Source organism: Gossypium hirsutum, chromosome D10 (genome assembly GCF_007990345.1).
Source record: "Gossypium hirsutum isolate 1008001.06 chromosome D10, Gossypium_hirsutum_v2.1, whole genome shotgun sequence".
NCBI lineage: Eukaryota > Viridiplantae > Streptophyta > Magnoliopsida > Malvales > Malvaceae > Gossypium > Gossypium hirsutum.
The window spans coordinates 14,147,855-14,219,943 of NC_053446.1; the positions used below are offsets into that span (position 1 = coordinate 14,147,855).

The window sequence follows — 72,089 nt, forward strand, 5'->3', positions numbered from 1 at the left end:
AAGACGATGAAGAAAGATAAAAGAGAAGCAACCAATGTGGAAGGATTGAACGAATCATCTTTTCGGCCTTGAAAGAGAACTATAGATGGTTTTACTATTTACACTGAAGAAGATTTAGTATTTAATAAATCTAATGCTGAAATTGCAAGAGTATTTTAATAAGAAAAGAAAAGAGAAGTTTCTTTATTAATAAAGAAAGTTGAAGAACATTCTTTAATATAAGGTTAATTAACCTACATTTGGTTTCAACGCATTTATTTAAAGTTCAATAAATGCTTTTTTTTGAAACTTGCTTCGATATTGTATTATATATAGCGGGCTTATTTGATTGTTAAACATCAATTTTTTGAGATAAAATTTTCTTCCTTACCTATCTTTATTACATTTAAAGATCTTCCTAAGGTTTTTTTTCTAAGAGTTTTAATTATTTTGGTGAAGAAAGTGTTGTTTTTGTAGAGTTTCTATCTTTTAACTAGTCTAGGTTAGTAAGGTGTACAATAGGTGATTAGGTTTGTTGTATCTTGGAGGACAACATGTAATAAAACATCTTTGAACCGACTATTATCATCAAGAAGGCATGTATCGTCTCAAGGGAGCAACCTAGTCCATATCTCAATCTTCGTCATCTGTTTTTTTTTTTGATAATTGGGGTTGGGGATAGAGTTGCTTAGGAATATTGAACCCAAGCTTTCATGTCTACAATCTAATACTCTTGTCAGTAGACTAAGAGATTATTAGTCCGTCAACCTATTTTAACTATAGGAGTTTTGATAGTTCAGCAACAACAAATTGATCCTATACTCCCATCTTAAAAAATTATTGTGCAATATTCTCTAACAATTTGAAACAAAATTTATTTACGAAGAACATTGTTGAAAGCTTGCCCAAAACTACTTAAGCTAGTAACCTCAATTGTCCTTTCTGCTCTCATGATATTAAATGTAAAAGATAGAAGCAAAAGAATTTTTTCTACTTAACACTTTTGAATGTCTCATACATTTTGGTGGATAAAAATCTTATGAAAAAAGATATTGAAGTTATGATTGTAGAAGCAAAAAATATTTACTCAATTGTTGTTCTAATAATTTGTATCAATATTATAATGAAACATATGCTTTAGCAAATAAAATTTGGAAGGCATTATCACAAAAGCATGACAATGAAGAAGTCGGATCCAAAAAGTATCCTAAAACTATCACTTCAAATTTCTAATGGTGGAAAATAAATATATGATAGAACAAGTCTACAATCTCTAGATGCTTGCCCATGATGTTCGACGCGAAGGAATAACTATTAATGAACAAATGGAAGTCTATGCCTTTGTTAACAAATTAGTTGACTCTTGGAAAGAATTTGGGAAGGTTTTGTGACACAAACAAAAAATAATCTATTGAATCTTTAATCATGGGCCTAAGAGTAGAAGAAAAGCACAAAAATCAAGACAATTTACTTGAATTCAATGGTACAAGTAATCTAAAGGTAAATCATGTCTCTTTAAATGATAACATGCCTAAGACTTATAATAATACAAAATTGAAATAGTAAAAGAAAATTAATAAAAATAAGTCTTATGGGAAACAACTTAAGGGCCAACTTAATTAGAGAACAAACAAAAGACCTCTTTCAAAAGAAGTGCCAATAATAAAAGATATAATAGGTGCTATATATATATGTGAGAAATCTAGACATATTGCAAGTGTATGCCATTTCTAGAAACATTGACCTTCTAATGATGTCATTTTAATTAAAGAGCCACTTATGGCTATGATATTTGAGGTCAACACTATTGATTCTTCTAAAGTATGGTGAGTTGGTTTTAGAGCCTCTAATCATGTCTGCCATGATAGAACTTGATTTAAAACATATTCTCTATTTGAGATAGAGAAGAAAATCTTGCTTGGTGACTTCTATACCACTAATGCCCTATGGTAGCGTTGAACTTAATTTCAGTAAAAAGTTGATTGTTAAAGATGTTTGGCATGTTCTTGAAATTAGAAAAAATGGTTTCTTCTTTTCTGTTAAAAGAAGTTGAATTTAAACAAGTTTTTGAATCAGATCAATTTATTCTTATGAAAGAGACATATTTATTGGGAAAAGTTATGCTTGTAAAGGGATGTTTAAACTCAATATTCAAATGAATGAAATTCCAGTTTTTTCTGCTTATATAATTTCTTGTGTGAATGTGTGGCATGCTAGATTCTTTCATGTTAATTCCTAAACTAGAGAATGAATTTGAAAAGTGTGAATCACGTAGCATGATCAAAATCATAAGAAAACCTTTCAAAACTATGGAAGTTAAGAAATTCTTAACTGATAGAATTAATACACATTGACATTTGTGATTTTGGAAGGATTCTAACATGAGGTGGAAGAATGTATTTTTTTTAACATTTGTTGATGATTTTTCACGATATACATATGTTTATCTGTTGAAAAGCAAAAGTTAAGATTTCGAGAAGTTTTTCACTTTTATAAAACAGATACAAAATCGTTTTGGGAGAAAAATAACAAGATTTATGAGTGACATATGAGGTGAGTTTCATAGCTTTGATTAAATGCTTTTATTCAATTCTTAGGGTACTATTCATGAAACCACTCCCCTTTATTTTCTCGTATCAAATGAAGTGGTAAAATGAAAAAAAAAATAGAATTTTGATGGATTTGACAAATCTATGTTAGTAAGCTTCGATGCTTTTAAAAGATTATGGGAAGCAATTTTTACTGCTAATTATTGTTGGATCTTGTGCCCTAACTGTAGTATTTTGTTTATGTACACTTGTATTTTCTCAAACAGATTGATTTAATAAAATTATGCATGAAATACATTAATACCCTTTGTATATTGTCCTCAATGTTTTTGCATGCAAAGCAAAATAGAAGCAAATATTAGCTCACTGGTTATCTAATTTTTAACTAATACTAAGTGGTATTATGTGATCGGATCGTAATACAAAAATATAACTTATATTAGTAGATGAACCTAAACATGTCCTTAGTCTAATCGGAAATGAGCAAATTGATTGAAATACTAATATGTTATCGATCAAGTCCAATTGGGGAGATTTTTTGTCTTGGGCATCGGAGTGGATGACTCCCAGAAGATGGAGATATAGATGTGACTGATTGGACTGATAGTTCATTGGACAAGACCCAAGTAGAACAGATCCTGAATTCGGTATACCTTAATCCTAAGTGGATGATGGGATATGTGTGTATGACTCGTATACTTTGATGTAAGTTGTAACATCCCTAACCCGTCTCCGTTACCAAATTAGGGTTACGAAATATTACAGTACAAATCAAAATATTCCATATCATATATAAAAAATTATTCAAATTTAAATATTAACATTCAGTATCATGTTTTATTCATAGCATATATACAATTACGAGCTTTAAAGCGAGCCTATAGGGCCTTAAAAATAGTTTGGAAACATTCAGGGACTAATTTGAAATAAAATAAAAAATTTTGAAAATTTTGGAAACAAGGGTCACACGGCCGTGTGACAAAGCCCAGGTCGTGTGGCTCAAAACATGACCGTGTATCCTACCTTGTAACATTCGAACTATGGGACACACAGCCATGTCCTAGCCTAGGTGCCAGCTCGTGTTGGTATTTGAAATAACCCCACATGGCTGTGTCGTAGACCGTGTGTCAGACTGTGTGAATATTCAATGTAAGGTCACACGACCATGTCGCCAGATTGTGTAACTCTCTGAGACCGTGTAGACCATCTTGCACTAAAAATCAAAAGACACATGACCGTGTGGTGTGACCGTGTGTGGCACACGACCATGTGACAGCCCGTGTCTTAGGCCGTGTGCTTTCAAAATAACCCCTAATGCAAGCTCATTCAACAATAATTACTTTAGAACCAAGTCAAGCCATTTTCAATCACTTTCACAAGTTAAAACACCTTCAAACATACCTAAAACATGACAAAATCATTCAATCTATGTGCCTAACCAATATGCCATCACTTGGCACCTCAATTCAAACAACAAATCAATTCAATTACAATGCTACAAGTTCACACCTCAAACATGTAGCAAACATACCAAATAACCATTTCAATCACATTCTATTAAGCCATAAGCCATCTACTTTTAAGAGGCATAAATAAAGTGACCAGAACACACATATCATTCAATCTAAATGTCTATCCAATGTACCCTTATTGTTACCACAAATTAAACATTTAAACAACCCATACTCAATATTTACAAGACATTACCTTTAAGACATACTACAACTTCCATTTCATCACATCCATTTACCTTATATCAAGCTAATCATAATAGGCATTTAGTTAATGACCAAAAGCACTACCAGTCACAAACATAACCCAAAGATAGCAAACATATATATATACAAACACAAAACGTACTCAAACTAACTTATAAACAACACCATCATAAACAAAATAACTTAAAGGCTCCTAGTACATGCCATTTATAACCCGATATCAAAATACCTAAATCTTCTACCGAGATGAAGGATGGATAGTGTGAATCTACTTTAACTTGATTCCAATCGGTTGAGCTTTCCGATGATTTACAGAATGATAAACAACTAACATAAGTAATTAGCATTAGTAAGCTCATATAATGTGAACTTAAACTTTCCGTACATGTTATATTTAAACCATTCAAGCATGGGTTCATTCTTTAGATCATGTGCATACATTTCACTCCTATACACATAACTTCAGAAGTTAGTAAGTGTATCAACCAAACATAACATAACTTCAGAAGTTAGTAAGTGTATCAACGAAACATATAATTCCTACAAATTAAAGAACATGTAATAATAAAAATTTCCGTACATATTTCATCCATCATATGTTTGATAACTTAGCTTCCTATTTCAAGTATTTATATCAACATCTTCCAATTCACATGTTTTGATCATATTACATTTCATATTTATATACACATTCATTTAAGTCTTTAACACCCGTTAAACCAAATGAAATAACATTGGATACTCGAGAAATGCCCACACAAGTTGTGAATGTAACATGTAACTGTATATGCTCACATGAGCTGTGGGTTAGGATGCTAGGCTACACAATGCTGCTCACACGAGCTGTGGAGAACCAGCAACAAATGCATGATCTCAGTCATCAGTAGGACATCCAAGACCAACACCTGAAATTGTAAATAACCCTTAATGACATATAATTTGTATCCTAAGTATTCATGAGGTTCAAATGGGACAAATTCCATATCCAATCCTTTAACTTCATTACATTATACCATTTCAAAAATACATCCATGAAATTCACATTCTTCACATATAATCATCAGTTTGATTATCAATACAATTTAGTCCAAGACACTAGTTAACATTTTATAAACAATTAATATTATATAGATCACAACAATAATTAACCATTCATCCAAAATAAAAATTAACAAGTTTAAGCAATATACGGACTTACCTCAACGAAAACAATTGTAAAAACAAAGCCGATGACTAGTTCGATACTTTATTTTTCCATGATTTAAGTCCGATTGGCCCATTTCTTAATCTAAATAATAATTTTTATTCAATTAAATAATTCAAATAGTTTACATAATTAATTCAAGCCTATAACCCTTATCAATGTGAATTTACAAAATTTCCCATGATATTTTAACCTTTATGCAATTTAACCATTTTTAACCACCATTCATGCTAGTCGAAATTACTAGGGACCCTCTACAACCCATATTTATCATGTTTTTACAAAAATTTCAAAGTTTTACTATTTAATCTCTAAACATTAAAATTACTAAAAATCACTTAACAAAATACTTCTTTTTAACAACCAAACTTAATAATCTATCAATTAAATTCACAAGCACACTTAAATCATTCATGATAAATCCCTAAAATTTTAACAGTTTTACGAATTGACCCCTGAGTTAGCTAGATTAAGCTAAAACGATCTCCAAAAACATAAAAATAATAAAAAACGAGTTAAAAATATATACAATGCAATGGAATTAATCTTGACCAAAGCTTGGTTTCTCAACCATGGTAGTTTCGGTTGAACAAAAGAAAATATGAAGATAACACATTTTCCATGTTTTACCTATTATTTATTCTTTTTAATTATTTAATTATTACATTATTTTATTTGAAAACATAACATAACCATCCACCAACATTTAAAAGGGGTCCCTGTTCCTTAATTAACTATCAATAGTATTGAACTTTTACATCTTTTACGATTTAGTCCCTGTTCCTTAATTAACTATCAAATCACCAAAATTTTTTAACCAAATTTCAATACACCTATATAATTACTCCATTAATATTTAATAAAATATTTACAGGTTTGATTTACAGAAATGAGGTCCCGATACCTCATTTTCAAAAACCACTTGAACTTGACTATACGATCAATTAACGAAATTTATTAAATCAAAATTTCAATAATACTATACTTCACTCATAAGTATTAATATTTATGAACTCTTCGAATTCGTGGTCTCGAAACCACTGTTTTTGACACCATTGAAAAACGAGCTATTACATAAGTAAAAGTCCGAGTTTAAACAAATAAGAAGCCGAAAGCTGGTGCGTTAGGTATATGACTTCTGCAGTATGTAGTACCATTCACTATAGTGAAATTCATAACTCAAGACATGGGTAAATGATATCCTCTCATTGGCATTACATGATAAATGAAAAGTAAACGTGGCCACGAGTTGTTTGCCTTTGCGATGAATGCCTTTATTACTATTTGATGGTAATTGAATTTTTATGAAGGAAGATGTAAGGTTAACGAATTTATCCCAAAGAGATGAAGAATATCCTATGGGGGTAACACACTTATGATAAGATCCTTGGATGAGCATTGATCGAGTAGCTTTCATAATGGTATGTTATTAAGGAGAGCTCAGTCATAAAGTATAGTGGAATAACTTCGTGACTAAAATGAGTTCATAATTAATAGGTGAAAAGCTGAAACTTAATTATAAATAATTTTAGCCTTAATTACATATGTCCAATCAGTCTTTCCTTTAACTCGTTGAAACCAAAAATGAATTGCATATTGAATCAAATGAACAAAAATGGATAGAAATGATAAAGTTAGATAAATGAGCTACATTTGGGAATTAATGTGGTTTTTCACTAAGTATGAAAATGACTCGAGAATGAAATTAAGTTTTTTTAATTATTATTTAATTAATTGAAGTTCAAAAATGGAATTAAATTAATTGGTCACGGTGAATCCATTAAATGTAGAAATCAAATATATTTTCCCATAGATTATTTTACAGTAAATTTGTCATGATTTTAATGGAATTAGAATTAGGTTGAGAAAATTATTTAATTGAAAAAATTAATTAATTTAAATTAATTAAATAAATAATATTTATTTCGAGAAATAGTAAAACATATATTGGGTTGAATTAAATTATAAAGTGTTAGGTTAAAAGTCCAAGAAGCACATATAATTGGACCCAATACAAGAGATGTCTGAATCCCTATCAAAATAGGCACACCCTATTAGCCGTTTGTAACATCCCGAATGACGAAGCCCTAGTAGTCGAGTATTTCGAAATAAGTTCTAAATAAATAAAGCGATTGGATTTATTTAATAAACTGAAATCTATGAGTACACCCCTAGGTGGAGCCCTGAAAGTTTGAAATATTGTCTATAAGAATATGTTTTAAAGAATTAGTTTTAAGTGCCCAATGCGGGGACTTGGTTAAGTGTAAGGACTTCCCGAATGCGCCAGTGGTGCCCTAGTCTGATGGACTCGGAACAAAAAGAAGGAACAATAAGTATGGTGAACTCTGGAAAGTACAGTGTATATGATATTCTGAAAGAACGAAGCTAATGGCTAACTCTGAAGAGAGGTAAGTATGACAAATCAAGGAGTACCGGTAAGAATGTACATATATATGGCGTAAAATTATAAAGAAGTATGGCAGGCGAAGTAGTGTTTACCCAAAAGCCCATTGCGACGTATAGAGTGGGTGGACACTGAAAAGAAAATAAGTAAATAAGAATTTTACGTCAGATAACTACAAGTAGTGAATGAGACTTATGTTTATGTAAAACGACCTTTAGAATGTAACTTCACGCTAGTAGCGTAGTACACATTGTAGCTATTATGGTCTTGTGCCAGTTAAATTGTGAGGAAAGCTAGTTAGAAATTAACTGGACGAGGACTAGAAGGGTTAAAAGCTAAAGGAGTAGTTGAGTAAGTTCTCAAAGGTGACATATTTTGATAAGACCACTCAGTCTTGATGTGCCGTTTACCAAGTTCCCATGGAAACTAAAGGGACACTTCGATAGAGTTAAGAAGAAGGTTATCTTATTCACCCTTTTCCATCAGAGAAAAATTAAGATCTAGCGCTAAAAAAAGATAGAAACACTGCTCTAAGCTAAGGTTGAAATCCTAGAAATTTCTAGTGATATTCTTCACATCAAGGTATGTTTCGTGACTCTGTTTGTCAAGGAAGGATAGATCTGTAAGTATGATTGAAGAAACATGACTTTGAGAGATGTCTAGATGTAAATGATGATAATGGTTACTAAAATGGGTTCTAACGAAGTGTTTTCGTTCTACACGATAGAGGAGGTTGTAGTATCCTACTAAATGATGCATCTGAAGGCTAAGCTACTTTTTGAGGTTATCAGGTGAGTTCCTAAGATGAATCTTACATGTATGATATATGTTTAGAATCTTCTGCAAAATGTAGTAAAACTACAAAATTTGATGGTCTAAGTGAGAAACATAAATCTTGAAGATAAGAAATGTGTAAAAGTGTCTGAAAGTATGAACGAGTCTGATGTGAAATGCATGTGTGTCTAGTAAGCATGAATATGTCTATCATGAGCATGTCATTTGCTTGATGAGTCTGTGTTTATCTCCGGAGTTGTCAAAGGGGTCTGTCAGGACTAAAAACATGAATCTTATAGCAAGAAGACCATATCATGTAAGATCGTAAAGGACCATATCGTTTAAGATCATAACTGGTGGGTTATGACATCATATAGGAAGAAGACCATATCATGTAAGATCGTAACTGGTGGGTTATGACATCATATGGAAAAATTTAAGAAATGTTATTACCTAATGTGGTTCTATGTGTGTCCCAGGACGATGAGGGGCAAGCCTTATTAAGTGTGAGTCTAAGCCTTGTATGGTCGCAAGTGCTGAACTTCTTTGGGTTGGATCGAACTAGGTGAAAGGAAAATTTTAGGTCTCGAGTTAGTACAAGAGTCCGAGGGGAGGATTAAGTTAATTCAAGAAAGACTAAATACGACTTTCGATGAATAGAAGTTGTATGTGGATTTAAAAAGGAAAGACATTGAGTACAATGTCGATGATCAAGTATTTCTTAAGATATTCCCATGGTGAAAGGTATTAAGGTTCGGTCGAAAGGGTAAGCTAAGTCTACGATTCATAGAACTTTACCGAATCCTTAGAGAACCGATCTAGTTGCTTATCAACATGAATTACCTCTTGAATTGGATTATATTCACAATGTCTTCCACATTTTCATGTTGAGACATTGCCGTTCTAATCCTTTCCATATCATCCTAATCAAGGATATCGAGGTACGACCAAATTTTTCCTTCAAATAAGAACCTGTGAGAATTCTAGAACGAGATGTAAAGGCTCTAAGAAGGAAATGAATCCTTCTTATTAAGGTCTTGTGGTGAAACTATGGAGTCGAGAAAGCCACGTAGGAAACAGAAGACACGTTTTCTCAACATTATCCTCACTTATTCAAACCAGGTAAATTTTAAGGACGAAATTTCTTTAAGAAGGGGAGAACTGTAACATCCCAAAAATTATATAGTTAGAATTATTAAAAACATCATGGAAGAAGCCTTAGTTTAGGTGGTAAACAACTTAGTATCTTGCCTAGAGAACTAACACTCAAGCCCCACTATTTTCACTTTTCCCTTTTAATTTTTCAGCAACTAAAAATCAAAATCAAGCTAGTATAAGTATTAAATGTGGTAGGAAATGACTAATAATGAGTTTATTGGTTCAATGGTAAGGCCTTAACATAATTCCCCCTTGTCCTAAGTTCTATCCATGCCAACTCCATTTCTCCCATTTTTTTTCTTAATTTCGGCAATAAGGGTAATTTTCCAAAGCAGTCCCTAAAATTTGCTTAACCTAGCTTTTTAACTTCCTTCCTAATCATATTAGAATTTTGGTTTTTTTTTCAACCTAAAAATAATTTCTTCCCCATTCTTTCTTCAACTTTTCTTTTGCAATAATTTCCTTCTCTCTTGCTGGAAATTTTATTTTGATCACGAGTTTGAGATCGAAACCCGTTCAATCCATCCTTCATGTTGATTTAGCATAATACTGTTAATTCTGTTCTAACATGCCAAGATCAATAAACATTCATATTTCTGATTTTGTAGAACCTTAAACTTTAAAGTAAACATCGTTCTTGTCGATCTATCTATTCGGATATAAATCTTTTACGAATTTTCCCTAAAATCTTGATAGTTTTGATAGATCTTGAAAGTTGATATTAATTCTTGTGTTTGGTTGATCGAAAGACCCATTGTAGGTATTTAGAGTTATATTCGAACGTGAGGATCATCGTATGAGACCTCGGAAGTCAGGTGTGTGTTCTTTTACGAGAAAGTCAAGACAAAATCAAAACCGTCTCAGACCACACGACCGTGTACCCCTTCCATACGGCTTAAGGCTTGTCACACGATTCAGTCACACGACCGTGTGTCCCCTAGAACCAAGAAATTATAGTTTTGACCCAAAATTTTATGTTTTGAGCAGATTAGTCCCTGAATAGGTTTCAAACTATTTTTAGTGAATTAAATTATGCAATTGGGTCCCTGGTGATTTGAGGTGTGCTAGAATCCATGAATGATCGAATTAATATTGTATTTATCTGTGATTATGAATGTTTGCATAATTACGAATGGTATATGTTACCGTATATATATTTGTTGTGATCATATGGATGATGTGCCTTAAATTATTGTCAAATCGAATATATGAAAAACATGACTTTACTACTTAATTTCCATGTTTTAGAACATTAAATATTTCAATATATGAATGTGTTAAATCGATTATATTGCATTGCATGGGTTGGGTCGATATGATCGGAGGAAGTAATGGCACTATATCTTCATTTAAATGTTTGATGTGTATTCACAGTCAGAGTAGATTCCATCTGCGTCAGTTTACAGTGCAATCACAACCCTCTAACAGCTTTTATTTGCGAGTATGTTGTGCTTCCACGGTCATTGGTAGGTTTCATCTGTAATATTTTGTTGTGTACCTACAACCAGAGTAGATTCCAACTGCATCAGTTTGTTGTGTGTCCACAGCCATTGGTAGTAAAAACTGCAAACTAACGTTGGCTATTCCACAATCTGGTTTGATGGTGGTTGGAGTTTTGAGAAACTCCCAATATGGTGTGTAGTGGTGGGGTAGGATAAATCCTGTTTAAAACTAAAATTGTATGGCATCTTTGATATCATGTGCATACATGTCTAAAAGTTATGTTATGTGATTTATGTGCATATGAATAGATACATATATATAAATGTGAGTATATCCTATATGGTTATAATGGGAAATTTTGAAAAATTGATTATTTTGAAATATGTGATTGTGAGTTCTAATGCTTAAGTAATTGTTGCATTGAAAAACCGTACTTTGACCTGACTTGCTATCTATTTTAATTATATACAATGCTATTTAATGTAGCCTAACAATTGTTTGTATTGGCTTTATTGTAAATGAACTCACACCGAGTGTCATAGCTCGCTACCCTTTAATTTCTATATTTTTAGATAACCTTCAAGGTAAGGACGTGGACACAACATCAGGAGGGACTCAACTTAGTTTCATTTTTCATAAATTTTTTAAGTTTCATTATTATCCATTATTTCCTTAAAAAATTATATTATTTATTTATGAACGGTGTCATGGAACTTAGAATTTAGTTTTGAATTTTATTTTGCATGATATTCATTTATAAATTTAAATTAGGTTATTAGGTAATTATTATATGATAAACCCCTATTTTACTAAAAACAAAAGTAATTACATCTTTTCTGTTGTTGGGTAATAAATAAAACTTGAGGTTCAATAAATCAAATACTTAACTAAGTTTTCTAAATAAATTAAACAAAATTTTTAAAAAGACCGTTTTTAAAAACTCAGATAGCTACTATTTCGGTGGCTAATATAATCTTCCAAACTTAAGTCTAACATCTAGGCTGAATTAAAAAAATTACGTCTAATTTGTTACAAATAAACTGAAACATCATTATCACTACAATTTTTTATTAATTAAATTAGAAAAATAAATTATCGAATTATCATTTTAAAATCAATGGTTAAAGATTGATTTAAGAACTGTCACACAACATTTTTCCTAATAGATTTAAAGAGAGAACAAAAAGGAAAAAAAAAAAAAAAAAGGCATTGTCATCTCCTATATAAGCCTGAACCATTTCCAACCACCCACAAGCCAAGCTTCCCATATTTTGACATAAAGGCAAATTATCATGTCCTGCCCGACAGTCACTTCCACCACAACCCACTTAGCAAATGCCGGCGTTACCTCAGTTGACTGCCAGAAACAAGTCCGTTCATGGCGGCTTCTCCGTTCCCTTATCGCACTCCTTATCCCCACCTGCAACCGCACCCTCATCCAAGACCCAGAAAATAAACACCAAACCCATCATCCAAGGCATCTTTACAGTTCTAATTATAGTGTTATTACGGGCACCATCTTCAGTTATCGGAGGGGAAAAGTCCGGTTTTGTATCCAAGCAAACTCCAAGTCCACCAACCCAATTCTCCTCCTTGAATTTGCAGTCCCTACGCCAGTTTTGGCTCGAGAAATGCGAGGTGGTATCCTTCGGATTACGCTGGATTGCACCGATTCCGAGTCGGGTTTTCCGATGCCGCTGTGGACTATGTACTGCAATGGAAGGAAAGTGGGGTATGCGGTTAAACGCCAGCCGTCGAAAGCCGATACGGATGCTTTAAGGAAAATGAGTTCGGTGGTCGTGGGCACTGGAACGATCAGCGGAAAAGAAGTTGACAATGAGGATGATGAACTAATGTACTTGAGGGCTAACTTTCAGAGAATTCGTGGTTCAACTGATTCTGAATCTTTCCATTTGATTGATCCTGAAGGGAATGTTGGTCAAGAACTCAGTATCTTCTTTTTCCGCTCACGCTCATCTCGGAATTAAATTGCAGTAGCGGTCGCAGTTTTTTATATCGTAACCAGCGGATCGGAGAGCTGAACCGGTTTTATTTAGCCAAACCCCCCTCTTTTTCTTTTTTTTTTCTTCTTCTTTTTGAGCTGTGCTCATTGGCATAGCTTTAACAACGCGGTTAAAGAGCCAGGTTTGCGTAACAATGATCACTAATTTTGCCTTTGTTGTGATTGATATGTGAATGTAAACATTTGAATGGGTTAATTACAGGGTATGAACATCAAAGACAGCGAAAGCGCATTCTGGCAAGAACGTCCCCATATGTCTCATAATCCAAAATAATCCCACCATTGGGCAAACAATAATGAAACTGGTCTTGTTTAAGGTTTAGTTAAAATACCATGTCACTCCAATTTTCCATGAATATAAAGCAGGCAAAATAAAGATGGGTTGAGATGAAGAATTTGAACAGTTCACACTTCCATCATACCAACAAACAAAGATATAGATTAGAAGGGTTTAGGGTATTATATATATATATAGTACTTTTAAAAGTGAATGTCAAATGAAGAAGGGAAGACATAGTTGAAATGTTAGGTGTGAGCTGGTTTTGATTCCTTGATAAAGAATGATTGAATGAGGGCGGAGCGTGTGCAAATATTGTAATCTGCACATGGGAGGAGGATCTATGCATTGCTCTCACCTTTTCACTTTTTCTTTTCCGCCAATTCTTTCTCTTTCTTTCTTTTTACCAGAAATTACAATTCAAAATGATCTATCTCACTTCCTTATTCCTCTTTTATTATTATTTTTGTTAAATTATCTCGTCCACTGCACTCTGTAACCAAGGTTAACAAACTGATTGTATCGCTTAGACTACACACACTAAAGAATGAAAGATACAATATTTTCATTTTCATTACTGAATTTAATTAAAAATTTTCACTATCAAATCCATAAAATTGAAAGCCAACTGTGAATACAATAAGTTTAGTTAATATTTGAGATTTCTAAAATAATTCGTAAATACGCTCCAACCTATTCATAATTAATTTTTTAAAATAAAATTTTAGGGTCCGTTTGATTGCCAGTAAAATGTTTTCCGTAAAATTATTTCTGGAAAATGTTTTACTTTTCTGTAAAATGATTTACCAGAAAATATTTTCTGGTGTTTGATTGAATCTGTGTAAAATATTTTCTGCTGTTTGGCAGATTTCCTGAAAATATTTTCCGGAAAATTTTTTTTTACATATATTAATATATATTAATAATTTTTATATTTTAAATTATTTTTACATATATTGCAATGATTTATTTATAATAATACTCAATTATTAAGCTACAACATTAATCGTTAAATTGAAAAAACTAATATCAAATAAATTATTTGTAATTGTGTTAAAAAAACAAGTATTGAATAATTATAAATTGTTTCGAAACCACAATGAGTACTAGAAATTAATAATATTATCCAAATACATAATTAGTAGTACACCACATAGTAACAACATTGTCCAAGTGCATAATATACCTTAAAAAGGAACATGCTTCGAAAGTAGCATCTAAATTTGAACTACTGTGAATTGTTAAACACAGGTCCAAAGTCGTAACAAACTACTTCATTATCTCACCATAAGCCCCAAGTCATTTTCATTGTCTATTACACAAGAACCACTTACTGGTGTAGCACACCTATTTTCCGGGGAATGATGAAGGTCCAATGGGTAAGTGTAGTTTTGCTGCGAAACAAGACTGCCATCGGGTGAAAAATTGGCTGTCGAAGAAGAATTCTGCATACTGGACGATGAATCAATGGTGCAGTATCGCTCCAGGTTAGGAACTGAATGTTGCACACTATTGCTGCCATCATCAGAACCTGACTGGTATGGCTCTAAACTCTGGTTGGGAGGCCAACAATAGGACTCCAGCTCTTGCACGGGCCAATCAATGCACTTGCCTGTAATTTTATGTTTCTAAGACGTTTGCATTGCAGAAGTTTCTTTTATTTAATTCTATGAGTCAAAAGACAACAACGGAGCACTGCAAAACCTTTCTGCGTATTTAACCGATAGCACTGTTATTATGAATAAGTTAAATCACCCAACAATTTCCAACAACTGCTGCTTGGCACGAATAACACATCAAAGAGAAGAATCGGATGAATTCTGCATAGAAGGTCAACAAAAGGCATTAGCTATATTTTATGATGGAGAAATCAAGAAACGCCAGCTTTTCTTTTATATCAGATGAAATCAAACAAGAAAAAAGATGCACCAAATGGAAAGGAAAAGGAGTTCAAATCTTCTTAATCCGACTAATGATGATGACAACAAAACGGTACATAGCATAAAACAGGAAAGATCCTACATGTGTTAATAACCTAACACGTCTGCCATGCATAAGATGGACACCAGTACAAGTTTTCAGCCCTTAGAGTAAAAATATAGATGGATTTCATGCGTAACATAGCTGGCAAAGAAGATTGTATGAATGAAATAGTAGGCAGGCAGGATGATGCAAGATATATAAAAAAATTTTATTTCAATCTTCAGGTAAAACATGTTTCATAAACAAATATCAGCAAGGAATTAACATGAAAAAGGTTTATATAGGAACTTGAAAGGGAAAGAAAAAGCAGCTCATTCATTAAAAGGACAGAAAGCATCTAATAGATTCATGCAGCTAAAGCTTTTACAGTAAAACAAAGAAAAAAAATTACAAAATCAAACCAGCGATATGCTGCTAACATAGAACTAAAAGTTGTAAGTGAAATTAAAAGAACATGAAGCTTTTCTGCAATGAAACAAAACAAACATTCATTATTTAATATGAAACTATGAAATTGTTTTATATTTCCCTAAAAGAGTGAAGATTTCAAGGATAAAAACATAAAAAGGCAGGGTTTAAAGAAGAAAAGACAATTACTTTCGAACATGCATGAACATAAAGATTATACCTTTTACAACAACATACATGTTATCTCAAAGAAAACTTGGTACTAAAAATTCAGCTAAAAAAAACTTATTTCAGACCTCAAATGCATTCAATTTGCATCATATATAAGAAGAAAAATAAATACCGAGAAACAAAGCAACAAACCATGAAACTCGGTGACTTGGGAAAACAAAATCACCCCCCAAAACCAGAAAAAAACCTTTAACAAAGACCCTAGTTAATTTTAAGTAATAAAATAAATGGATTGAATACTGATATCCCATACCTTATTTTGATTCCACTTCTAAACTAAAAGTTTTGGTGCTAAGTTGGGAGAATAACACTTCATCATCCATTGACACCTGAGCGACAGGAACATCAACACCACCGCTCTCTTCCTCATTCGCCATTGAATTCTCCAAGCTATCCAAATCATCGTCATCTTTGTTAGCCACATAAATTTTGTACCTTTCACTAACCCCACCATTATTTTCACCACCCAATTCAATTCCCTTATCTGGGTTTCCATCTAAAGGCCTATCATTCTCTGAACCAGTCTCGAACTCCTCATTACCACTCAAAAAACCCTGTTCAGAACCCCCTAACTCACTGTTATTCTCATAATTATAGACACTACTCCCGCCAACAGTACTTGCAGTTTAAAGTTCATATTCAGAATCAGAATCAAGAGTTAAAGGAGCTCGAATAAGTAAAGAACCTGTTGAATATGATGGGGTCTCTGTTTCTGGCATGTTGTTAAGTCCATGGCTGCTAAAAGAGATAATGAATCTGGGTTCGGGATCGACATCGAAGACAACGAAGGAGATCGCAAGCTTCGGCCATCTAATTTTTCCCTCTCCGGTGACGTTAAAGTTGAAGACGACGAGGGAGATCGTACATTTCCATTGGACGCATTGGGAAGTCGTGGCGAATCAGCTGAAATCCTCCCCGGAGTTGAAGAAGGTTGAAGAAGAGAAAGGAGAAATGGAAAATGTCTTACGGTAGAGAAATGGGTAAGACAATTTCCAAAAAAAAGCTTTGGATTTTACCCGTGTTTGTAAAATATTTTCCTATGGAATTCATTTTCCACAAATCAAACACCGAAAATTTCAGAAAATGTTTTCCAGAAAACATTTTACACCAATCAAACGGACCCTTAATATAGGTAAATTACACCAACAACCACTCAATTTTGGGTAGCTAGCAAAATAGTCACCTATGTTTCATTTCAGTCACTCAACTTTAGAAAAATAACAAAATAGTCACTAACATTATTGAAAAGTGACAAATCAGTCACCCATTAACGTTTTTCGTCATAGGCTTAACGGGATAGCTGTTGTGGCCAATTAACTAGCTAATGTGGCAGTTAATTTGCCACATTGGACTAGTAATCAAAGGGTCAAAGAAGAAAAGAAAAAATGATTGGTCCTTCTCTATGTCTTTCTTCTTTTTCTTCTCATATTTCTCTTCATCTTCATCTTCTTCTCCCTCAACCTCTTTCTCTTTATGCTTCTTTTATTTTTTTCTTGTTCTTCTCTCCTTTCTCTTCATCTTCTTTCTCCCTCAACCTCGTCTTTTACCATATCCTGAATTTGGGTTTTTTTTCTTTCAATCCAAATGGGTTGTTGCTCGACAAAAACCAAAGGATCAAACCCACAACAGAACAATGGCTACAAATCAGGAGCCATAACAACAGTTGCTGAACAACCCCAAGCCACTCGCATCCCTAAAAAATCAAGCACTCAAGCACCATGGAAGCCAGTGGTTCCAATCAAACATGAACAGACTATAGGATTCAAAGAAAAAGAAAGGAGCAATAATTGGTAAATACAAATTTCAAAGCATTAGATGACATAACATGGTACTGATTCAGATTTCAATTTCCATAGGAACAAGTAAAGTAGGTCCATAATACAAAAATCCAAATGGATATTCAAAAGAAGAATGACTCAACATTACACATTTGAAGTTCAATGGCAAACAATATAAATGGAGGTAAATAAGTAGGGGCTTGATTGTATTGTTGCATGAAACTTAGTTCATATCTATGGGGATCTCACTTTTTCTTGGCAGCCTCTCCAGCCTAGGCCTGCAATGTGGGCAAAGTCACAAATAATAGATAAAATAAATTCAAGAAAAAACAGTTGAAAAAACAAACACCCCAATTACCTTCTTTACATCGCTGACTTTCTTAGCCTTGTTTTTCCTTTTCTTCATCTGTTTCTAGATTTTTCAACCTTGATATCAAGTCCATTCTATCATCAGAAGAAAAAAACTTCAGAATCAATGCACAAACTGAGTATGTGCATTAGCACATGCACTCAACTTGTGCGGCGGAGGGCGTTGGCCATGGAGGTGTCGGTGCTGTGGAAGCATCTTTGAGCTCCCGAATTTTGACCATTGGGAATCGCTAATATGAAGCTCCTTCTATTTTCTCTTCTCCTCTATTTTTTCTCTTATTCTTCTTTTTCTCTTCTTCTATGCCCAGGACTCTTAAAGGGGTTTAAGGTTAAAAAGGACTGTTACAATGACAGCTAACCCACCGTTAAATGCCATGTCATTTTTCCGTTACGTCTATAATGGAAAATGGTTAAAAGGACTGTTTTGTTATTTTTCTAAAGCTGAGTGACTGAAATAAAACTTCGGTGACTGTTTTGTCAACTACCCCAAAATTGAGTGACTGCTGGTGTAATTTACCCTTTTAATATCTGTAATTTTGTAATAGTTTAATTATGAATTTTATTCTTTTATTTTATATATTTTTTTAAAATATTGAGAAATTAATTCACTTAAATAACATTGTTAAGTTGTATCCTTAAATTGCTAACGTGGAACTTTACAATTAAGTAACTTATAAATTTATATGCAAAAAGTTAATAAAATCAAAAAACTCACTAATTTATATTTATATGCAATAAATTAGTATAATTAGTAGTTCCAGTTCATGTGTTTACCAACAAATGAATTAATATTTTAGTTTTTTGTAAAGTATGAAGATTAAAGGGGAAATATATTTTTGGTACTTGCATATGAATTTAATGTTCAAATTGATTTTTAAGTGATTTTTTTAGGGGGTTTTGGTAACCGAATTTGACTTCAGTTAATTTTTGTAACACCATTCAAATGGGATAATATGAACCAATCATATTATTACATGTGGCACATATGCCATATCACCAATTAATTGTATCTGCTATGCCGACAAAAACACATTAAAATAAAAAATAAAAAAATCATATATAAATTAGAGTAAACTCCATTATTAAAACTCTCTTGTTAGGTCACCTAAATTTAAAAAGTTACAAAATAATCACTCAATTTATTGTTTTATTTATTTTTAGTCCAAAACTATGAAATTACTAACAAATTGTTGAGTTCACAATTAACTTAATGTCATATATATTTTTTAACGATCTACTTTTTCCACATCATTTCCATGTCATTTTATAATTAAAATTTTAAAAAATTAAATCAAAAGTCATACCATATTTTCTTCAAAGCTATCAACACTTTACAACAATGGCTGCCATATTTGATTTCTCAAATTTAATGGTAATGAAAAGGCACTCGCGAGGATTTTGAATTGCTTGACAGAGAATCTGATAACCTGGTTAATGGCATCCTCCAAGATCACCTTCTCATCCGGAGAACTAGAAGCAGAAGTTGAAGCTGAAGAAGTAGCATCGGGAAATTCCGGCTTGGATTCCTTGTTCGAAGAAAGCATGAAGCGGCTCATTGTAGCATCCAAATCGGCCACCTGAGAAATTAATGTTTCGATAAAGGTTAAGGTTTGAAGATTTTGGGATTGGGAGAGAGTCGGAGAGGAGGATGAAAACGATGCTATATATCCAATTATTATCCCATATCAGATAACTAATTATTCCTTGTTTGGATTGTGCGATTTGTTGAAGAAAAGAGACTGTAAAATCTCACCAGCTTTGGCCCTTTCTAGGAAGAAGATGAAGCAGGGAATTAGCCAAAATGGTGAGTTATGGATTTCTTTTTTCCAATAAATGACATGGAAATTACTTGTATTTTTATTTTATATTTAAACTTCCATCTCATATACTTGCCCTTTATGATTCAACAGTTTAGGACTAAAAAAAATAAAATATAATTTGACTGACAATTTTATAATTTTTTAAAGTCAGATGATTATTTATATAATCTACACCATAAATTATCAAAATTATCTTTATAAAAAATAAAAATAATTTAAATTTTGGAAAAATATTTTTTTTGAAAAATAAAGAAAATATATAAAATTAAAAAATAAAAATTATTTTAATTTTTTATAAAAATAAAATGTATATTCATAATATTTAAAAATAAAAAAATCAAGAAAAATATAAAATTTTGGGCTAAAATTTTAGAAAATTCAGAGAAAATTTTTAAAACAAGGTAATTTTTTAAAAATATTAAATCTTTTTTAAAATTTTATATATTTTTATTTAATTTTTTGAAATTATTGAAAATTTCTAAGTTTTTTTTTCCATTTTTATGACTCTTTAATTTTTATATATCATCTTGATTATTTTTGTAGTTTTAAATAATTTTTCAAATGTTTTGAATATATATTATTTAGTAATTTTATAAATTTTAAAATAATTTTTCTAATTGTTCAATTTTTTGAATATTTATAAAAATATTTAAAATATTTTCATGAAATTTCAAAAATATTTTTTTATTTTCATAAAAATTGGATTTTTAGTATATGTTTTTATAATTTTTAAATTTATATAGTTTTAATTTGTTTATTGACATGGCATGTACAATTAGCTGATACTGAGGCATGTGTGTCACATGAATCAGTCTAATCGGTCTATGCCATCCAATTTTAATGGTTTTTCAAAAATGGATCTAACTAAAATAGAATTCATGTATTAATTTGAAAAAAAAACTTTAAATATCAATTTAAGCATTAAAACTAAATTCAGATACAAAAAAGTGTATTTATCAAAAATTAAATCTAACAAGTGAAAAAAAAAAGCTAACTTATAAACTTTTATAAAGTAAAGAATGGAATTTAGAACTAGACCCTGTTAATTTATCATCACCACTTTCTTCATAAAAAACAAAAGAATTAATGGACAAAAGTGCAATATAAGGTACTAGAACTGGTCTAGTTGTCTCCAATGGACTATCGGTTTGCATGTGCCTTTATTTCTCAAATGCTTCCTTATTATTATTACTATTTTTTTTTTTGGTAAACAAGAAAATATCAAGAGAACATGATAACTACTACAAGATTTTAGGTCCACCCCTTATATGCCTTTGATATTGTTGCTTTGCGGGCAACAGAGTGGGGTTGCTGATGTAATGTATGCCTAGTTGTCATCTCTGTTAAGCAAGTACCTTGCTGGAATGCCTGGATCTCTTTTTGTATAGGTTCAAGTTTCCAATTAGTTTTTATTTGGCTACGGCATATATGCCTCCACTTCCTATTCTAGTGATATAGCTGATAATTTGTAATGCCGAGTTGTTTGATTTTCATTAGGATTGTTTTGGCAAAGAGAAGTTTGTTGTGGATTTTGGAGTGGCCTGTGTAGGATGTGACAAATAGAAGGGGGAGAAGTATCCTGTGATTGTCACCGCTTCTCCAAATGCTGTTGTAGTCCTGTTATGAGTAAATGCGATAGCAATCGAGAAGGGTGGGTAATCCTGATGAATGATATGGCCTACCTGCTGTTGTGTAGCTTTGCCATGGGTGTATGTAGTTTGGTCTTTGGGTGTGTTCTTGCACAGTAGGATATGGAAATGTTCGTGGCATGTCTGGATGCTCATGATAATTGAAATTGGGTTGGGATTTTGTTTGGAAAAACATACTTTGCTTTTGTGTTTCCAATTGTGCCACAAGACTAAGATCCAACCATTAGTAAATGGATATTTGGTCAAGATCGGATTGGTGGTAATCATGCACCCAGTGGCTTACCCATTCCTAGATGTTAGGGATCCCAATGTGATCCGTTCGTATGGACTGTTTAGTTCAAAACTAGACGGCTTTGGAGAATGGGCATGTCCTGAGTAGATGATCTAAGGATTCATCATTATGTTCACATAATGGGTAGTGAGATACTATGGTTATTCGACGATTGTTGAGGGCCTTTCGTAGAGGGAGACTATTATGGCATATCTTCCCCCAAAAACATGAGAATCCTTGGGGGAACCTGGATTTTTCAAAGAACCCTTTAATTGATGCGCTATGTATTATTGGTGGTTCTCGTCTAACATTGGCTTAGTAGGAAGCGCTATGCAACCTTATAAGAGAATTGACTAGAGAAGTTAAATTTCCTAACATACTTGTCCTGTCTTAGGGCTATTGTGAATCCATGGGACTTGAGTTCCTGATTTCAATAATTGCCAATCTGCTTTCATATGCGAAGTGTGTCCCATTAGTGAAAGTGTATGTCCCATAATTCTGAGGCTAATGTGTCGATTGAGCTCGTTAGTGGTTGTTTATGTAGTGTCATACTGTTTCTAATTATTGAGATCCTTTCCACGTTTCAAATTTGAATGTCCATTCCTTGGATGCATACGTCTCTTCCTTTTAGGATGTTTTTCCAAGTCTAGGAATTTGTAAGGGGTTCTTGCATTGAGAGAAAATATTGGGAAGTTCAATATTTAGTGAGTAACATGGACTGAGATAAGAAGTGGGGTTGTATGAGTATACGTCATGCTTGCTTGCAAAAGAGTGCATCATTCATGAGTTTCGTTTTCTTTATGCCTAAGACTCTTAGGGCTTGAGTTGGCAAAGTTGATCCCAATTGCACATATGAAGTTTTTTATTATTAGTATTATAACCTACCAAAAGTCTCGAATAATTCTATTGATTTGGCAAGTCACTAATTTGGTTGCTTTAGTAAAAGATAAGGTATATAACTGCAATGAAAAAAATGTGCAAGTGTACATAATCGTAATAAGTAATAAAGTGACAAGTATATTGAGTTATCATATCCACAAGAACTATACAAATAAATATTTATAAAATATAAACTTAAGCAAATTGGTAGTGGAAAAAAATATTTTGAAGGAAATGAGCTATTTCCTAAATTAACTAAGAATTAAATTTAAGTAAGTTGAAAACACAAAATAAAGGCAAGTCTTTAACAAATTTAATTAATATGACATAGGTGTGTTAGATTAATCTTATTCTTTGATTTAGAATTATTAAAACAACGTTCATGACGTTACGGATAATTCCATGGCAACTTGGTTCTTTGTTAACCGATGTAGAAATACTTATTAAAATTAATTAACATTTCTAGCATATGTCTATGTTAAATTAATTAACTAATTTTCATAAACATGCATAAGACAGAGTGAAGTAACAATATATTTCTATGCTGAAACAAGTTTAATCACAACAATCTTTAGGTTATGCAAGGCAATAATAATGGTTTATACTATTACTCATTTAATCTAATTTTATACTTAAGAAGATTCAACATGCACCTTTTAGATATTAGGTCAATTAATTATAATTTCAATCTGATTAAATAATTAATTCAATTGCAATCGTACAATTATAAGGCAAGAGTAATATAAGCATGATTTTATCTAAATGAACAAATTACCAAGACCTATAACATCACAAACACAATTTCAATAATTTAAATAAGCAGAATGCAATCAATCTAATACAAACGCAATTTAAGTCATTTTAATTAAAATCGGAAACATCAAAAAGAATTAGCATTCATGTTCATAATCTCAAAACAAATTAAAAAGAAATGAGAGAAAGAGACTAGAAGACAAATCCAGTGTTCTCCGAAGTCAAGCTAGTGTGCATCCCTTTCTTCTTTCTTCTTTCTACTTTTTTCTGTCGACAAAAGGCTCCAATATGCTAATTGTTTATGTTCCAAGGACTTCCAATACTCTTTTTCAAGAGGGAAAAATCAGAAATGGGGAAGGGAAAGTTTGAGAGAGCAAATGGGAGAAGAGATGAGAGGTGAATGAATGAGTGATGAATGAAAGGCAATGAGGGTGATTATTTATACAAGCTTGGGACGACTAAAAATAGCATGGGAGAGCCTTGATTTTCTCTTCCCACGTGTAGGAAGAGAGGGTTGAGTGGCTTTACTAAAATTAGCTTGGTGCCATAAAGTGAAGGCTTGAAAAGTGGAGAGGTTGGAACGGTTTTGCGAAAAGGTGAGGGGTTGTTTTGTAATTATTTTTAATCAACATTGGGAGCTATTTGGGCAAGGGATGGACGATTTTAGGCTACTTCTTGGGCATGTGCTTCTTCCTTCCTCAGTTAGTCACTTTGGGCCCTTTCTTTAGCATCAGGCTGTCCAAATTTATCGACCCAATTTTTAATTGAAGCAAACTAATTTTTTAGAGACTCTGAATATGTCAATTTGGGGCGTGCATGGCTGTTAATCCATCAGTTAATGCTTCAGAGATGCTCCAACAATTTAATCCTCCCAAGGTGACTTCAAGGTTGATTTTGCTTCCATTGCACAAAACAGCTCAAAATTGACAAAATTACATAAATTTAATATCAAAATAGCTAAAAATCAAGATGTGTCTTAAATCATGTTCAATTTATTTATTTTATAACGAAAGTACAAAATTCGATAAAAAAACTTGGAATTTGTATGAATTAAAAGTCGAATAGGTATTCCAAGCTACTTCGATGACTACACAACATTGGATTTGTATTGCACATAATTTCAAAGCGAATGTTTGGAAGTTGAGTAGTGTTAGATGACAAAAAAACAAGAAGAAGAAACTTTCCTTAGATTTCAGAAAATGTGTATAAAACAGAACGCTATGACTATTTAACATAGCAATGTAACTGTACTAGAAATAACAACAACAACTATATTAACAAGATAACTACTTTAACTAACTAAGTCAATAACAGTAAACGTTGGAGTACTTATAACATTCCCCATGCTTGGTGACTTTTTTCCTTCTTTGTAACTTCATGACTATTGGTAAGGACTTTAAGTTTACTTCTGAACTTGGTGAACAATCCTGTTGATAATGGTTTAGTAAAGATGTCTGCAATCTGATCTTAACTTGGAACATGACCAACCTGAAGTGAACCATCTACAACTCTTTCTCTAACAAAAAATAGATCCAACTCTACATGCTTAAATTTGGAATGCAAATAGGATTCTCTGCAACAGCAACAGCTACTGAACTGTCAACCATACCAAGGCTTTGTTCTTAATTGGGACATATAATTCAGATAACAGAGACTGGATCCAAATATTTCTGCTGTGAGATGTGCAAGGCTTCTGTACTCAGCCTCAGCTGTGGACCTCAAGACTATTTGAGGTTTCCTTGAACTCCAGGAAATTGGGTTCCCTCCAAAGAATACACAATATCCTGAAGTAAACCTTCGATCATCAACATACGAACCCCAACTCACATCTGAGTAGCCTTCAAGTAAGAGCTTCAAAGCTCGAGTGAAACATAACCCGTGATCCAAGGTGTCCTACAAATAATGCTAGATCCTTTTGATAGCTTTAAAATAAGAATCCAATGGTTTGTGCATGAGCTGGCACACTTTATTCACTGATAATTATTCACTGATAAGGCAATATCTGGCCTTGTGATCACAACGTATTATAAAGCACCTACTATACTCCTGTAAAGAGATTCATCTTCAATAGGGCTTCCAACTTGAGCAAACAGACTACATGTAGTCACCATTGGCATGGGGGATCCATTCGACTTGTCCATGGATGCTCTCCAAAGAAGATCAAGAATATATTTTTTCTGATCGAGGAAAAGACCATTTAAAGTGTGAGTAACTTCAATGCCCAGAAAATAGCTTAGCTGTCCTAAGTCGTTCAAAGAAAATTAATTATCGAGTTCCTTAATAAATCGATTTATCGAATGATGGTCATTCCCAGTGACAATGATGTCATCTACATACACCATAACATAAAATAGCTGAGACCCCTCATGATGAATAAAGAGAGAATTATCAGCCTTTGACACCTCAAACTTAGTAGCTACAAGGAACTTCTTTAGCTTATGGAACCAGGCTCGAGGTGCGTGCTTGAGACCGTATAATGCTGATAAGCCATAAAAGTAACATATTTTTAATCTCTTTCTTGATGCGTTTTTGGATGATTTATTATGTAAATTAGTGAATTTGATGCTTCTAATCCTTTAAATTTAGGTTTCTATACTTAGGTAAGCATAGGGGAGTGAAAGAAGCCAAAAACAAGCCAAAATCAAACATAAAAAGCTATTTTCAAGATCCACATGGGCTAGGCATTTCCACACAGGCTGGACACACGCATATGGGCTAGCCATATTCCCATGTGCCAGCCCGTGTCGGTATCGGACCCTTCTTTCCAAATACGCGAAAAAACCCAATTTTTAGGCTTTTTGGACATTTTAAAATCTATAAATACATATTAGAAGAAGACCGAAGAGAGCGCTCAAAGAAGACTGAAGAAAAGACTCGAAGAACGCCATCAGAATCAACACGGAAGCAGATCATCTTCAAGATTGGAGATCTCTATTTAATTTCCGTCGAAGTTTTATTAAGTTTCTTTATGTCTTGTTGTTATCATAATTTTGAGATGTTTTCATTTCAGATTATGAACTAAATTCCCTAGATACCTAGGTAAGATGAAACTTATGATGAATCTTATTATTTGATTTCTGATTTACATGATAAATACTTGATTTTTGTTCTAAATTATGTATGCTTATTTTGTGTTTTAATATTTTCAAGATATTAATTCATGTTTAATGTGCATATTTCAGTGGAGCAAAAGTCCCTATGTAAGAGTAGATCTAGCATAATTGAGTGGAGTTGCATGTAATCCTAGAAATAGGACGACATAAATCTACTGGATTAGAGTCAAATCTAATAAGGGAATCCATAGATCGAGTTAATGCGACAATAGAGGTTTTAACTAGAAAGAGATTTCAATTAATCAACCTAGAGTCAGTTGTTCTTACTCTCGAAAAAGATATTAACATAATTTAGGGATTTTTACGGATCAAGACACAAGTGAATTAATTGTTTAATTCAGATTCAGAATAATAGGTGAACTCTAAGGGTATTCTTTCTTGGGTATTGTCTTTCTCATTGGTTATCTTCGAGTATTTTCCTATTTCATTCTCTGTTGCGTTCGTAGTTAAATTAGATTAGTAAATTTATATTAAAAACAATCACTTCAATTTATCGACTAAATAATAGAAAAACGATAATTATTAGTACTCTTTGTCCTTGTGGATACGATATTCCCTACTCACCATAGCTATACTATTGTTCGATAGGTGCGCTTGCCTTTGTCGTAAATATAGTTAGTTTAGTGACCATCAAATGCCTTTTTTAGCTTGCATACTAGCTATTGTCCACTACTCTCTTGTTGCTCAAAGCCTAGTGGTTGCACCATGTAAATTTCTTCATGCAGATCACCATTTAGAAAAGCATTATTTATGTCCACTTGTTTGAGAGATCTCCCCATCAAGACAGCTAGGGCAAGAACCACCCTAATTGTAATTGGTTTAACCACAAGAATACAAGTCTCTTGGAAATCAACACCTGCTTCTTGAAGGGAACCCTTAACCACTAACCTGCCTTTGAATCTAGCCATCGAGCCATCAGTATTCCTTTTGACTTTAAAAATCCACTTACAACCTACTGTTTTACTTCCCTCAGGAAAAGGCATTAGCTCCCAAGTCTGATTAGTGATCAATGCATCATATTCTTTCTTTGCAGCCTTTGTCTAAGCACTTTTGAATGCCTCTGCAATAGATACGGGCTCCTTCTCCGTGAGAACTGTCGAGAACACATGAGGCTTATAGATTCTATTCTTCGACCGAGTTTGTTTGGATGCAAATTTAAAGTGGTGTGTAAAGGTGAAACAGACCTGTCACAACCTACAAGTGGTGGTTCAAATGGAGGAGGGTTAGTATTACTGACACAAGCAACTGCTGATGGATCTTCTATTTGAATTTGTCCCTCAGTAGGAGATTTAGACACAATAACCCTTGTTGTTGAAGAAGGACTTGTTATAGAAGAGACCCGTGGTAAAACCGATGTTGGAGTAGAGGCACAATTACAGAAACAAGAGACTGCTGATGCAAATGCACTTTAGAGCCCGATCGAGACTGTGAAGAAAAATTCCACTGAAAGGGAAACTTATACTCATCAAAGACAACCTGTCGAGAAACAAATAAACGAATTGCTTCATCAAGACACTTGTAGCCTTTTTGATTTGTAGCAAAACCAAGAAAAATACACTTTTTAGATCAAAACTGAAATTTATGTTGATTGAAAGGCCATAAATAAGGGAAACAAATACATTCAAACACTCGAAGGTGTGAGTGAACAACTTTGAATTTGTAAAGCTTCCCATAAGGGGTACATCCTTGTAGAACAGTGGTAGGTAACCTATTTACCAGATGTACTGCATGAGAAAAGGCACATGACTAAAATTCTAGAGGCATAGATGTCTACGCCAAAATAGTCAGTCCCATGTCAACAACATGTCTATGTTTCCTCTCAGCTACTCCATTCTACTCAGAGGTATGTGGACATATGACCCTGTGTTAAATTCCTAATCGAGAGAGTTCCTTCGAGAGAGAACGATACTCCCTGCCCTAGTCGCTTTGAAAAATTTTGATTGAACAACCAAACTAAACTTGAACAAACTTCTGAAAGTGAAGAAAACAGCTTAAGACTTCAAATTTATTCTTTTGGAAATACAACCGGGTATATCTATTATACATGTCAAGAAAAAAACATAGTAGAGAAAACCATCTGATTGGTTGTGTGCTGGTCCCCAAACATCTAACACAATTAACTCAAAAGGTAAATAGTTTATTATTTTGGAAGAGTCAAAAAGCAACTTGTGAGCTTTGCCTAGTTGGCAAGATGAACACACGTGAGGTAATTCATTATTATTGAAAACAATATTACAATCACGCTAAACTCGACCAAGTGTGTTATTACACGGATGACTGAGTCGTTTATGCCACAACTCAGGAAGTCCTTGTTGAATAGTGTATGCTAGCTGTGGTGCTGAACCTCGTATCCTAGTAGCCACATTAGTAATTGACCTAGAAGCTTCTTAAGAAATATCAAATTTATAGAGTCCATCATGCATGTGGACCACTAGTAGTGTTCTTTCTGTCTGAATATCCTTCACAAAGTAAAGAAAAGGATGAAACTCAAAATAAACGCCATTGTCTTTTGCAAACTGTCCCACTAATAGTAAATTCTTACAAATAGTTGGAACATGAAATACATTCTTGAGTTGCAAAATCCTAGTATCAGCCAATAGAACAAAAGACTCTACATTAGCTACAGACTTTGATTCACCATTTCTCATAAACACCTTACTTATACCTGTATAGGTCGATGTATTGGTGAGATTGGCCATGTTAGAGCTAATTTGATTAGTTTTTTCTGAGTCAGGGTACCAGGTTTGATCGATGTTGACAGAAGAAGTCTCAAAGATTGCTTTAAGTGGACTAAAAATGAGGTTGTAGAGATGAAACAGACGAGCCACAACAATTAGAGAGAGTGGAGTAATAAGGTGCTTGCCCATTGAAATAATGATAGTTAACTGACATAAAAGAGCCTTGATCAGTACCAAAAAAATTCTCATTAAATCGGTAATAGTAGGTTTGAACCACATGACCAACTTTGCCATATGACTGACACTGTGGCCGAGAACGAGACCAGCTACGACCATCACCACTATATCTACCTCGAGACCAACCTCTTCCATGCCCTCTGTGTCCATACTTGAACTCGTGATAATAACTCCTAAAATCTGCAGCTTGTTTTGATCGATCATCTCATTTTTGTTGATATGCCAAATTGGCCTGTAGAGGGACTTCAATGAGTAAGGCCAGCTGCCTTGCCTCGCAATCAAGAAGTATCTTTCAACAAATCAAGTTTATTACATATATTTGTTTTAGTTTATTACATATTTACACCACAGTACGGGTTTCAAATAGAAAACAGAGATCAACACCATATATCGGGTCAGCTTCTGACAGCTTAGGAATATTCGAGTTTGACCCAATCCTCGATATTCCAACACGAGATGATCATTCCTCTATAGAAAGCTCTTGCGGGCAAGCCTGTCGAAGCCTATTTGCAGTTGGGATGGGTGGGGGAAGTTCGAAGTTCTATGAGCGGGTTGCGCGAAGTTGATGCCCCCTAGTTTCACGGTGTTGACCAACTTTATTGACAGTGAGTACCTGTATTCAGGCATAGACGATGTTGCGTATTAAAGGGTCGTCGAAGTCATCATTATTTTTCATCTTTCTGTTTGAGCTGGAGGAACCAGATTTAGTGGCTAGAGTGAGCGTTGTTACTTTTTCTTTGTCTATCGGGTTTGATGGTGGATAGGGACAGGTGATGGAGGGTGCCTTTAGGTTCGTTGATGCGGATGCCTGGGTTCCAAGTCTTAGAATTCATGACTCGGTCGTTACCATTAGCCTACTCCATATCGCAAAATTGTCAGATTGGGACAAGAAACTGTTGTTCGAGTTTCGAACCTGGAAGCCAAAGTGCAAGGTTGTTTGTTGGACATTAGCCCCACTTCTTCTAGCAGTTCTGGCAGCATTGTTACAGCGCAAGTGATGCAATAGTTTGCATTGGTAGCGCCCATTTGTGACTCTCATAATGCCTTCTGGGGTGACAATGCGTTGAGGCTGGTTGTTTGGCGGTTGGGTGATAACATTTCGATATAAGTTACTGTGGTGGTAAATGTTATCGAATACGTCATATTGTTGCATGCAATTGTAGGTTGTTGAAATTTATAACGAACAACGTAATTTATATTGATCATGAAAAATAGGTATGTATTTCTTCCCTTTACAATCACAATATTTATAGAGTATATGAGTTAGCTACTGTTCATAACTGATTCTAATAGTATTAACAGACTGAAATGAATAACAAACTAACCGCTGAACTAACTCCTAACATACTAGCGGTTGTTACTTTGTACTTTAACATTCACCCATCTTCTTGACAGGTAAAACCTGAAGAAGACTTCTAAACCGAGCAAAAGATGAAACAGACAAAGGCTTAGTAAGAATGTCAGCAACCTGATCACACGCAGGCACCTCACCCACAACTATGGACCCATCAGCAACTCTCTCACGTACAAAGAACAAATCAAGCTCTACATGTTTAAACTTAATATGTAAAAAAGGATTTGCAGCAACTGCGACTACACTTGAGTTGTCACACCAGACAGTAGGTAAATCATCATATTGAAGTTGTAATTCCTTTAGCAATGAAGTCAGCCAAACAACATCACTTGTTGCTGCAGCAAGACTTCGATATTCAACTTTAGCTGTGGATCAAGAAACAACTTGTTGTTTCTTGGAACACCATGATACTAGGTTGTGATCAAAATATACACAGTAGCCAGTTATGGATCAACGATCATCAAAATCTAGCCCCAATTTGCATCGGCATAACCAACTAAAGAGAGCCGAGTAGATAGACGAAACACAATCCCATAGTCCAGAATACCACAAAGATATCGCAATATGTATTTTAATGCAACCAAATGTATAGTAGTGGGTGCATGCATAAACTGGCAGATGTGATTTACTGTGTAAACAATATCAGGCCGAGTTAGAACCACATATTGTAGTGCCCTTGTAAGACTTTTATATTCAGTAGGGTCAGGAGGACGTTTCTCATCATCCTTAGACAAAGACAATGAGCTAATCATAGGAGTATAAACGCTCTTTGCATGAGTCAGAGGACACTTGTCAAACAGATCACGAATGTACTTCTGCTGACATAGATGAATACACCCATCAGAAGAACGAGTAACCTCAATTCCAAGGAAGTAATGAAGATCAACCATATGTTTAAGTGAAAATTCCTTATGTAACTATTGAACAAAACTTTTTATACATGTAGGAACGCTTCCAGTAACAATAATATCATCCACATACACAAGAACATAAAGAGTGAAAGAAGGTGTAACTTGTACAAATAATGACGCATCAGACTTTGATATAAGAAAACAAATTGAAAGTAGAAAACACTTTAATTTGTTAAACCAAGCACGTGGAGCTTGTCGGAGCCCATACAACGCCTTCTTTAGATGACACACCAAAGGTTTGCTATCAAGACTAAACTGAACATACCTTAGAGATTGTTGCATAAACACTTCATCAGTAAGATCACCATTTAAAAAAGCATTATTGACATCTACCTAGCGAAGCTACCAACCTTTTGAAATAGCAACTGATAGTATGACTCGAATAGTAGCAGGTTTGACCACCAGATTAAACGTTTCCTTGAAATCACACTTAGGTACCTGAGAACACCCTTTAGCCACTAATCGAGCCTTTCGACGGGCAATCGTGCAATCCAAATTTTTCTTTACTTTGAAGAGCCATTTACGCCCAATCACTTTTTGACCACTTGGTAATGGAACAAATTTCTAGGTGGAATTGTTAATGAGAGCGTCATATTCAGCCTGAGCAGTAGCATGCCATTCTGTGGTAGAAAATACTTCTTCAATCGTATGAGGCTAAATAGCTTCAGCTAATAGTGCCTTGGGTTTAAATATGCTAGCCTTAGACTTAGTAACCATTGAATGTGTATTAGCTGGAGGTAACAGAGAGGCCTGACCAGGAGAAGAATATAGGGGGTATGTTGATGATGATGAAGGTGGGGGGTTTGGTGATGATGATGAAGGTAACAGAACAGTAGGAAATTATAGAGTGTTAGTAGGTATATTATCATGAAGAGAACACAATAAAGGGCCAGAGTTTAGGTTATCCTAAGGAATTACAGAGGTCAATAGACTTTGATCAGAAGGAGATGACAACTTAAGAGGTTGAACAAACGAATGCTCTGTGAGCTAAGAGTTGAAAGGCTGAACAAGTGGAACATATGTTGGTGAAAAAGACTTCCTAAAAAATGATAAGAAGCCTCCCAGACTAGACTTAGTAAATAGAAATTGATGTTCATCAAACACAACATGACGAAAGATAACGATCTTGCCATCTGGTGTGAGATATTGATAACCTTTATGTTGAGAGCTATATCCCAAAAATGTATATAGTTGAGAACGAAAATCCAACTTGTGACGCAAAAAAGGACACAAATATGGAAAACAACACCCAAACACTTGTAAATGATCATACGTTGAATCTTTCTCATGCAGAACCTTGTACAAAGATTGTCCTTTTAACACCGCGGTAGGAAGACGATTGATAAGATAAACAACACCACTGAATACATAACCCCAATATTCCATAGAAATATCTACTTGGGCCAAGAGAGTAAGACCCATGTCAACAATATGTCGGTGTTTACGCTCAGCCACCCCATTCTGTTCAGACGTATAAAGGCAAGACACACTATGAATTACCCCTTGATTTGCCAAGACGGAAGTGAAAGCTTAAAACTCACCCCCAATCACTCTAGAATTGGCAGATATTTTTTCCAAACTGAGTTTTGATTAACTGCTGGAACTGAATAAAACATTCATTGCCTGAGACTTCTGCCGAAAAAGATACATCAAAGTAAAACGAGTATACATATAAATAAACGAGACATAATATCAATTTCGTCCACAAGCGATTGATGCAGGTCCCCATAGGTCGGAGACTACCAAATCAAAAGGATCAGTATATTCAGTAGTAGAATTTGGAAATGACAACTTATGAGACTTTCCTTTTTGACAGACAACACAAACATTATCAAGGTAAAGTTTATTATAAGCAATATTGCAGTTATTTAAAATAGTCTTGACAATAGAAGCAAAAAGATAACCAAAACGTTTGTGCCACAACATAAAAACATCACAACTATCAGATCAATTTTGAATTCCAACATTGGTAAGAGTTGGAGCCACACCAAACGAAGCAGATTCAGCTGACGGAGAAAATGATAGAGCCCATCACAAATGTGGCCCATCAGTAAAATGTCTCGAGTCTGGATGTCCTTAACAACATAGTAGGTTGGATGAAATTCAAAAAATACATTGTTGTCAGTTGCAAACTGAGACATAGACAAGAGATTCTTTCGTATAGTCGGAACACACAAAAAATTAGATAAACGAAGTAATTTATGCTGTGTAAGAATTACTGAATTACCAACATAGGAGATCCGAGTAGAAGTCCAATCACCCATTAAAAGACAGAATGTACCTGAGTAAGGAGTAGAATCATTCAACATTGAGGTATCATGACGGACATGATGTGCGGCTCTCGAATCTGGATACCAGGACTTAATACCAACAAGTAATGGAACATATGAGTCAGTACCATCAAGATTGGACTCAAACTGAGTAGCATGAATATTAGACCCAGTAGAATTGGACACATCAAACGAACGCAAATCAGGTAGGCAATGAAGCCTAATACACGGATCAGACCCAGTGTACACACGAGCCCTGGGTTTGGTTCACCAAGGAACGGAGGGCCCAAGTGCAGGAAAAGCATCGACACCAGATAACTCAAGATCACGCTCATGCATAAGAGAATTAGTAAACTGTACAAGATTAGAAATTGGCCCATGCGAAACATTATTTGCTTGCGGCCCAAACTCATAAGGACATCCATAAAGCTCATATTCAGCCGGTCTACCAGTACCAGCATTAGGCCTAAAATCAGTAACACGCAAGCCATGCATATTTGGTCTACCAACAGCAGTAGCATGCAGCCCAAATGACGATTCTAGCCCAGGCGCGAATGGAAGAGGGACATGGCCAGGCCCAACATGCAGACCAGGCCCATCTATGCACCTAAAACCATCACCAACACTAGTGAAGGGATTAGCAACCCTAAAGGACCAGCGACACAAATGAGGTGCCACATAGAAATCATTAGACACAAAACTATTTGGCACTGTCGAGCAACCAGAAAAACCACCAGAAGTACGCAACTGTGACTGAAGCGATAGGCCAGCAGTCGGAGTGAACCCTCGAGCCATGGACGTAGGACCGTCAAAGTCGCGATTATAGCGATTATAACGATAATAGCATCGCTGGGCTAAATACCCAAATCGGCCATAGATTTGGTATTGAATTCGAGAGTGAAATCCTCTACCACGACCGTTATTCAGACGACCACCACAAACTGACTCTACCACCACTGGCGATGGAACAGACTCTGCAAGATTAACATGGAGTGGGCATCACTGGAAGCACTCGCATCTATCAATTCTCATACTCAAGTAGCACATCCACGAGGCGCTAAAAGGATAAGAGTTCAGACGAAAACGACGCCAACGTAAGCACCACATCAAACTCCAGTGAAAGACTTGCCAGAATAACCTAAACCTTTTTCGTCTCCAAGACCCAAAAGCTAGAGGCATCGAGCAAGGCACATGTATTTTGTACTCTTGCTACATACTCTTTAACTGAAAGATTACCTTTATTAAGAGAGTGTAACTCATGACGAATTTTGGATACTTTTGCACCGATGACTGCCACAAATAAACGAGTGGCCGTAGTCCAAACATCATATGTTGTTCGAGCGCCAGTGAAAGAGGACAACAATGAGGGATGTATGGTGGAGAGCAACCAGGAGGCAAGTAGGCAATCTTGTTAAGTAAATGCCGACGCATTCAGATTCGGAACAAGAGATCCATCAGTCGATTGCACAAACAGTGGCGGAAAAGGTAAGGTTCCATCCAAAAATTCTGTCAATTTGTAACCCTCAACAATTAACCGAATGTGTTGCTGCCACTGAACAAAATTTCTATTGTCTAGCTTAATGGTGTCATGCTGAGGAAACGAATGTATGATCCGATCACTAGTAAACGTCAAGCAACCAGGCTTGACCAAAATAGAATCAACAGAGGCAAAGGTAGTCATGAAGACGAACAAAAAATCAGAACTCCAGGATCAAGACGATTGATACCATGTTAAAATCTATAACGAACAAGGTAAAATTATATTGATCATGAAAAATAGGTATGTATTTCTTCCCTTTACAATCACAGTATTTATAGAGTATATGAGTTAGCTACTGTTCATAATTGTTGCTAACAGTATTAACAGACTAAAATGAATAACAAACTAACTGTTGAACTAACTCCTAACAATATTAGCGGTTGTTACTTTGTACTTTAACATAGGTTTCATCGAACGCTTCATCCTCGACATCATAGTGGAAAACCGGCTCTTGGGACATTACGACGGGTGTGTTTGGCCGATTCAGCCTGGTTGGGGGCCGACTGGTTAGCCTCTATATGGTTGTCTTCATTCGATGGCTCAGTGGTACCCCGAGAAGCCTATTCAGAGTTTTTTTTCGAACTGCAGTCACGGCCCATGGTGGTTTGTAGTTTGAGTTTGATAGGGTTATGTATATATTGATGTTTGAGGGTTTGTCGACATGGAGGGTTATGGAACTGGGAAGGGTTGGAAGCATTGGTTTTATGACTGTCAATTATTGCCATAGTGGGACAGTAGTTGAGGGATTGCTGCCGGAGTATCACTTCACAGCTTGGTGCGGTTCAAGGTATGAGAGTTCCACTAGGTGTTGTGGTCTGGAAAGATACAGTAAAATTACTGTATCCCATTTTCAATAATTTAATATCACATTAATATTTTTATTCTAAATTTCAGTATTTTTATGTTATAAAAAGTCAAATTCAAATAAAAATTCTGAAATTATTGATATGATATTAATCTATTAGAAAGACATTAATCTATTGGAAAGAAATAATATCTATGTTCATACAATCCTTTCTCATTGTAGTTTATATAAAGTTATGCCTTCACCGACTACTAAATTCAAAGTATGATTCATAGTAGGTATAAGGGTCTGGTTGATGGAAGATCTTGTTACATAAACCGTTGTCTGAGTGGGATGTCGACTGTAACCCGTTAGGGAGAGAAGCTTCTGGTTAGCAGAAGGATTCCTTTAAACGCTTCCTTATTTATATGGTGTTAGTGTATTTTGTTATGTCGACTTTGATAAATTAATAATTCCTAATACATTAAATGTTAGTTACTGAATTTAGAATGTAGGATATTTTAGTGATGAAAATGAGAAAAAAATAATATGCTTAGGCAAGGAGGAGAAGTACAGTCCAAAACTTGTCTGCCATAAGAGACATAGGATCTATGTAAGTCCAAATTTAAAGTGAAATATTTAAAACATGCATGGGATGTTGGGATAAACGCTTCGACTTTTGAAGCTCAATACAGTTTTCTGTCACGTTCTGTTGATCAAAATATGGACAATCACAGCTTTAGTTGAATGATGTACCACTTGATTTAACTCTTCATTTTTCTCACAGTATTTATGAAGAAATTAAATTATAAATTTTACGATAATAAAAATGTAATTTTATTATTTTAATAGTCTATATTTTTATAATTTTTAAAGAATTAAATCAAATTTTATCATTTTTAGAGGAAATCAAAGTTCAATTTTAATTTTACTAATTTAAAATTTTTAAATTTTTAAAGAACTTAAATACAAAATTTTCATTTTAGACAGCCCTGCCACTGCCAGCCCCTTTTAAGTACGCCCCTGTTTATGAGCACCACCCATATCTAACATATAGTCAGACACTCACGTTTTAGTCAAAATAACGTTTTGACAGGATTGAACACATTTTTTCACGGATAATCTCTGCTCTGTGTTATTACGTTTCCAAATTTGCCAAAATGAATGAAATAGTTGGTTTGCAGAAGCAATGAATGTAATGGTTCGTGGTGTATCAAAGAGTATAAAATAGGGGAAATTATGTAAAAGAAAAAGTGGCATGCGTTTGTTTTCGACCTATCCGGGTCTCCAACAATGCTGTCTGTCACAATATTCGACATCGATGGAGCCATACCAATGCAACTAAAAGCCATATTAGTTTGTTGAAAATATCGTTCTTCCTTGAATTACCTGCATGAATCAATGTATGTGACATGCAGTTCAGAAATGGACGAGTGCCGGATACAGTGCTTAATTGAAGATAGGTTCAGAGTGTTTACTTAATTGGAGATAATTGTTCTTAATGTTCCATTCAAAATCCCAGTGCTCCCTATCATTTTTGAGAGTCCAATATGACCAACCAAAGGAAGATGCATCATACACCTCTAATTGAGTCCTTCCGAAGTCTTGATATTCTGCTTGTGTCCCATTTGTAACATTCCACTCATTCACCCACTCCCCTGAATCGAAATCTGAAAAAGAAATCATATCAGAAAAGCATGGCGAAACGCCTGCTGATAACAGGGACTAGAAGCGCATCCAATCATATAACATGATCATAAGTCGATAGAACATTAGTTACCGATAAAAACAAGTGGACCCTTCGCATCATTCAAAGCATGTATCTGAGACTCCCTGCTCTCGTATATGAACCGGATATTCTCGATAGGGCTCAAGTTGACGAAGAACGGGTCGAAGAGGTTGTAGTAATGCAAGTCCACCACTAAGTTGTGGGAGCCTATATCAGCTTGATAAAGTTCTATTGGATTTGCATTGCCAATTCTTTGGCAAACGATCACGTAAGCTGACAGGGAGTGTTTCCGCACGATTTCGTAGCCATGTTTGTAATATGGAACTAATACATCCAATGGAACTGATGCTGCGGATGGTTCGTTTAATAGCTCGATTCCAAGCAAGGCTGGATGATTTGCGTACCTGCAACAAACAAAGATTATTCAATGGAATTAAACTTTAGGAAGCCACAAATCCACAGACACCAACAGATAACTTGTTGGGAGTTACCTGGAAGCTAGAAAATCTATGACGTGCAATGACTGCGAAACCGATTCCGATGTAGTCCAGCCTACTGTGCCATCTCGACTAGCACTATGTTCCATTCCGTTTTGGGAGCCAGTGCAGCATGAAGGTCTATTATGCACTTTATTTTATAAGCACTGCATCGAAATTTGGACATTCTTGTCAAGTATAATTAATATTTAAATAGCAGTATTCGGACGAAGAGAAGTGAAATAAGGGACTTACTGCGCCCATGAGAACGCATTGTCAAGAGCTTTTAACGTTCCTCCGATGAACGAAGCGGGAGGGTTTGGATCATAAGCAATCCACCAGCCGACCGGAATCCGTACGGTATTTATCCCATTTCTATGTAGAAACTCAAAATCTCCTGCATCGATAAAAGTACTTCTATGTCTCTGCATTTTCATCAGAAAAAAAAAGAGAAAAAGGAAAGAATTAGCTCAAGAACAACAAAGAAATAAATAGAAGCAGCAGTGTCTACACCTTTGCAGTCCTCGAGAACCTCCTTCGCCTTGTTATGCCCGTATCCGTTACCGAGCTGATAATCTCCGTGCAAGTTATTTGCTACAATCGACATTTCGAATGTGGATGCATTATCATCCCATCCTGGATTTCCTGGATAATCTGCTACGAGCTGATTGTCTATGGTAGCCTAATATAAAAAAATGGAACCAGCCAAATGAACACCAAGATATCTCGAAGGCCATAGATGAACACAAACCTGAAGGATTCAGTATCATACCTGCAGATAGGCTCCACTTTTTGTTTTAATATGAACACGATCGTCATTATTTCTTTCGATCTGAAACGTTTCGGTCGAGGAAGCCGATTTTGCAGTCGCAGATACCACGCATCCATTACCGTAACATGATAGAAATTGGCCTTGTACGGTGCGGAATTGAAATTCAGATTCGGAAACTCTCCATAACTGCATTACATGCAAGTTGTTAATCATCCATCTAAACATTTATTCAACCGATTGATCCGAAAACCAGAAGTTTATTTTTATAAATCATTATTTATTTTTGGGTGCTTACAGTAAAAGTTTCCCATGAAGAAGCAGCATCTCTATTAACAGAGATGTCGCTTCCACCTCCATTTTCAGCACAAACATATTTCTGCAATTTCACTGACTTGAAAGTAACTTGTGTTCCATCCTGAATTTTCAATATCCATGAAACATAGGATCAAATTTTATTTATTGGGGGAAATTTTTTTAAAAAACATTGAAAAGATAATAAAATTACTCACAAGCATGTCTAGATTGGGAATTCCTTCAAAAAGAGAAGGCTTAATCCAACCTTCTAAAACCAACCACCCTCCTAAGTTCACCCCTCTTACTTTAGAATCTTCATCCAACCCTTCCACTTCATAAATTGAAAATAAAATTTTTCAAGAAACCAAAGGAAAATTAAAAGGGAAAATTAAAAGAGGAACTTTTTAATGAAGCTTATTACCTGAAAATGCTACAGAAAAGATTAGCCAAGAAAAGAGTGAAAATGCAAATACCCATTTGCTAATAACAAGTTCCATGAAGAATGCAGCCTTTCAAAATTGCATCAAACAAGAAACAAAAATGACAAGTGTTTTCCAGGAAAGAAAGGGGAAAATGAAAAATCCATTCGGAAAAGAGAATCTTTAGTAATCCCTTCCTTATCAATCAAATTATACCAAATTCAACCTTGTAAACAATCATAATATTTAATTCTTTGAAGTTGGGTTTTGCATTAATATAGTCATTAAAAAAAACTCAATCTTTCCTTAAAGAAAGAAGAATTCCATTGAAAAATTTGAACAAAAGAAGAAGAAAAGAACATTTTGTCTGTTAAGGAATAAACAAAGAGGGGACCTGAAAAGCTTTATTGTACAAAAAAAGAAATAATCCAAAAAGGATAGAAAGGAAGCCCCTTTGCTTAAAGACTTGGTTTCGATCTTTTGTATATGGATTAGAGTGGAACAGGAAAAAAAGGTTAAAAGGGTTGCTTTTTAAGCACAGTTTGGAGCTGAAAAACGCCTTCCAAGTTCAAAACTACAGTAAAAAAATCATGCCTTTACGTAGCCTAAATATTTCAGCGTCTGTTATTGCCGTTAATTTAGGTTGGCAGTTGGTTGATTAAAATTTAATCACTATACTTTTTACTTTTAAAATTTAGTCCAGGTTCAATTGATAATACTATTTTAATTATTTTATGAAATTCATATTCATTATATTAATAAAAAAAATTTAAAATGACATATTAATAAATTTAACAAATTTAAGTTTTGAATTTTGAATATGGAAGATAAAACAACTAAATTTCTATAAATAAAACTATAAAGACTAAATTATAAATTTGTGTAACTTAGAAAGCTGACTACCTTTGACTTGTAGCACAGTTGAAATTTATCAATAAAAGGAAATAAAGAGCGTAAATTTTTTAAATTTATTTAATGATGAAGTTATTTTCATTATAAATATATATTCATTATGGTATAGTTAGTATAAGCCCGTCAATATATACAACACTCATTGTGTTCATAATTGCTTCAACTTTATAGTAATTAGCATTCATCACTATTACTTCCTTTGCGCACTCTAATTTCTTTTTAAAAACCCTCATTTGTGATAATAAAAAACATCGGTCAGATAATTACCGTCGTAATTTGGATGAAAGAAAGAAAAGAAACGACAGCGTCAAAACCTTGACTTTTGTAAGAACCAAAGTGGTAAAAATAAGAAATTATTTAATAACTTGATAAAAATACTAAATATGTTTGAGATGGTAAAATTAAAAAATTAGATTTTGTGAGATTTTATACAAAAACATAAAAAGAAAAAATTACCCTCAAGATTGATACCCCTCCGTAGAAATAAAGTGTTTTTAATGAATTCACAATTGAGTTAGGACGTAATTGAGGCGACACTTAGTCAAAATTGCTTTTTTGGTTGAAACTTTGATGTCCATCATCGACAATAGTGACTAATCCCTTTGTTGTGGGAACTCTCTGAAGAGATAAACTGTTGACTACGAAATATGTTCCATTCCATAAGCGAGGATTAAACTCCAATCACATTATTAAAGAACACCACACCTTGTGGTTAACTCAGTCAAAACTATAAATATTAGTATAGATTATTATTAGGGCAATTATTTTGTAAAGTGTCAATGGAGTAAAAAAAAACTCCACAAATGAATTTAAAATGATGTCGAGTATCTTTTTTAATTATTTTATTATACCCTAAAAATAAATAGCATAACTCAGATCTAGTTGTAGAGCTTTTTTACTCCACTGGCAATTTGTATGGATGATTATCTTTATTATTTTATGAAAAATATTTGGTATATTGTCAGTGTAGTTTTTAAACTCCAAGAGATTGACAAATACCCTATGAGATATATTAAAAAGGAAAGTACTAAAAAAAAGAATACATGGCAATTCTTTTAAGCGCTTGTTGAAAATACATTATTAATGTACTAAATACTCCCCATTATTATATGAATTAAATTTTAGTTTCAAAAATGGATAGTAAGACTGTGTCTTTATATAGCTTTCAGGCTTAAAACCCAAACCCGTCAATGGCCCAATTGTTAAGACTGTAAAGTCAGGGCTGGATAAGTGTTGCAGCCTTGAGCCATAAACCTACGGCCGAAAATGACACCTACTAAAATCCTTAAACTACATCATTTTCAGTATATTTGCACCATACATATTCAAACTATTCATCCTCAAGCTTCAAAATAATTTAGTTAGAGTTTTGAATGCACCAGTGTTATGTCAATCAAATATATCTATTAGCCTAATCATTAATTTAGGCGTTAAATGCTAGCTCAAATCCAACATTGAACACATGTAAAACATGTGAATCAAATTGTAAATATAGGAACAACTTGGAACTAAAATTGATATTATTTGTTAAACATGTCTTTCAAAAAATCTATATGGTGCGTATATATGTGTTTATAGTTTAATCAAGATGTTTTAAATAAGTTCTACATTATATCTGAACTAACGTTTAATCCCTATATTGATGATTAGGTTAATTGAAGAACTTAATTAATATAATATTACTACTTTAATGACTTAATTAAAATGATGTCAAATACAATAAATAAACCTAAAAGTTACACTGCATTTCTTTAAATAAAACGAAATTTAAGGATAGAAATTGATTCCAAATTTGCTGAATAATTTTGTTTTAATAGAATAGTGATTTCATTTTTCACATGTCACTGAAACATTTTTTCAAATTTCATTCATAGGGTGCAGTTCTGGAAAAGGGAAAAATCCAAAGAAAGGAGGTTTTGACAGAGGTATCAAAGAAAATGATAAACACAAGCAACCCCTCGTCATATCAAAACGACCCTTTTTATTCATTCAATGCACACCTTTTGTGGGGGGATTTGAAAGGGCCCAAAATTCAAGGAACAAAAAAGAGGAAACACTGGGGCATACCCCATATGCCATATGACGTAGGATTGTTCCACAAATCTAATCACCATACCACATTTCTAAATTGAGTCTCAAACATTCTCATTTTGATGTCCGAAATTTGGATAAGAGTCTAAGTAAGTTTCGCTCGGAAAGTTTGAAAATTTTCGATATTAATTCTGCAATCGTCTTCATGTTGTCTGTTTCTGTCCCTAAGGCGTGTTTAGGGTTACGTCGTGCCTTGGATCATTCTTGGTTAGAATTCTTGTAGTTCTCTTTCTATAATGAAAGTCTTTTTTATGAATAAAAAATAAAAATCGATACCAATCTTCGTCAATAACGTCAGATTTTGAGAAACTATGGAGACCTATAAAAATAAAACTTACTCAATTAAATTTATTAAAAAATTTAATTTCTTTTTACATTCTTGATAACCAAGAAATCGCCATTAATTACTTCTCTTATTGACAAACAAGCCTATAATGTTCGCTTAAAATTTAATCTATGAATAGCATTAAGAACGAAAGAGACTCAGTCCTAACCAACAAACACATAATCAATATTTATTTAAGTTAGATTGTATGTCCACACTATACAAAAATTTGTTGCAAATATTAGAAATCAATCAATCAACTAAATCCATAATTGATTTGACAAATCAATTATTCTAAGCTATAAAATACCAGTCGAATATTTAACAAATATGAACAATTGTAAGACATGCAAATACCAAAGAACAAAAAAAAAATCAACAACAATTCGATGTTCCAAACTTTATATCAAACTTTGAATATTACAGGAGTTTAGAAGGCCATTAAAAGTTATAGCTATTAAGACAGAGAACACCTGAAAGTTCTAACTCCTTTAGAAAATATCATATTTATAGCGTCTAGCCGACGTAACTTAGGTACAAAAACTTGATTTATGTCATAAAACCCACAAAAGACCAAAATGCCTTCGGAGCACAGTCAAAACATGGAGATTTAAGTCAAAATGATGCGATTTGGTGTAGGGGCGCGACAATTGGCATAGGGGCACACAGGGTTTGGCGCTCGAGCGACACATGGCTGATCATGTTGGGGTGCCCATGCCAGAGCACTAAACTCCTCGTTTTTTTGCCACACGTCGTCTCGATTCCTCTTCTAAACTTCCAATGGACTTCAAACCCGAGCTTCAAGCTTCTGTAGACCTATTTTAAGTTCGAAAACACTAAATTAAAATTCAAGTGCCTAAAAGTGCATAAAATAAAATAAAAAATGAAAAGATAAATAGAATATACAAACGAGACCCGAAACATGCAAAATTTTGGTTAAGGAAAATGGTAAATGCTAAATGTACGGGCAGAAGTACTAACCGCTACATTAATGTTTGTATAAACGACTCAAAATTTTCACCATTATCTTATTAGTAAAATTTTGTACATGTGAGAGTGATTAAAATTGGTTTTCCTTTTTTAGTGAGATTTTGATTTAATTATAATATTAGATTATGAAAATTTTGAGAATGAATTTTGAATTTAAATTTATTTTTATTTAAATTTCATCGTATATGGAATCTATCTATTTTTTTTTTCGCCATATTTCGTAATTTTGTTTGAATATATTAATTGTAAATGTAATTATCATTGTATTGGTAATCATGTTTGTAACCTCCTTAAAAAAACAATTCTTATTTGATGCATAAATATCCTAAGATAAATTATCTGGAAAATTCTAAATATAAAATTTGATATTTAATATAAAGTTGTTAAAAAAAGAAAATTTTATTTAATAATTTGTTAGTGAAAATTTTATGCATCCTTTGTGGTGTAGCAAAGTTAAAGGAAAAAGAAAAGAAGTATTGAATATAAAGGGAATAATTAGTAGTATTTTAACTTCACTTTGTAAAATTAAAAATTTCACTCCAAGTATATCAAGGGTTTATATTTGACATAATGCTATTTCAACTCCACAATATTCAAATATTTCATATTAGAGGGTCAAGTTAGTCTGAGCTTAAACATAATATTAACACACATTGTGACCCGACCCAAAATATGATATTAAAATTTTACCTAATTACGCCTACATTACAAACTTAAAAAACAAGTCGGATTGGATTGAGTTTGACCCTTAAATATTCAAGCTTGAGTTTGATGCATTTAAATGAGCTTAATGTTTTTTTTATCTAAAACTATCTTTAACATATATTTTAAAATTTAAGTAAATAATTTGGTCTATGAACAGATTTAATTCACATGTATCATTTAAAACTAATAATATTTTATTATTATAAGATACCTTAAGTGTATGTATCGCTTATCATGCTTTTGAATTATTAAATTTTTTTATAGGGTATGAAATAATTTTTCATACATCAAATACTAATTCATAAAAACAATAATAACTACTTAATATATTTTTTGGTAACAAGTAGGAGGCTAGCTATAAACAACCAGAAGAACATTACAAGTTTAAAGTAGAAATATTTGCAGAATAATACTAAAAGAAGAGGAAGGCAATCTATTTGAAGAATTCAAAAATAAATTAGAGATGCAGCACTTTGATGAAATTGCTAAAAATTGTATCATAACCTATTATCATTATACAACCTAACAATGAACTCCGATCAATTAAGAAATCATTATCAAGAGACCCACCGCATCAGTGATGCGTAAATGACTAAGTCTCATATGGCTTATCTTCCTCATTATCATCTTGGGTTCAATTTGACAAACACAATCTCTATATTCTATCATAATAATACTATCTAAGAATGGTTCCCAATAGATTTGGCGGTACCTTTAACTTGGCAAAACTCATATATAAACTAAAAACTAAATTAAAACCACCCGGAGCCAAGGGGGCATGCAGGACCTGGCCCCCTAAAATGAAATTTTTTTCATTTAAGCTATTTATAATTTATAAAATTTGATTTAATTCTTTAAAAATTATAAAAATAATAAAATCTATTACAATAATAAAATTATATTTTTATTATCGTAAAAATATATAATTTAATTCCGACCCTCCAAAAATAATTTTCTGTTTCCATCGCTGAAACCACCAATGCTTTTAACGAAAGATAATGAAAGAGTAATAAAACAAAAACCATGAATGCTGTTGAAGAAGTTGCGACCAGCAACTAACCCGAATGTTGGCGCCACACTGTCAAAGCAAAGATTTTCCATTGAAAAAAATTAACAGTTTTTTTTTTGTACGAAAAAGGATCATCATATATTTTTAAATAATATTTAATAAATAAAATGAAATATGCTGATTTTTAATCTTATTAATAATTATTTTTTAAAACAGCACCATCAATCTAACATATGATTATTCTAAAAATAAAATGTACATGAAAAAGAAATGTTGTTTAGAGAAGGGAAAGAGAGAGAAAGAGACAGAGGCCAACGTTGTTAGTCATTGTCGTAGATGATTGTAGACACAGCCATTCTTTAACATTCGGAAGTATAGTCACATGATGATGATGATGGTGGGGTGGTGGCCATAGTCATAGTCATGGTCATGGTCGTCGACATAGATTCTCACTGCTGCCATCGTCCCTGCTTCTCACTTCAGTCTTTGCCCCCTCACTTGTTTTATTCAACTGTTGATGTTCAGACTAATACGGTTAAATTCTGCTATCACCCATTGTACTTTTTATACTTTTAAAATTAGGTAAACCACAAAATAGTCACTTTTTTTTATCTCAGATTATATTTTAATTATTTATGTTTAAAATGTTATATTTTAATCATTTACGTTATTTTTTTATTATAAAGTGATCACTCTACCGTTAAACTCTGTTACCTCCCTAACGACAGTCCTACGTGGCATTTCAAATGGATTTTAAATGTCAACTTGGATGTCCAGTTGCTGAGATGAAAATAGGTTTTTAATTAAATAAATTTAATTTGGATTCCCATGTAGGACATCTAAATTGGCATTTAAAACACATTTGAACTGCCACATAGGACCATTGTTAGGGAGGTAACAGAGCTTAACGATAGAGCGACCACTTCGTAACAAAATAATAACGTAAGTGATTAAAACATAACATTTCAAACATAAATTACTACAATGTAATATGAGACAAACAAAAGTGACTATTTTTGTAGTTTACCATTTAAAATTTAAAAATTTGAGTCCTCACCAAATAATAACAGTTAAATTCATTAAGTTAAGTTTTGTTGTTTCAAAAATATGATGTCACAAACATATTATCATGTGTAATGTCATATTAACTTGTTATTTTCACATTTTACTTACTAAAAATTTAATTAATGAATTAACGAATGTAATTTTTGTCAAGATTAAAATTTAAAAATTTTAAAAGTATAGGGACTTAGAATGATCCAGTTAGAGAATATGGACTAAAGTTACATTTGTAGGCATAGTCCTAGACTAGTAATTGAATTTAAACAAAAAAATTTAACTGTGGCTATTTGAGTCATGCTTAAATTTTCAAAATTTGAAAAGTACAAGACTAAAATAATAAAATTATTTTTAAATTTTCAGCTGTTCATTTCCCATCTCTGATTTCAGTGTCACAAATCTTCTCATCAGTTGAAAACTTTGAAAATATTTCATAATTAGATTAATAATTATTTTCACATTTCAAAAATTGGGATAGGAAAATTAGGTTTATGAAAATCGAAAGTGATCACACTTCAATTTATAAGGTTATTTCTATACGTTTATAAATAAATTGAGGGTTTGAAATAAATATCAAAATTAGAGTCAGAAATAATTTATTAAAGTATTAAAATAATATAATCATATATTATTATATTAATTAATCTAAAAGGAAATTTGATTACAAGGTTTAATTTGAAAATAGTGAGTTTTAATTGAGTTAGGACCTAATTGAAAAAGGGGTGAAATTAATTAAAATATTTATAATGAGACTTGACTATGATTATTAATTATTATATAAAAACTAAGATGGAATGTGCTAAGAACTATAAGTTAAATAAGTTAATAAAAAATTTGAGTAAATATATAAATTAATAAAGAATATGTAAGTTTAACCCGAAATAAATATATACAATTAAATGGCTGCAATAGACAAGAAATATGTTTAAGCTTATTGGTTAAGTATTAATTTTCCTCCCTAAAGAGTTTAAGTTTAAACCTCACTCCTCTCATTTTTTTTCTTTTAATTTTCAGCAACCTAGGATAAAAAATCACACTAAAATAAATATTGTTGGGAATAAAAATTAAATAAGAAATAGGGTTAGGCTTAATGGTTAGCATGTTAGAACCTTCTCAAGATATCTTAAGTTCAAACCCTTTCTAATTCTTCCTTACCTTTTAATGTTGAGATTTTGGCAAAACACAAAATATAAATTGTGCTGCCCCTTGCTCCTAATTTGGGAAATTTGCATGTGCAGCCTCAATCCTAGGAATTGACCCAATTATTTTCTAATTAGAATTAATGTATTGTCTTTCCTCAAAATTCTAATAGAATTAGAATTCCACCTTATTTTTCTCTTCTTTTCCTAATTAAATTTTCATATTGCCCCTTTTCAAATCCTAATAAAATTTGCTCTCCATCTTTCTATTTACTATCTTTTCATTTTTCTTTCTCTTTTCTTTACACCATATTTTCATCCTAATTGTTGTTAATTATTTTACTTTCTTGAATAAAATCATTTTCCATTCAATCATTATTTTTCCACCGGGTTCATAATTGACATCAATAGTATTTCGATCTTTGCCAAGAAACGGTAAGTACATCTCATTCTGAAATTTAGATCCTCGAATCTCGTAGTAGTTTTATCCGACTTTAATCTTTAATTCGACCAATCGATCCATTTGAAATCTTGATAAATCTTTTACAAATCTTGTTTAATCTTGAAATCAACAATTATTTCTTGTGTAAATGTCGTTTGAAAGACCCGATTTAGATGCATCAAACCAGAATCAAGTGTAAGGGACGTTAATTGGACTCCCGATGAAAGGTGTGTTTTTTACAAGCGAATCAGAAAAAATCGTGCCTAGAATTAGGGCCACACAATCTTCCACACGGGCGTGCAGACCACATGGCCATGTGCCCTGAAAACCTTAATGTAGTTCGTCAATCACATAGCCGTGTAACCCCTCCACACGACCTATAACTTCCCATACGACCATGTGTCCCTTATTTTACAGTTTTGCCTAGAATTTCATGATTTGTTCAGTTTAGTTTTTGAATAATTCCCGAACCATTTTAGTGTTTTAATTCATTCAATTAAGTCTCGGTTAATATGAATAATGTTGGAATACATGATCTTATCGAATGAATTATTACTGCTTATGTTTGATATGAGGATATTACTTGTTTACTACCACTGTAATTCTGATGAACTAATAATGTTTTCCATACCTCTGTGTTACTTATTGCATGGCATACATGCCTTTTGCTACCGTTAAACCAAATACACGTTAAGCAAGTTTATCGCTACTATTATGATCTATTATAAGCATGTTAATACTACAATATTAATTTGTTATAGAATGTCATGTTGTATTGCATGGGGTGGAATGATATGAACGAAGGAAGTGTTAGCAGCTTGTCTGCATCGTTTAGTGGTTAATCTACACCGTATTAGCAACTTTTATCTGCACTGATTTGTGGTTTATCCACACCGTAGTAGCATCTTTAATCTGTAAAACATGTTGTGCATCCACAACCTACTAGCAGCTTGTCTGCAAAAGTTTTTTATAAAAAACTCCAGTGATGCATCCACCTTTTTATTACAAGTGGTTCATCCACACTGTATTAGCAGTTTATCTGCAACATTTTAGTGGTTCATCCACACCGTGGTGTAAAGGTGGAGGAATTTTGGGGAACTCCTATCGTGGAGTGTAGCAGAGTCGGGTAAGACATTTTTTGTTAAGCTGAAATTGCATTGCATTTATCAACATGTACATATGCCACTGAGAGTTTTGTGATGATATTTTGTTGAATTGATCCGGAATAACAATACTCTGAATTGTTGTTCAATGATGATTATTTTACGTCTTATTATTCAGTATACTATATATGTTGTTTGCACTGGTTTTCTTGTGATTGAACTCACATTGAGCTTCATAACTCACTCCCCTTTTATTTCCATCTCTACAGATAACCCATTAGGCTAGGACGTAAACAAGACATCTAGAGGGTCTCAGCTCGGTTTTGTAATATTAAAATATTTTAAAATTATTACTTGATATTTTTATTATCCAGAGACTTTATTGTTATATCTTGAAGTGGTATGAGACTTAAGTTTTTTCTAGGGATTATTCAACATGCATGACTTAAATTTGATTTAGGTTAATAAAATTATAAAATTTAATTATCTATGCATGTAATATAGTTTTTATTAAAACTAAGTTAGATATAAATTTCCTGCTGCTAAATTATAACTAAAATTCTGAGCAATAGCTAAATTGATAATTAACTAAGTTTTCAAAAGTAATTACTATTATATAGGCTAAGTTAACCTAAACTGGTTTTGATAACACTTGAATTTTTCTGAAAATAAATTAAGTTTTCTTCTAAAATAAACGATCATTTTAAAATGACTGTTTTATAAATTCTGATAGTTTACTGGATCATTTTAGTGACCAATATAATCTCTCAAAATTGAATCTAACATTTAGGCCGCATTTAAAATTATGATTTACCAATTTCCTATTACATTGTTTATCATAATCTATTCAACTTAATACCAACATTGAAAAAGTCTCGAGATGAATAAAATATAAATTACTCTAAAATTAATAATTAACCTTAATCCTTGCCTCTGTCTGTCTGTCTGTCTTTTGTCTCTGATTCTCTTGGATATATGAATATTTGTGATCATTATTCACAACTTTGTTTGGCAACAAAGAAAAATTAAAAGCTTCCAAAGAGAAAATCAAGAAAGATCATTTTCATGGCATTAGACACTGTGGTGTTTCAGCAAGACCCTTTCACTTACGGCGGCCTCAATGACTCCTTTACCTTAAAACAACAACACGAAACTTCCGCTCAAAGTAGAGGCTTTGCCTTTAGTGCAACATGTTCTTCTTCCCCAGCTAATGGCTTTGCCCCACCGTGCCGGCGGAAGAGACGGCGGAACAACAATGTCAAGAACAGAGAAGAGATAGAGCACCAAAGGATGACTCATATTGCTGTCGAAAGAAATAGAAGGAAACAAATGAGTGATTACCTTGCTCTTCTTAAATCCATGATGCCAACCTCTTACGTTCAAAGGGTACTCTTTCTTTTTTATATTTATTTTTTAAGAAGATCATTGGTTTTTAAAACTGAAATTTTGTTTAATTGTTTATAGGGGGACCAAGCATCAATCATAGGGGGAGCCATTAATTTCGTAAAGGAATTAGAACAATTTCTTCAATCTTTAGAGGCCCGGAAAACCACTGAAAAAAACCCAGAAAACTCCTCTTCAGTTTCATCAACTTTCTCGGGATTCTTTAACTTTCCCCAGTACTCCTCCACCACCCACCGTAGCTGTGCGGCCTCCGCCGGAGAGCCAGTGGCGTCGTCGTCATCTGTTGCGAACGTTGAAGTAACAATGGTGGAAAGCCATGCGAACCTGAAGATACTAGCGGGAAAACACCCGAAACAGCTGTTGAAAATGGTGAATGGGATTCAATCTCTGGGACTTTTGGTGCTTCATCTCAATCTCACATCGCATGAAGATCTGGCCCTTTATTCTTTCAGTGTTAAGGTAATTTAATTAACTCTAATCATAAACACTAATTTCAGTATTTTATTTTTTAATGGGGCTTATGGTGGTAACAGATTGAAGAAAATTGTGAGCTAAGAAGGGTGAATGAAATTGCAGCGGCTGTTTATGAAATGGTGGATGGGTTTCAAGAAGAATCAGCTCATTAAATTTCACTTCATGCTCTTGCTGTAGTTTCTTTAATAAATATCAATTAAACTTTTGAATTAGCTTATTGGAGTTTAAATAAAATAATTTGGGGGTGTATGTTGCCACATTTCGTGAAAATCAAGGCAGTTTATGGGGTCCACTCATGCCTTTTAGGTTCTGGGAAATGCTGAGAAAAAGCTCAACATCTTTTTTATGTTCCGCACATAATTTTGATTTACTTTATTAAAGTAAAAGAAAGGAATGATTAGATTGGATAAAAATCCCTTATAATATCTTTTAAAAAGGAAACACCTAAGTGGATTTCTATAAAAATATCATTTTTAAAACAAAATTAGGGTTTTTGGTTTATTTCCGAAATATTTAGAGAAATAGGTCGATTTTGAAGGGAAGAGTGAAAACGATTCTTATAAGGCCCACTTTTATTAAAGCTTTGTCAGATAATTAAATATTAGTGATTTTGTCTTTAAGTCCTAGGTTCGATTCTTTTTCTACTCATATTTATAATTTTATTTCATTTGTTTTTAACTTTACTTTTATTTTGATTATTATTTTTAATACATTAACTCGTTTGGTTAAATGGTTAATTAATAGTAATTTTAGCTTTGAGTCTCAGGTTTGATTCTTCTTCCAAGCTTATTTGTATTTTTTATTTCACGTTGTTTCAAAAAAATTATTTTTAATTAATATATTTTTTATCAAGTTTTTTATTTTTAATTCATCTTTTTAATTAATAGCTCTTTTACTTATAAAATCAAATAATTATTGCTAATTATATGATAAAAATATATTTTTGATAAAATTGATATTTCTCATTATGTTAAATATATTTTATTTTTTGAAAATATCAACTAATTTTTTGTTATATTTTTCTTTATATATAATATTTTTATTTCAAATATTTATTTTCTCCACCTATATTGTGGGTATGGTGATTTCTAATATTATAAAATCAAATAATGATTTCAAATATCATTATTATTTTTATATGTAAAAATATTTCAAATATCATCATTTTTTCATCTACATTATGGGTATGAGTTAGACCTGTCCATGGGCCGGGCCGGGCTCGGAAAATTTTTTGGCCTGCCTCCTAGGCCCGGGCCCAGCCCGGCCCAAAATATGGGCCTGAAATTTTGCCCAGGCCCGGCCCGAGAAAAATATCATAAGCCCGGCCCGGCCCATTTTTTAATAAACATTAAAAAATTATTTTAAAAATAAAAAAATTTAAAAAAAAATTTAAAATTAAAAAATAAAAATAAAAAAAGATATATTTATTATATTCGGGCAGGGCCGGGCCGGGCCCGAGCAAAAAAAGTGATGCCCGAGGCTCGGCCCTTTTTTTAAACAGGCCTCGTTTTTTTGCCCAAGCCCATATTTCAGGCCTATATTTTTACCCAAATCCTCCCATATTTCGGCCGGGCCGTCGGGTCGGGCCAGGCCGCCCGGCCCATGGACAGGTCTAGTATGAGTATGATATTTCAAATATTTTTATATGTGAAATATTTCAAATACACATACAAAAATATATATAATATTAAAATTTACTACACTCATGATACAGATTGAAAAATAAATATTACACACATAAAAATTATATTTACTAAAAATAATGATATTTGAAAAATAATTATTTGATTTTTATAAATAAAAGAGTTATTAATTAAAAATGTGAATTAAAAATTAAAAAACTTGAAAATAATATATTTATTAATTAAAAATAAACAAAAGCTTGAAACAATATGAAATAAAAAAAATACAGATATGCTTAAAAGAGGAATCGAACCTGGGGCTCAAGGATAAAAACAGTAAAGCTTGCAACAAATGAAATAAAAATACAAATGTGAGTAGGAGAAAAATTGAACCCACGACTCAAAGACAAAACCACTAACATTTAACCATGTGTCAAAAAGTCAGAAAATGCGCCCTGTAGAATGCATAAGTGAAAACGCATCTTACGGAGTGTGCAAAAAAGGCTTCCTACAAGGCGTGTTTTATGTTTCTCTCTCCAAAATCAACTTATTTCCCTAAATATTCTAAAAGTTGGCCCAAAACCCTAAATATTTTTTAAAGTCAACATTTTTTTAAATTCGAACTTTATATTATGTCAAAAAGAAATATATATAAATTTTAGGATACCCCACGGTCACTCTAAAGTAGGGTTTGTTCTATTTTGATCATTCCATTCTTTTTTTTTATTTAGTCACTATAATTAAAATAATTATGCAAATTAGTCACCACCATTAAAAATTTTGTTAATCACTAACAACACCGTTAATTGTCGTGATGCGTGCATGAATGGGTTGAAATTTATCAAATTAATTTCATCAAACCTGTCAATTTTTAAGTCTAGAAGATCGTTGATTTGTGGCAAATTTTTGATGGGATCCAAGTATTTTTGGGTTGAGATATCTTCATACTGATAAAAGAGTTGTCTCTTAGCTTCTAAACGAACTTTGAATCATTTTATTTAGACTTTGGGAGCTCAAGATATAGTCGTTTTAGTGAGGACTACACAAACAAAAATTTCTAAACAAGTTTATTACGGGAATTACAAGTTTCAGGCCTTAATTTGAGTTTAAATCATATTGGATTCAATATCAATGCTTAATTTTGATTATATATTAGCCCAACAATGTATTTATGAAGTTTTATATTTTAGAGATTTATTTATTACGAATTTATAAGTATTTTAGACTAATTTAACTTAAAGAGTAAGATTATGAGAGTGTTTGGTAAACAGAGTTTTGGGTCTTTTTTAGTTGATTTGGGCACAAATAGAGGATTGAGTAATCAAACCCTCTAATTGTAATGTTTGGTGAATAGAGGTTTACAAGAGCTTTTTGAGCTAAAACCTTCAAAACAAAAAACACAGGGATTGACAACTTTTTTCCCAACTAATTGGGAATGAGATATGTAGAATGACATATCTGACCATGCTTGCTCAAAAATGATTCTTTTTGCCACATGCTCTCAAACCTAATAGGAATGCCAAGATATCAATAACCTTCATTCTAAAAAATATTCACTAATTAATTTATGTACTCTTAATTTATTTTCAATTTACTTGTATAAAATGATTTCTTATGCAACTTAATAAATTTGCAAATAAGGAACTTAAGAAATTTATTTATTTAAATTTTAAAAAATATTCACAAATTAATTTCCATAATTTTACCCAATAAAGACTAAAGTATTATAAACAAATAAATACTTAACAATAAAATGTGTCATGCCCTTATTTGTCATTTTACACATAGCAGCTTTTAACTATCAGTTAAGTTTTAACAAACACTTTTAAATAAACAATTAATAGAATCAATTGGTCAAATCAACTAATAAAATCAATCGGTCAAATCAGCCACTACAATCAGCAAGCAGCTATCAATTAATTGCTAAATAGGGCCTATGACTGGTCATTTGCTTGGAGAAAAAGGAAGAGTTGTTTCCTTGTTTTTCAAGTAGCTTAGGTCTATATATATATATATGATATATTTTCAATAGCCACCATATAAGGTATTTTGCTTGATTTTTATTAATAAAATACTCCCAAGGAGATTTTTCTTACAAGTTTAGTTTCTTTTTTCTTTCTTGATAGAATTTTTGCTTCAATTCTTTAAGATTATGGAGGAGGTTCATCATAACTTCAACTTGCCTAATTCAAGTCAATTGGGAGGATTAATTAAAAGTCGTTATAGTTCTTTGTTGGTGCTTGTTCATCAAAGGATGCTAGACTATCTATCCAACTCTTTGCCATCAACACCATTCATCTTCTTTCTTCTTTTCATCATTCCATCTATCATCTTTTGTTTCTTTTCTTTAATTCTTAAATTATTTAATTTTCATTGATTTATTATCTAATTCTTATTTAAAATTTTCAGATTTGAATCCAAAAAATTTGGTCTAGAAGCTACTCTTACAAGAAGTTACTTAGGTTGCAAGAAATAGTCATAAATTTCGAGTTGATTATTCAGGCTCTTAAAATTTAATTTCGGGCTTTTGCATCATGCCATCTCCTCAACCACCAACTCCTTGTTCTTGTTTCATCAACAACTCGAACTTATCCTCCAATCCCTACATCATTGCCGCTTCAATGCCAACACTAATGTCGATCCTGAGCATGTCGCCAACGAGCACTAACACCCTGACCCCTCCCACTTCCACCACCTCCGTCACCTCCCGTTTAACTGCAATGCCAACTAGAATGGCTATAATGGCTGCACTTATATGGATATCTATTGTGTTCCCTCTCAACTAGAGTTAGGAAATTAAATTACTCAGAGAAATGACTACAACCCTAACCTCAGTCCTCTTTATACACCCTTCTATTCATCCTTTTCCTCCCATCAATTCCCAAAACTATCATTCGCTCAAGTTCTTGCTTTGCTTGGATGAATTGTGTCGATGATGATAAATTCAAATGGTTAGTTTCTCAAAAACATTTGCAGTGGCCGCCTTCGGGCTTTCGTTCCTTAGATGTAAGAGACTCTTCTTTGACCTATACATATTTGTTTGATGTGAATCCGCATCTAATAGTTCAAAATGATAGTGCATCAATATGTTTTCAAAATTTCAATGTTCCTACATTTCTGCTTAGGTTCTATTATTTGTTGCTTTTCCACGCAATAAAAATCAATGCTCAAGGATTGCCTACATCTCCAATCAACTCATAATTTTGGAATTAATGTTAGATTCATTAATAAATTTGTAAACAAATAAGAAAAATGTAATATTGTACTTTTCCATAAATCATTAATTAATTTTATAAAAAGTTACAAAATAGTTTAATATGTTTTAATTTATATATATAATTAATCTATGTATTACATGGGTAAGAAAACTACTTAACTATAGGTCAGTATCTACTCTCTTAATGCACCTACAGAATGCGAATAATTAATTGTTGGGCTTGCTTTGGTAAAAAATATATTTAACTATATAATGCATTAGTATAAATATTTATATTTTAATAAAATAGAATTAAATTATTATTTTTTTAAAAACAACCTCTTCAAAACAAATTTTAAAATTAAATTATCATTTTTAAACTATCTACATAAATAAATAACATATTTAAAATTTTATGGATTTTATAATTACACAAAATTAAATTCTACTTTTAGTAAGTAATGTGAAGTCAAAAAAAGTAAATTTCTAAATTAAATTCTACTTTTAGTAAGTAATCAGTCAATATTTGGCAAAAAAATTCTAAATATTAAAGATTTAAATTACTTTGCTTTTACTTTCTCAATCATATTATTTTTAAAATGTTGAAAACTTTGTAACAATTATTTAAGAAATAAGTATAATATATTTTAATTAATACATAAAATCGAACCCGTACATTGCACGGGATAAAAAAACTAATTACTAAGTACATCACACGGCCGTGCGACTCCTATTTTCACATTTTTATATTTTTTTCTTAAAACTTTTGTTTTGTTTCAAATTAGTACTGAAATTGCTTCTAAGCTATTTTTAGAGCCTCGAAGGCTCGATCTAGGGACCAAATGCACATGTTTGATATGATTATGATTAAGACTAATTTATTAAATGTTATGATGATAAATGTTTTTCGATTGATCGATAATGCTCCGTAACCCTAATCTAGTGATGGAGACGAGTTGGGGGTGTTACACGAACAACCAGGAGCAACAAACTCAACCAGAACCAAACTGGATTAACAAGAAATTTGTCAAGCTTCTTCGCAATCGAGCTATCCAATTGATGATTAGACTAAGTGAAAACAAGACCAAAATAAGCATGACCAAAGACTTCAATCTCCATAACCAAAGCTTGAAAATCCTTCATATCAACAGTAAAAGACTGAGAACTATCGAAAGAAGGACTCTCCTCAGGCGAAAACGTGACATTAAAGTCACCACCCAACAACAATGAAGCATCACCAACCTGGCCACTCATAGAACACAAGTGAGACCATAGCTCTTGACAAGAAACATCATCATTACAAGCATAAACAGTTGAAAAGAAGACTTTCTGATGTTGCACTTGCACACTGCATGTAATACATTAACCAAAGACATAACACATCCACAATACAAACACTCTTCCAAATAAGCCAAATTCGACCATTAACAGCATGATCATAATTGCAAACAAAGTTCCACCCCTGAAAATACTTCCCTAAAATAATCGAAGCATTATTACACTTAACTCTAGTTTCCAACAAACAACAAACATCAATCTTCAATCTAACTAACCTATCAACTACTAGTTTTTGCTTTAGCGGATTATTAAACTCCCTAATATTCCAAAAAAGAATAATCATGGAACAAGAGGAGAATATGTACCTTCCTTACCACCTCATTTTCCTCACCCTTTAGCAGAAGAATTATTCATCTTCTTCTCACATTTGTCAAGGTTCTCTTGCTTTGTAGCCATCAAAGATCTCACAAGAGGAGCTACTGCTAGCGAGGCCAACCTAGGCTTTCGAGGAGAAAACTCAAGCTGTTCAGTTTCATTATCATCATCAACAACATCTTGCTCAGCATCAATATCATCAACAGCGACATCATTAGAATCCTTGAGCTCAACACTCAAAGCCTCAAATCTATTACTAGATCCAGCAAGACACACATGCTTCGATTTAAAAGTAGGGGAAAGATTCACAACCACGACTTTATCCTTAAAGGAGACTTCAAAAGTTGAAGTCAAAGCTGCACCACCATCAGGAGCACTCTCATTTCAAACCGCACCAGATTTTTCAGGAACAGAAATTTGAGCAGTGCCTGTACCATCTTGCTTAACCCTTCAAACTTTCACCTCATTCTTCTTAAAATAGTGCTTACAGAATGACTGAAAGACCGACACTATAAACAATGCATCGGCAGCCATGGTACTTCAACTCCAATAGAAACAAAGGAACAATCACGTAATAAAATGAGGGAGTTCAAAATCAACAAAAATTTTAACACACACCTTCACATAAAGACATTGTTACAAAGCTGTGATCCAGAACCCAATCTCAAGTAATAGAAGAAGACAATTAAAAAAATAAACATATTTTCACCTACCATCTTGACTTCAACAGCCCCCTGTTTACTCTAAAGCATATCGACCAACTTCTGCAGAGAACCAAAATTGGGAGGCCGCCCATGAAATTGAACCACCAACGAGTGCTGCCACCTCCGAGTCCCTTTATCAAACACCTCAGCTGGAGGTTTGACAGTAATAGTACCACCATGGACTTCCAGTGGAAAAAACTCCAAACTTTGCTCAGAAGACGAATCAAAAAACTTCCTCCAATCCAAAGCTTGTGAAGAGGATGTTGAATATTGGCAATATCCCACATTAGGAAAAGATAGAAAGGGAGGGGGTTTGGTTTGTTATATATAGAACCCCTCCCCCTTTGGTTGTATCATCCCAAAATCTTCTCCTTTGTAATATTTCTAGAGGAAATATTAATTTGGTAGTGTCCGAGGACGTAAGCTAAATTGGCCGAACCTCGTTAAAACTCTGGTATTTTATTTCTTATTTGTTTGCTTTTATTTAATAGCTTTATGTTGGTTATATTTATTTAGTTATTATTGCTATAAATATCTAAGTGAGTTCTGTCTAGTTGTTGGGTTTTAAGCGGGACCATTGTGACCCCTCCAATTTAACTGGGAATTTTCTTAGTATAATTGTTGGCATAATAATTATCTAAATATTTCTGATAATATTGTTATTAATATTATCGTCGCTTCCGCAACAATTGGTATCAGAGCCAAGGTTTTGTAGTATGCTCTGTGTTTGCAGCTTAGTCTGATCTTACACATCAGAAACATTTCCTAAAGCTTGTGGGTATTCTGCATTTGGTGGCTATTAAGTAGAAGCTATGGCAAAAATGACAGAAGAAAAACCATCCATATCAACAACTTCCACTTCGTACATTTTGCCGAGGATTGGAACTGCAAATACGAGATTTGTAGTGGAAATTTTTGATGGAACAGGTCATTTCGGCATGTGGCAAAGTGAGCTTCTAGATGCCCTCTTTCAACAGGGTCTAGATATTGCCATTGAGGAAGAAAAACCAGAAGGGGTTGATGATAAAGAATGGAAGACCATCAACCGATTGGCATGTGGTACAATTCGATCATGTCTTTCCAGAGAGCAGAAGTATACATTCAGTAAAGAGACTTCTGCAAGTAAATTGTGGAAAGCATTGGAGGAGAAATTTCTGAAGAAGAACAGTCAAAATAAGTTACATATGAAGAAAAGACTGTTTCGTTTCAGTTATGTTCCTGGTACCACGATGAACGAGCACATTACCAATTTTAATCAGCTGGTGGCTGATTTGTTGAATTTGGATGTGACTTTTGAAGACGAAGACTTGGCGTTAATGTTGTTGGGATCGCTTCCTGAGGAGTTTGAGTACCTTGAAACTACTCTACTTCATGGAAAATCGGAAGTAACTTTCAATGAAGTAACTGCTGCATTGTATAGCTATGAACTACGCCGAAAGGATAAGTTGAAAGGTTCAGGTGAAGCAGCAGTGGAAGCATTGGTAACAAGAGGTCGTCAGCAAAGTCAGTCTAAGGGGAAGAGAAGAAAGTCCAAAGGTCGAGCTGTTGCCAAAGATGAATGTTCTTTTTGCAAAGAAAAAGGACATTGGAAGAAAGATTGTCCAAAATTGAAGAAAAAAGGGAAGACTCCGCAAGATGCAAATGTTGCAGAATGCAATAGTGAAGCAGAGTCAGACTTTTCTCTTAGTATGACATCTTCAACATTATATGCAGATGAGTGGATCATGGATTCTGGTTGTTCCTATCATATGTGTCCCATTCGGGAATGGTTCTTTGAATTTCAAAAACTAGATGAAGGGGTTGTTTACATGGGTAATGATAACACATGTAAAATAGCCGGGATAGGTTCAATTAAACTGAGGAGTCATGATGGATCTACTAGAATTTTGCGGGATGTACGATATGTCCCAAAGTTGAAGAAGAATCTCATCTCTTTGGGGTCGTTAGAATCTAAAGGCCTAGTTGTGACAATACGAGATGGAGTTCTTAAAGCAACTTCAAGAGCATTGGTGATGTTGAAAGGCATAAGAAAGAACAATCTGTATTACTACCAAGGTAGTACAGTGGTCGGGACAACAGCAGCAGCAATTTCGAGTACCAAGAAGGACGCTGAGGCAACACAGCTGTGGCATATGCGTTTGGGCCATGCTGGTGAAAAATCCTTGCAAACTCTAGCCAAGCAAGGATTATTGAAAGGTACAAAGACTTGCAAACTTGAATTTTGCGAGCATTGTGTTCTGGGAAAACAACGAAGGGTGAAATTTGGCACTGGGATTCACAATACTAAAGGTATTCTGGATTATGTGCATTCTGATGTATGGGGACCGTCCAAGACTCCATCACTTGGAGGAAGACGTTATTTTGTCACCTTTATTGATGATTTTTCCAGACGAGTTTGGGTGTTTCCTATGAAGAACAAAGATGAGGTGCTTGAAGTTTTCCTTAAGTGGAAAACTAAAGTTGAAAATCAGACAGGAAGGAAGATTAAGGTTCTCCGATCAGACAACGGTGGAGAATATAAAAGCGATCCTTTCCTGAAGATATGCCAAGATTGTGGCATAGTAAGGCACTTCACCGTAGGTGGAACACCGCAACAGAATGGGGTGGCAGAGCGTATGAATCGAACGCTTGTGGAGAAAGTTCGATGTATGTTATCTAATGCTGGATTAGATAGAAAGTTTTGGGCTGAGGCTGTGATGTACGCTCAACATCTCATCAATCATTTGCCATCATCTGCTATAAATGGCAAGACTCCTTTGGAGAAATGGTATGGAAAACCTGCTACTGATTATGACACCTTGCGCATTTTTGGTTCTATTGCATATTATCATGTGAAAGAATCAAAGTTAGATCCAAGAGCAAAGAAGGCTCTATTCATGGGCTTCAATGCTGGTGTTAAGGGATATCGTTTGTGGTGTCTAGAGGCAAAGAAGACGATAATCAGTAGGGATGTTACCTTTCATGAATCTGCCATGTTGAATAAGGTAAATCCAGAAGGAGTGAGTAGTACTTCACAGCAGGTGGAGTGTACTCCGCAGCAGGTGGAGTTTGAGCAGAGTGTGGTAATTCCAGCAAAAGGTACCACTAGTGATTCTTCATTGGCAGATGCAGAGTCAGATGAGGAAGAGGTTTCTACCCAAGAACCTCAACAGCAATCAGAGCCAATTGCAGTCAGAAGGCAGAGACGAGAAATTCAGAAACCTGCTCGTTTCACTGACATGGTAGCTTATGCACTTCCAGTTGTTGATAATATTCCATCCACTTACACCGAAGCCATTCAGAGTTTAGAGAATAATAGATGGTTAGGTGCAATGGAAGAGGAAATGCAATCTCTAGAGAAAAACAAGACGTGGAAGCTGGCACAACTACCAAAAGGGAAGAAGGCGATTGGTTGCAAATTTGAAGACACTATTGAAGTTTGTGTTATGAGAAGATGTTCGAAGATGTGGAATATCGCCAAGGTGGAGATTTGTTGAATATTGGCAATATCCCACATTAGGAAAAGATAGAAAGGGAGGGGGTTTGGTTTGTTATATATAGAACCCCTCCCCCTTTGGTTGTATCATCCCAAAATCTTCTCCTTTGTAATATTTCTAGAGGAAATATTAATTTGGTAGTGTCCGAGGACGTAAGCTAAATTGGCCGAACCTCGTTAAAACTCTGGTATTTTATTTCTTATTTGTTTGCTTTTATTTAATAGCTTTATGTTGGTTATATTTATTTAGTTATTATTGCTATAAATATCTAAGTGAGTTCTGTCTAGTTGTTGGGTTTTAAGCGGGACCATTGTGACCCCTCCAATTTAACTGGGAATTTTCTTAGTATAATTGTTGGCATAATAATTATCTAAATATTTCTGATAATATTGTTATTAATATTATCGTCGCTTCCGCAACAGAGGACATAACACAAAATCAAAACCAAGAAGCAAGAAGCAACAAATAACACAAAATCAACAAGAAAATGAAGAAAATCAAGCCAACCCCCCCACCCCCCACCCCCAAATAACAAGGAACCAAGAGAACTCCTGTGTGCCAAAAGCCAGCTAATATGCACTGAGATGATTCTCTTAATGTAATCCCTAGCTTTGAACACTAAGAAAGCTTCGTTTCTACTTTCTTGAAATGTAGAAAAGAAGAAGAAAATTATCCAATAATGGTGACATAATTGATGGACATGAGTTGGCAAATTTTTTTTAATTTATTTTCATCGGAAAGTGCATTTTTAATCCATGGATGGGCAACAAAAGGAGCAGGGACATAGCAAGCATGAAAATATGTTGTAAGCAGCTTCAGGAGAGGCCTTTTTAATATTTTGCTGTCAAGTTTTTACAGGTTTATATTGTTGCTTGTATTATCTATATATAGCTTGAGTTAGATTCTCCTGTTTACAAAATTGGAAAAAATTAGTCTATCATGATTCTATTAATGGTATAAGGAACTGAAAGAAGCATATGCACTTGTTCAATGTGTTAGTATTGTGTTTCTTGTTGGATGTTGGCCTTGATCTCTGCTTACTTTTTATGAAGATTTTTACTTGGTGGTAATTGTTGATTTGCTCTTACCTCTTGCTTAGCAGATCAGAGATTTTTAGGCTTCATCAATGTGTTCAGGGAAGGAAATAGACTTGCAAAAGTTGTCATCGATCGAGACTGCATGTTGTTAGCATCGTTACTGTATTCGAAATTTGTGTTCTTTTAGGGGGTGAGTTTTTCATGACTGAATTTGTCGAGGACTGTAGTGTTTGTTTTCAATGTCAATCTATTTTGTGGCACTAATTCTATTATTTGTATACTTAGCAAGGCAATTAATAGTATAAAGTTAGTGCGTGTTTGGTATAGTTCATTTTTGTACAGGCTCTGGTGTGTAATGCCATGCCATTTATCAGTGCATGTCAAGTGTTAAGGCCTTGTGATTCTTTGAAATTGTGTGGTTATTCTCACAACAATTAACTGTTGTGAGAATTAAGACCAAACTAAGTTTGCTATACTACGTATTAAAACAGAGCATTTTTGAATTAATGTTTATTGGTCTAATTAAGACCAAACTTAGTTTTCTAGTTTAAAATATGAAAAAAAGCCCCTTTTCAATTTAGTAGTGTGTTTGTTTTAGTGAGAGTAATTTTATTAAACAATAGAAAATTTCTTACACAAATTATCCATACATAAAAAAATATTTTTTTAAACAAATAAACCCTAAACTTGAAGCGAAAAAAGACCAAGTTTAATAGGAACGTTTGGTCGGTTCCGTTGATTTGAAGGCGTAAAAGAATGTGACCGAAACAGTTCCTAGCTCCATCAGTCATCAGAAAAAAGAGCATAAATTCTGGATAGCCAGATAATTTCTATTTGATAGCTTTTCCATCTGTTTAAGAACTGTACAATGCAGTGTTTAAATAACATCTCTAACCAGAGATGTAGTTTAAAATCATTCACAAGAGCTGATATCAGCGACCACCTCGGACCTGTTAAGACATTCAAAGATGCGTATGCATAAAACCCTATATATATATACACACATACATGACGCTCCACTTACATGAACTATTGTCAAAATGTAAGAAATAATATAAAACTAGATGATGGCCATGTGAACAGCTCTCAAATGGCCATAACAATCATCACTGCTACTAAAGAACTCTAAACAAACCCAGCAAACATGCCTCCCGCACTTACATTCGACATGGTTACACCCATCGATCTTCTCAATTGTATATCCACATACGGGGCAAGTTTTCACCTGCTCTTTTCCTTTGCACCACTCTTTCAAAGACATATCGGGATCTTCCTTGAACTCTCGGTACTTCTCACATGACAGATACGGATGATATTCCAGATGGCACCTAGTACAGGTCTCAGCATAACATGCTCCACAGACAAATGGCTCGCCGACAGTCTCAGGACCAGCAACACGATAAACAGAGGGGCAATCAGGAGAAGGGCAAAACCGATAGGCACCCCCACTGGACACAACAAATGCACCCAATGAAGCTCTGAAGAGTTCCTCTAACTTCTCAGTTGACAACAGAGACTTTAAATCAGTAAGCAAAATGGGAGCTTTACAACCTTGCTGAGCACAGCATAATGGAAAACTATCCAAGTTTTTAATGGCAGACTCGCATTGCTCCACCAAACACGAACGACAAAAGAAATGTGAACATCCTTCGAGCCGGTAGCCATCTTCTACTTCACATAAGCAAATGGGGCAGCTGACTTCACTATCAGATCTCACAGCTAAATCTCTGCCTGCCTCTGCAATCTGGAGCACGATTTCTTCTACCTTTTGCTTCATCTCTTTGTTACCGCAAATCGAAATAATATGATGTCGGGTGTTAAGTGTAAATTCAGCCCCAGGTAGCTTCTCTTTGAGGCCATGAAGGTCTGGCCCAAATTTCTTAACCACCTCCTTCATCATATCAGGAGGCAGACCCCGACCACGAAGTCGGACCTCAAGCTGCTTGCTTTCGTGGTAGGACAAAAGGGATTGCATCAATTTTTGCTGGGCTACTGCAGCATCATCTGGCAAGCCAAAGATTCTTATATTCAAACTATGCCGGTCAAAAAGTATGTAAGTTCTTGTCTCTCGTTGCAACGATCTCATTAGATTAATGCCATCTCTAGAGAACAGGTGCTGCAGTATGGAAGGAGTGAGGCTGGCATGTTTCACAGTCCTACCATTCATTAGCTCTTCCACCGGCCGTCTCAACTCTGCCACGGTTTTGGTGGCATTGGCAGATATTCTCACCCGACAGGAACCATTTTCATTTGTCTCCAGGAAGCAATCTGCACCTGTAAATGATGTATTGGCAATTTCAGAAGAAAACATCTAAATGCCGTAACCATTTTCAATATCGATAAAACAGCTTGTAGAAATAACTTTTTCATCATTTTTTTGAGGATATATTTTTTATATTTTACATGCTAAAGTTATCCTCGTAATCAGTCTTTTCTAGTACCCAGGTGCTGCAAAACTAAGCATCTATATGGTGCAGTTTAAAATAGTTTAGAACCAGCATAACTGCATTAACATCCTATCCTAAAAGGTGACGTCAATCAAGTGTTACAGGTTTGAAAATAACCCAAAGCACAATTGATATAACTGGAAAGAAATGGAAGGAAAAATAATTGATATAATAGGAAATTAGATGCAAAACAAGCAATTCATTTACAAGCAGAGGCATTCATACTATGTTAACCCAGACTCGGGCACAAGTGTTAGAGATGAGTATGGCTAGATCATTATTACATTTTCTGCATGTATTTGGAGGATCCTTGGAGGTTATATCCACATACTGAAATGAATTTCGGACACGGATACTTAAAATTGAAGAGTTGGAGTAACAAAGCATGCATGACTGTATGAACATGCACAAAGAATGTAGCAATGGAAACAGAAAACTAAGAATAGTGCTATACTAGTTCAAGTACCTTTTACATGTCTGAAGCTTGCTAGCAAAGAATCGAGCTGCTTCTTAATAACGGCATAGACAGAGGAGGAGCAGGATATAGAACTATGAAACAGTTGCTGGCATCTTATCTTCTGCCATGAAAGACATCCAGGTAAAACTTTACCCTCTAGCTGTTCTAAAGCTTTTGCAGCCTCCAAATGTAATCTTCCATCAAATGTGATCAATGCTTTCATGAAAGTCTCCTTTGGTTCAGGCTCAAAAACCTGAACCCAACAACAGTTTGTATAAGGATTTCCTTTAGGCATAAAGGGGGATATTTCCCTCCAGAGTGCCTCTTCACAAGCACCACATGTTGGATTTTTGACAGCATCTCCTCTCACGATAAAAAAATCATGGATTTCCCGTTCTGTTGTTGAATGCAGTGTATCCCAAATTTCAGCTTCAGAAAGCTCTTTATCAATTCCATATATAACAACAGAATCATCACATTTCCTGCTAACTCCACAATTAACATATTTTCCTGCTATTACCAGACGACTTGAGAAATCATACAAAATGTCCTGAACATCAAGCCGGTCACATCTAACAATTCCAATCCCTTTACTGAGCCTACGAGGCCAAGAAAGTTTTGCTTTGACAGGAGGGAAAGAGAACATCTTATGATCACCCCCAAAGGATGTCTGTGAAGGAAGTACCTTCAACGCAGAGCCGGAGAAGTCAACCCCATCCAGCTCAGCAGCTTTTCTGGCTGCATCAGGAGTCAGGAACATTATCTTGCCCCATTTTTCCTTGTCGTCAATTTCCTGTCCATTGGCTTGAGATTTATGGACAGAACAAATACCACCATTCGAATGTTTCTCAAAGAATATCAACAGCTCCTTATCATCGATGGCATTAAGATTTGAATGGAACACGTCAACAGCCAAATATCTTTTATCAACTTCAAGATGCTTAATCTCAGCTCCTGCTCCAAAAAGTGCCATACATGGTGAGGCACTCCGCCCATGAAACAAAGGTTTCTCCATACATTCATTATGCAACCATTTCTTTTCACATTCCAGCACATCAGTTACAAAATCCAGAACCTTCTGCATGTCCACTGATGAGGCAAACAGCAAAATCTCATTCTGGTCAACATTAACTTCAACTCCAATCCGTTCATCCTTACAAACAGTCTTAATCCGTGATGAAAGAGATCGAAGATTATGATTGGATTTCCCACAGAATTTTTTTAATAGAGTACTACCAAAACCAGTCAATGCCTTCACTTGCAACTTCCGGCTTTCCATCTGAGAGGCATCAAACAAGGGTGGTGGGTCCAGAGTGGCCAAAGATTCATAATCAAAAGCAGTTACACAGACCAAATACTGCTTAGTTATGGATAAGAGTTCACCAAAAACAACCCAACTTGGCTTCTGACCAAATATCAGCAACGAACATGAAGGATGCAGCTGAACATATTGTCGGGTCAATGCCACTTCATAACCAAGTTGATCATGTCCGGAATACATGGCTACATTTTCAGCCAGGGAGGAAAGTATAACCGCCTTCAATGTTTTATCATGCTTAGTAGACTTATGAGGATCCCATATTAAGTAACTTGGAATAATAACAGCAAGTTCCTTTTTTAGACAAATTTCTAATTCGGTTACGGTGTCTTGGCATCTGCGCATTGATTTAGCATTTATGCTGTTTTCCCAGCACCATTTATTTTTCCTGTCAGAAGGGAGAGCTTCCCATTCCTTGTACACAGAGAGCAGAGTAAAGAGATCACCATTCTGGTGGCAAAATTGCACCTTAAGACAATCAGCTTTGACTTTATCATCATCATTTCCCACCCTGCAAAATATGCTACTGGCATTTGCCATAACAGCAGCAAGAACAAGGCCTTCCCTACACAGGCCACAATGAAAGCAACTGATAATCAGTTTGCCAAGACGAGGCTCAATCCCCAATTTTACCAAGTACCGTCCTTCATCAGTTAATTCAAAAACACCATTCTTTTCCACAATGGCTCCCAACTGGATAAGATTCCTAGTTGCTGAATCAATGGCTTTAGGACTAGGCGCATCAACAAAATCAAAAGTCTGAATATTCTTGATTCCTAAAGCAAGGATCCTCAAAACTGCAATACCAAGATGAACTCTACAAATCTCAGGCTCCTGATTAGAAGTCATCAACTCAAAATCACTTTCTGTGTATAGTCTGTAGCATCTTCCTGGTTCGGTCCTCCCAGCACGACCAGCCCGTTGATTAGCAGAACTCTGGCTGATCCAGCACACTTTTAGAACATTCATCCCAGTTCCGGGTTCAAATTTACTCTCCTTGACCATACCAGAATCAATCACATACTTGACCCCAGGAATTGTAAGTGAAGTCTCTGCAATATTTGTTGCAAAAATAATTTTTCTCTTCCCAGGGTAGTTCTGGAAAACATGACATTGCTCTTCAAAGGATAGCTTTCCATGCAATGGTAAAACAATGGCATTTGGAGCTTCAAAATGATCGCAAGCCCATTCTACTTCCATCTGGGAAGTCAAAAAGGCGAGAATATTCCCTTCTTTCTCTGTTTTGTGAACCTCAGCAGCCATCCTCAAGACATAAGAAACGTATGTCGCAACCATACCAGAACCAGAAGTTCCCTCAGTTGCACAAGGAACATACTTAATATCAACAGGAAAGTTTCTACCCTCCAAATGAAAGATTCCACACCCAAAAAAGTAGTCTGACAGTTGATTGGCATTAGCTGTTGCAGACATTATTACAAGCCTTAAATCAAATCTTCGGCCAAGTAAATCTTTAACCAATGCCAAAAGAAGATCAGTGTTCAAACTTCTTTCATGGGCCTCATCAACGATGATGCAAGAAATGCCGGACAAATTCTTATCCTTCATATAATGCTGCAGTAAACAGTGGTCAGTCATATATATCACCTTTGAATGAAACTGCTGAGAGGATGAAAATGTTGGATAACAAATGACTGAGTTATCACTGTAGCACCCGATGCTTTCTTCTCTAACTCTTTTTGCTAAAGAGATGGCAGCAATCTTTCGTGGCTGAGTACATACAATTGACTCATTTGCAGCGATTCCTGAATCAGAAAGAAACTGAACCAGCTGGGTGCTCTTTCCTGAACCAGTCTCTCCAATCAACACCGTTACCTGGGCATTGAATAGTTGTAAGAGAAAATCAAAGGAAAATATCTACATTATAATAAGATATAAACACCAAAAAAACATAGGAACAAAATAAATAGAAATCTAAAGAGAATATCCTAAAAATCTGGCAGTTATTATCTACTATTGCATGGGGAGATAAATGAATCTTTTTTTATAACACCTAGGATTTTTTAGGCGTCGCTGCAATTTTAGCGGCTGCTTCCTACTTGCTTATTTCATCCTATGATAAGTTTTCAACCTTCTTGGTATTTAAATATTTTGCATCCATTTTCCATCTCCAAATACAATCCGAAATCCTAATTCCAGCAATTGAACCGAAACTCATGCAATTCTCTGGAAACTACCCTATGTGTCATGTAATTAGTATTGAGTTCCTCAATAATTTCACCAAACACAAGTTTAGAACCCAAACAGTAGCAGAAATCTAAAAGGTCCAGAAAATGATCAAAATATACAGTCAATGTAAAGAAAATAACCCTACGTTGAATTTCACATGGCAAGAATATAAACTTACTTACAAAGGTTTTACACTTTGTTGCACTCAAACTACATTATAAATAGAATTAAGCACCAAGATAGGGGAAAAAATGAATACAAATGAGAAAAGAGAATACCCTAAAAATCTTGCAGTTATTATCTACTACCGCATGGGAAGTTAAATGACTCTTTCTGTGTGTGGGTGCACGTGAGAGATTGATGACACCATGAATTTGTTAAGCCTCACTGCCAATTTAGCTGCCGATTCCTACTGGCTCATTAGTGGCTCTTACCCAGTGTTTTCAACCTTCATGATATCTCAATATTTTGTATCCACTTCCTAGCTCTAAATACCATCTCAAATCCTAATCCCAGAAATTGAACTGCCTGCTCATGCAATTGTCTATAGACTATCCTATGTGTCATCTAATTAGTATTGAATTCCTCACTAATTTCACTAAACACAGGGATATTATCCAATACGGTAGCAAAAATCTTAAAAGTCCAGAAGAGAATTTATAGTGTTACATGTTCATCTAACTATAAATATGGAAGTCAACACTGAATCATAAGTTAACATCTTTAGGTATAACCTTCTCTATTTTCAGTTAGTTAACACATGACATAAATGAACACAATTATAATATACAGACAATGTTAAGAAAATAATCGTTTTTTGAGTTTCACATGCTTTTTCAAGTCTTTGAACTCTAATTACACTGTCAAATTATAAGGTGATAATCCTTTAAAAGAACACATCTCGTGCATATATGATGATGGAATTTTTAATCTCCAAACCAACTTTCACATTCTTAAATTGCATCACTAAGATTTTACAATATATATGATGATAATCCAAATCTATCTACCAAAACAGAAAAATGGAGGAGAAATAAATGATTACCTGTTGACCATGTATTCTAGTAAGAATTTCTTGCCTACGAGCATAAATAGGCAAACCATCTTCCAACCTTCTACATTCCCTCAAAATCAGCTGATGGATTAGCTTCCAATCAAGCTCTCCTTCAACCCTATAAACCTCCACACCTTCATCCCCTTCCTCATTCCCAATTTCCCCAGTTTCCAAGCACCTCAACAAGCTCCTCATCCCTCCCTTAAACTCCTTCAACCGCTTCGAAATCGTAGACCTTTCCGCCTTTAAAGTTTTCTTCTTGTCATGCAACTCATAAAACCTTCCCAGCGAATATTTCCTCTTACCCATTTGTCCAGACAAGTCAGCGATCTCATCGGATTTTTCATTGATTTTTTTCTGCCACTTCCTAACCAGTTCCCCTTCCATCAATCCCGTTATATGGCTCGAGAAAAGGGTTTTAAGGTTTTGATTGAGCTCCACCAGGTCAGAAGGCACGATGACGTTGGAAATAAGCTTGGGAGTGTAATGGATGGACCCATCAAGGTGGGAACGCCATAAATGGAGAACTGAAGAGAGGGTTTTGCTCCATTCTTGGAAAATTAGGGAAGCGGCGATTTTACCAGTGGTGTAAATGTGAGAGTTTTGGGGGGATGGGTCGAGTTGGGAAATAAGAGTTTGGAGGTTGTTCGGTTTGGAAGGAGAGGAGGAGAAGTCATGGAGGAGTTTAATTATGAAGTTTGGGCGGTGAAGGGCGTTGGAGTTGACGGAACCTTCGGTGGTGGATGCTGGCGGCAGAAAACGGCGGCGGTAGTATTGATTGTTGACAGCCTGAAAATTGGGTACACAACGGAACTTGTTTTGGTAGCTAGATTGTTGGTGCTGGCGCTGGAGGTACGGTTCATGACCACCCGGCGGCGGCGGATGACGGTGGTTGGAGGATGAAGAGAAGTTCTTCATGGCATAGAGAAAACAAAACAAAATCTAGAAATTTCAGCTGTTTTTATTTTATTTTATTTTATTATTTCAGTTTTTATGAAAGTTGAAGCAGAGAAGAAGAAAGTGAGTCACTGAGTGAGC

At 34.2% G+C, this 72,089-nt stretch overlaps 4 protein-coding genes and 1 pseudogene across 5 annotated transcripts in view; 2 read left to right on the plus strand and 3 right to left on the minus strand.

The window, feature by feature from the left end:
• Positions 1–12,479: 12,479 nt before the first annotated feature.
• LOC107916082 (protein MIZU-KUSSEI 1) lies at positions 12,480–13,533 on the plus strand. Its single transcript, XM_016845256.2, has one exon. The coding sequence runs from the start codon at positions 12,522–12,524 to the stop codon at positions 13,215–13,217; it is 696 nt and encodes a 231-aa protein (XP_016700745.2). The 5' UTR covers positions 12,480–12,521; the 3' UTR covers positions 13,218–13,533.
• Positions 13,534–14,646: 1,113 nt separating this feature from the next.
• LOC121222428 (uncharacterized) lies at positions 14,647–17,270 on the minus strand. Of its 2 annotated transcripts, none has more exons than XR_005919700.1 (3): positions 16,837–17,270; positions 16,405–16,541; positions 14,647–15,349 (listed from the first exon to the last, which is right to left on the minus strand). XR_005919700.1 is itself a non-coding variant. In XM_041103188.1 (3 exons), the coding sequence occupies exons 1-2, from the start codon at positions 16,924–16,926 to the stop codon at positions 16,406–16,408; spliced, it is 390 nt and encodes a 129-aa protein (XP_040959122.1). In that variant the 5' UTR covers positions 16,927–17,270; the 3' UTR covers positions 14,647–15,349; position 16,405. The 2 variants fall into 2 exon arrangements, 1 of the variants encoding a protein (XP_040959122.1); XM_041103188.1 differs by having other exon boundaries at positions 16,405–16,705.
• A 20,477-nt stretch (positions 17,271–37,747) lies between these two features.
• On the minus strand, positions 37,748–40,723 carry LOC107914933 (probable glucan 1,3-beta-glucosidase A; annotated as a pseudogene).
• A 10,210-nt stretch (positions 40,724–50,933) lies between these two features.
• On the plus strand, positions 50,934–52,157 carry LOC107915859 (transcription factor bHLH94). Its single transcript, XM_016845058.2, has 3 exons — positions 50,934–51,408; positions 51,487–51,885; positions 51,960–52,157. The coding sequence occupies exons 1-3, from the start codon at positions 51,088–51,090 to the stop codon at positions 52,050–52,052; spliced, it is 813 nt and encodes a 270-aa protein (XP_016700547.1). The 5' UTR covers positions 50,934–51,087; the 3' UTR covers positions 52,053–52,157.
• Positions 52,158–64,397: 12,240 nt separating this feature from the next.
• LOC107914369 (ATP-dependent RNA helicase DEAH11, chloroplastic) overlaps positions 64,398–72,089 on the minus strand; it is a 7,806-nt gene continuing 114 nt past the window's right edge. Inside the window, exons 1-3 of the mRNA XM_016843269.2 lie at positions 71,043–72,089; positions 66,502–69,643; positions 64,398–65,862 (exon numbers count right to left, since the gene is read on the minus strand). The exon at positions 71,043–72,089 is cut by the window's right edge and continues 114 nt beyond it. Of these exons, the coding sequence (XP_016698758.2) occupies positions 64,649–65,862; positions 66,502–69,643; positions 71,043–71,969 (5,283 nt within the window). The 5' untranslated portion in view covers positions 71,970–72,089 and the 3' untranslated portion in view covers positions 64,398–64,648. The remainder of the gene's footprint in view (positions 65,863–66,501; positions 69,644–71,042) is intronic.

Coding starts and splice junctions, on each gene's coding strand:
- LOC107915859 (XM_016845058.2), top strand. CDS start 51,088: ATGGCATTAGACACTGTGGTGTTTCAGCAAGACCCTTTCACTTACGGC. Junction 51,409..51,486: donor CAACCTCTTACGTTCAAAGG/GTACTCTTTCTT, acceptor AATTGTTTATAG/GGGGACCAAGCATCAATCAT. Junction 51,886..51,959: donor TTTATTCTTTCAGTGTTAAG/GTAATTTAATTA, acceptor TGGTGGTAACAG/ATTGAAGAAAATTGTGAGCT.
- LOC107916082 (XM_016845256.2), top strand. CDS start 12,522: ATGTCCTGCCCGACAGTCACTTCCACCACAACCCACTTAGCAAATGCC.
- LOC121222428 (XM_041103188.1), bottom strand. CDS start 16,926: ATGTCGATCCCGAACCCAGATTCATTATCTCTTTTAGCAGCCATGGAC. Junction 16,706..16,836: donor GACCCCATCATATTCAACAG/GTTCTTTACTTA, acceptor GGTTCTGAACAG/GGTTTTTTGAGTGGTAATGA.